Genomic DNA, 72,089 nt, shown 5'->3' with positions numbered 1-72,089 from the left:
GGAATTATGCCCACCAGGTTTCCGGGTGCATCACCAGCCGCGGGCCCAGGGCAGGGGCGGTGTGTGTGTGTGTGGCGGTTATTATTAGGGAGAGTCTTTGTCCGCGAGCGGTCACTGTCCCTCAGATAGGCAGGTGTGAATCTATCCTTTTGAAGTGGGGTCCTGGAGTTCAGTTGGGCCTATTGATTACGTACCTGTGTCCCAGCTGCGTGTCATCGGTCCTGCCCAAGCTTCTCGACGTCTTGTCCGGGTTGGCGATTGAGTTCCCCAGTCTTATAGTTCTGGGGGATTTCAATCTGCCTTCCATGGGTGAGGCGTCTGAGTTGGCCCAGGAGTTCATGGCTTCCATGATGGCCATGGACCTGACTCAAATAATTCAGGACCCAACCCATAATGGAGGGCACACTCTCGACCTGGTTTTTATCTCTGGGCAGTGGATTAATGATCTGGGTAGGGGGGATTTAATCATCCAACCCGTCATGGTCTGATCATTTTCTTCTCCGGCTAGACTTTTAGTACACCACCCCCCACCGCTGGGAGGCGGAACCGACAAGGTGGTTCCGCCCCAGGCACCCGATGGACCCTGAAAGGTTCCAGACGGAGCTTGGGACATTTCCTGCTTCCCTTGCCCATGACTCTGCCGAGGCCCTAGTAGAAGCCTGGGAGAGGGCAGCTGCTGGGGCCTTAGATCAAGTTGTGCCTTTGCGGCCTCTGACCCGGCGCAGATCCTGGGTGGCCCCCTGGTTTACCGAGGAGCTCCGGGAGATGAAGTGCCGGAAAAGACCTAGAGAGCTGTTGGAGGTCCAGCGGATCCGAATCTGATCGAACACAGCTAAGAACTTATCTTAAGTCTTACCTAGTGGCGATGGAAGCGGCAAAGCATGTCTACTTTTTTGCTCTCATTGCGTCCGCAGATAACCGCCCAGCCGCCCTGTTTAGAGTAACCCACTCCCTGTTTAATCAGGGACCGAGGGATGACCCCTTGCAGGGTAGGGCTGAGGAATTTGTACAATATCTGCAGGACAAAATCGCTCAGATCCGGACTGGCTTGGACTCCGACTGGGCAGAATCCGGCAGAGTGGAGAGGGCAGGTCTTGATCATACCATTTGGGGTGAGTTTGACCCTGTGACTGGATGATGTGGACAGGATCATGCATAGACTGAGCACTACAACTTGTTTACTGGACCCATGTCCCTCCTGGCTGGTTTCGGCTGCCTGGGAGGTGACAGGGGGCTGGCTCCAGGCAGTTGTCAATGCTTCTTTGATGGAGGGTGTCTTCCCCTCCGCCTTAAAAGAGGAGGTGGTGAGGCCCCTCCTCAAGAAGCCTGCCCTGGACCTGGCCTCGTTGAATAACTACCATCCTTTCTCCAACCTTCGCTTTGTAGCAAAGGTTGTTTGAGAGTGTTGTGGTGCGTCAGCTCCCGCAATTCCTGGATGAAGCAGACTATCTGGACCTGTACCAGTATGGTTTCAGACCTGGCTACAGCATGGAAACAGCATTGCTCGCACTGGTGGATGATCTCTGGCAGGCCCGGGACAGGGGCTGTTCCTCTGTCCTGGTCCTACTTGACCTCTCAGCGGCTTTTGATACCATTGACCATGGTATCCTGCTGCGACGGCTCAAGGGGAGTGGGAGGCACTATTTTACGGTGGTTTTCCTCCTACCTCTCGGGCCGCTCGCAGTTTGTATTGGCAGGGGGACAGAGATCTACCCCAAGGCCCCTCACTTGTGGGGTGCCTCAGGGATCGGTTCTCTCCCCCCTCCTGTTTAACATCTATATGAAGCCACTGGGTGAGATCATCCGTGGCTTTGGGGTGAGGTATCACCAATATGCGGATGATACTCAGTTGTTCATTTCCACCCCGAGCCAACCCAGTGATGCCCTTGACGTGATGTCCCGGTGCCTGGAGACGGTACGGATCTGGATGGGAAGGAACAGGCTCAGACTTAACCTCTCCAAGACCGAGTGGCTGTGGATACCGGCATCTCATATTGTCCAACAAGTTCCATCTCTTTTGATGGGGGGGAGGTATTGCCCCCCTCAGAAAGGGCTCGCAACCTGGGTGTCCTCCTGGATTCATGGCTTAATTTGGAAGATCATCTAATGGCCGTGACCAGGGGGGGCCTTCTCACAGGTTCGCCTAGTGCGCCAGTTGTGCCCCTTTTTGGACCGAGATGCCCTATGCACAATTACCCATGCCCTCGTCACTTCTCGCCTGGATTATTGCAATGCTCTTTACATGAGGCTGCCCTTGAAGAGCACCCGGAGGCTTCAACTGGTGCAAAATGCGGCCGCGCAGGTGCTTATGGGAGTATCTCGGTACTCCCATGTTACACCACTCCTGCGCGAGCTGCATTGGCTTCCGGTTACCCTCCGAGTGCGATTCAAGGTGCTTGTAATAACCTTTAAAGCCCTACATGGCTTAGGCCCAGGGTACTTGCGAGACCACCTGCTGCCATTGTCAACCTCCCATCGCCCAGTTCGCTCCCACAGAGTCGGCCTCCTCAGGGTGCCGTCGGCCAGGCAATGCTGGCTGGCAACCCCCAGGAGAGCCTTCTCTGTGGGCACGCCAACCCTCTGGAATGAACTGCCCCCGGAGCTGCGGATGGCCCCTGACCTTCGGTCCTTCCACCGTGACCTGAAGACCTGGTTGTTTCAACAAGCGGGCCTGGACTGACTACATTTTTTAATTAGGCTTTTTACTGGGTTAAATTGTCTCGTAATTTTGCATTTATTGTTTAATTCTCTTTTAAATTTTTTACTCTATGTTTTTAAAGCTTTATTGTTGTGAGCCACCCTGAGTCCTCAGGGAGAAGGGCAGCATATAAATTTAATAAAATCAATCAAATATTCTCCAAAGCACCTGAAGGCAGGACAAGAAGCAACAGATGGAAACTAACCAAAGAGAGAAGCAACCTAGAACTAAGGAGAAATTTCCTGACAGAACAATCAATCATTGGAACAACCTGCCTCCAGAAGTCATGAATGCTTAACACTGGAAGTTTTTAAGAAGTGACTGAACAACCATTTGTCTGAAATGATATAGGGTTTCCTGGGGTTGGACTAGTAGATCTCCAAGGTTACTTCCAACTTGATGAGGATGAGGATGACAATTGAAGTTTTGAAGCTCAAGGATCTATAAATATGTCAATTTGTCTCAATTTTACCCTTTAACAGTTTTGTTTCAGAGTACACTACCCGCAAAAACATCTTTGCAAATGTAACATGGTATTAGCAGTGCTTTTCAGTGTTACTAAATTATCTACTGAAAGCATGCATTCAAGCCCAGAAATGTGAATTATCTTTCCTGATGGCTATGCTGCTGCTGCATTTGTGTCGGAAGCAGCTACCAAGGCACTTCCAAGTTGAAAGGATTAGCTGGTGACATCACCATTGCCCAGGGGATGCCTGAGAAGACTCCTTTCATGTCCCTGTTACCTTCTCACCAAAGTGGAACTTATTTATCTACTTCCATTTGCATGCTTTCAAACTGCTAGATTAGCAGGAACTGGAACAAATTGATGGGAGCTCATTCTGTCATACAGCTTGTCCTCAGGGGTTTCAAACAGCTCACCCATCAACCTCTCCATGGTCTTCTCACTCAGCATCGTAACCACATGAGCTACCACAGCCCCTCCTGGTGGATATTAGCAACTGTTTTAGTAGTTTACAATGACCAGGGCTTTTTTTCTCATAGAATGCTCAGAATGGAGTTCCGGCACCTTTTTTGGATGGAACCTTGTAGGGTAGGCAAGGCGGGTTGTATGAAATGTGTGAGTTCCAGCACCTTTTTCTTTTAGAAAAAAAGCACTAACAATGACCCTTATGGGTCTGAAATTAATAAGAGTTATGTGCTGATGAAGCTCTCTTCTCGCTATCATAATTCAAACTTTCATAAAATAATGTACCTGGATTGCTATGATCAAAGCTAAATGAATTCAACTCTGGGCCAGCCAAGTGAGGCCGTCAAGGTTCTGTCCTCCAGTTTATTCCTACCAAGACTGAAATGACTGTGAATGTTTGAGCCATTTAAGTTTGAGGATATTCCATCTCTGACTTTGGATGTAGTGGCACTTCCCCATTCAAGAATGATATGCAATCCGCTAATGGAACTACTGGAGATGGTCAAATTAACTGCTTTAATCAAAGAGAAGTGTAACTTTGTTTCTATCTGGAAACTGCTTCTGGATTTTGTGCTTGGGATAGAAAAAAAATAAAACTTTGATTTTCGAGTTTACTGTTTAGACAAGTTGTTGTTAAAGAAATGACTAGAATATACTGAGTATGCAAAGTAAAAAATTGAGACTGTAACATGTTCATTCTACTTTGCTGAAAAGAGTCAGAAGTTTCCTTCACCCTATACTTCTCTCTTTCCCCTTTTCCTCTTTCCCCTTTTCTCACTATTTTCATTTTCATTTATATTTTATACTCTAATAAGTTTAATAAAATTATATTATTAAAAAGAGCAGTGTGCAATCTGGAGGTTTTCCTGAACTCACAGATCCTGCCAAAGGAACAGGAAGCGACTATGGCCAGGAAGGCCTTTGCACAGCTTTATTTGGTTCACCAGGCACACTCTTTCCTTCATTGGGAGGACCTTCCGACAGTCACTCACACCTGATAACCTCATAGCTTAACTCCTGCAACACACTGTACAAGAGGTTGCCCTTTAAGGCCACTTAGAAGCTTCAACTGTTCTAGAATGCAATGGCACAGGCAGAGATGAGCATACCACAGTATGCATGATCCAATCTGAGTGGTCACCAGCTTGGGCTGGAGCCCATTCTCAGGGAATCTTTCTCACTTGGTATCTCAATATGTCCGTGTAATACCTTGGCTTTGTGAGCTCCATGGGTTGCTCATTTGCTTTCAGGTGTGATTCAAGGTGCTGGTTGTTACCTATAAACCCCACATGGCACACTTGAGGGACCGCCTGTTTCCAATGGTATCTTTCTGACTGATTTGATCTTACAGGGGTGGCAGTTCAGGTTCCTTTGACTAAACAATGGAAACTCTCAAGGCTCTAAAAAGATGCCCCTTTTATGTCAGTGCCTCCCTTTTTGGAATGAAATTCCCCCTGAGATCCAGATGACCCCCCCCACTCTGCTGTTTAGAAGAGTTGTTAAGACTTGACTCTTCTTTTAGACCTTTAAACAGGGTGAATGAAACCCTCTTGGATTGTGTGGGTCTGTTGCTTTTTTTCTCTCTTGATCCAGTCTCGGTCATCTTTGCTATCCATTATTCTTTATTTTTGTTTCCTATTGCATTTTTAAAATGATTTACTTGTGAGCTGCCAGAATTATTCAGAGATAGGCAGCATACAAATAAATAAATGCAATTTGTTGTATTACTTGAATGGGAAATTCTCTAGGAACCTATTGTGGACAAGGTGGTGATGGAGGAGGAGGACAAGAAAAAAATGCTCAGTAAAGAAACAGAACTACTATCATATTTGGCAGGTCAGATTTGTTCTATAAATGGCTAAATCCTTGCCTTTGTTTCAAATTTTCCATTTTAGTTTTGTGTGTATTTTCATGTTTTATTGTAATTCATTGTTTATTTTTTAAAAAAACAGGTTCTATGGAACTGAATCAAAAAAGAAGAGGACATTGATTATACTTTGAGACAAGGCAGCAAACTCGTATTGGTCGAGCCTCTTAGAAGTATTCAAAACATCAATTTTGTATGATTTTGCTTCGTATTTTGAACACAGGGGAAGAAAGAAAAGGTACAGAGGCTAGCTTGGTGGTATTTTAATTTGATACAGAACCTGCTTTTCTGGAACAACAGGTCTGTTATGATGCACTCATGAAAGTTTGATGAAATGAGGAACAACACCTCAGGTCTTTGGCCTCCAGTCACTTGAAAGCTCAAAGGTGCGATGTAGTGTGATTGGAGATGATTCACTTGCGCAAGCCACTGGAGGCATAAACAAAAAGAATACTAAGTTCTTCTGTGTTGTATGATACCAGCTAATGGGTTTGCTTCTACACACCGCAGGGTCTTTCACATACAATTTAGAAAAGGGGATACTTGTGATTCTGAGCATCTGTTCTTTTTTAAACAAACAGGCTCTAGTTTTTCTGCATGCTGTTTTCTGCTCATTCACTTCTTTCACCCTGCCACAAAATCAACCACAATTAGACTTTTTAAAAATAACAGTATAATTATAATTACTATTATTATTGAAAGTTCTGCAAAACAAACCCTACCTGCCCCCACAAGAACTGGGCTGAGACCTTCAAGAAGCTATGACATTGTGCTAACTCACAACATTGTAAGTTTCATCATTTTGAGAGGATGAAAAACAGCTATTTTTGGTAACGGCTTTATGCTTGGCAAATACCTAACTTCCAACTGGATATGGTACCTCTCTGTTTCCAGGTGGATATTTAAACCTGGCTGCTTCAGGTCTTAAATAAAAAGATGCTCATTTTAAGTTTCCACTTTGTTTCATTCAGAAGGCTTGACGCTGTTGCCAAGTTTGTTATATTTCACCACATGAGAAATTTTTCGCCTCCAATAAAGAAACACAAAATCCTTACATGCAAATAAGCCAAAGCACCAAGACTGCCAGAAACCTAAGCATTAGTTTTAATTGTATATTGCAAATTGAAGTAGGCTCAGTATAGTCAGAGCAACATCTGAAATTGGAAGTTAATTTAGGAAGATGGAAGTCATGAAGATGGGAGATGCTTTGGAGTAGGGATGCAATTAATATTGAAATAAAAAGGCTTTAATCTGGCATTGTTTAGCCCTGTATTCGTGTTTGTGTGTTGTCAGAAGTAACATTCCCAACTGGGCTGCATGCTGCACGTATTACAGTGGTGACAGGCATGGGGAAATATGGCAGGAGACAAGGAGTAGAGTGCTCTCATGGACCATGGAACTGTTGTCTTGTAACAATTCCATGTTCCAGTTTCTTGACCTCAGCCCTCGTGCCCTGTCAATGGACTTTCAGTGACTACAGGTTCCAGTTGCTGCTACTAAATGCCAGATCAGCCTGTAATAAGGCTCCCCTTATCTGTGATCTGGCATTTATCATAGACACCTACCTGGGTCCTGCTCAGCTGGGTTTCAAGTGTGGCATCAACTAAAACTCCAGGACAGGGGTGGAGATATGAAGATTCTTACAAGGGAATCTCTTACAGCTTTCAGGGCCCATGCTCCACAGATCCCTGGTTGTGAGACCTATTTCTTAAGCTGGGCTCTATGGATCAGTTGGAATTGTTGCTGTTGTACCAACCTCCCCAATGCATAGCAACTTCCCTTTCTGAGCTCCTTGACAAGATTTCCAGACTGGCAGTGGAGCTGCCCAGATTTTGGGAGTTTAATCTGCTTTTCCTGGGAATGCGGTCTGAGGTGGTTTAGGAGTCCATGGCTTCCATGTTAGGATGCTTGAGTTACATGTTCTCTCCTCTCCTTTTTTAACATCTACATGAGGCCACTGGGTGAGCTCAACTGTCACCATAGGATGAGGTATCATTAGTATGCTGATGATACCCAATTGTACTTCTCTACCCTTGGCAAATTAAAAGATGTCATGGCCATCTTATCCCAGTACCTGGAGGCTGTGAGGACCTGGATGGGGAACAACAGGTTTCAGCTGAATCCTGGCAAGACTGAATGGCTTTGATTTATAGGCAAGGAGGGATTCCATTCCATTCCTGAGTGGTATCCTAGCAGATATTTACATTTAATTGCTCTGGATTGTTGCAATTGTCAGGCATAACTGTAATAGCACTGTCCCACTTGTCATGGCAGTGAAAAAAATAGGCCATGCCATACTTTAAATTCAACCAAAAGCACAAAATAAGAATTTCAATAGCAGGATGGGTGGATCAAAAATGTCAAAAGGATGCCATCAGTAGGGGCATGTTTTACATGCCCATAAAAAGGAAGGCTTTGATTACATGGGTGTAGATGTCATTCTGGACTAATTAACAGGCAGGCCAAGGATGTGCAAAGTTGATGCTGCCAATTCTGAACTAAAATATTTGCCCCAGACATTGTCATCTAGCAACAAAAGAAAATGGAGATGAAAGAGTTCATCTGTTTACATTTTTCCTGAATTTCTTCCTATGCACAGTAGGCTCTTGGGCATGTTGTCAAAAAGATCCTGGCTGTACACCACATTAAACGTATCATGTATTATAGAATTGTAATCATCTGTTCAGAATTTACTTGCAAAGCTTCTGTGCTCTTACAGAATTAACCCTGTCTTCTAATAGCTAAATCAGGGTGGAATGGCTTCTCCAAATCCCACGAGATTGCTGGCTGCTAGCCATTTCTTTTCCACTAGCAATCAACACTCACACATAATCACAAATTATGATAGAAGCTTTTCAAACTGCAGAAATGGCTTGCTTTACAAGGAAGCCTTGACCACAGATGCCAAGGGAAATGAGAACTATCCACTATGGTGGAACAGGTTTCCAATTGTAATGGGAATGTTTACCAACACAGACGTTTTTAGGAAATGGGGTAGCCTGCATTATGGAAGCAGTTCTCCCTAAACATCTACAGATTCTCCATTTGCAACACAATTTAGTAATTTGCAGTACTGTGATTAATTCAACTGCTTCCCACAGACCAATTTAACAGTAGGCAAGGAAAAGAGGAAGGAGAGTCTGATCCTGAATTTCTCCTGCATGGTTGGATCCCCTTCTCCATACATGGAAGGGAAAATGCAAGCAAGGAAGCCAGATTCATATCCTTACCAATGAAGCCTTATTTTTAATAGTAGTTCTTAGCTAGATATTTTTGAAAATACTTAATTCAAGTTCTTAGTAGAGGTTCGTATTTTGTTTTTGTTTGAAACTCATATTTAGGAAATTGTACAGATGGAGATCCCCAGTATATATCAGAGAATAAATGAAATACACTAGTATAGTCCAGTTATAGAAATCACGGGGACAGTAATTATAAAAGATAAGTGAAATGTCATCTGAATCGCTTCCTAGGCAGCACCACAAACCTTTCTTTCAAAGTAACAGAGGCACCCTTCTACCCAGCTTGAAGAATGTTTGCTGCATCTTGTAAGTTGTCTACAAGACTGCTAGCACAAATTCAGCAGAGAAGAGATCACTTCTGTTTCCCTTTCACTGTCTCACTAGGAAAGAAATCCTCTATATCAGAGGTCCCCAACCTTTTGGGCACCAGGGACCGGTTCCATGGAAAGAGGTTTTTCCATGGACTGGAGGGAGCGTGGTTTTGTGTGCTGCCTGCATCCCACAGATGGACCTTTGCTTGTTTGTGCGGACCGGTTGCTGGCATGCTGGTGGGGATGAGACAGCATACAGGGCGGAGGTACAAAAACTATCCATATGGTGTTGTAACAACAACTTGCACCTGAACATCGGCAAGACGAAAAAGATGGTGCTAGACTTCCGGATGAAAAAGGAGGAACCTGCCCCACTTTACATTGGGGAGGACTGTGTGGAGAGTTTCCTCCTTTAAATTTCTGGGAGTCTGCCTCTGCAAAGATCTGACCTGGAAAGTTAATACAACCCAGGTGGCCAGAAAGGCCCAACAGAGACTTCACTTTCTCAGGGTCTTGCGGAAGAAAAGGGTAGAACAATGGCTTATGACCCTCTTTTACCGGTCTACTATAGACAGCGTCCTCTCGTATGGTATTGTGGTTTGGTATGCTGGTCTGACAGCGGCGGATAGGAAAGCATTACAGAGGGTGGTGAGCACAGCACAAGACATTGTGGGCTGTCCCCTGACACCACTGGATGACATCGCCAGGGCTCGCTGCCTTGGAAGAGTGAGGAAAATTCTCAGGGATGACTCACACCCTGGACGGTATCTCTTTACTCTCCTACCATCGGGTAGGAGATATAGGAGTATAGCCAGCCGTACCAACAGGCTGAAAAATAGCTTTTATCCATGGGCTGATAGGCTTTTGAACGGGAAATAATTTTATAAACTTTATGTATGATTGACTTGCGAGGCCGGTGCACTGTGCAATTAGCTCACATGGTGTAATAAGATGGAGGGTTTGTGTCACTGTATGTTGGGAGTGGGGGCATGAAGGGAGGCTCAGCCAATCTCAATGTATACATGGTTGTACTTTGACAATAAAGGTTCATTCATTCACCTGATACTGGTCCATGCACCAAGGGTTGGGGACCCCTGCTCTACATCACTTCAAGAACTGGCATATATTTCTTCCCAGCGGGTCCTTGGTTGTAGCTTTAACCGATGAAGGTAGAAAAATTGTTTTCTCCCCAGTGCCAATTGGTTTTGCAGTCTGCCCTACTTCCTCTGCCACAATACTTTTAATCATTTTGCCTAGAATTAGCCTGTGCAGCTCTGTAACCCTTTCAGATGTTATGTAAAATTAAAGCATAAATCTTTATCTTGAAATATAATGTAGAAAGTACAATGAGAAAAGTTGTGAGATACAATCCAGGCCTGATTGAGAGCACTCAGAATCATAGGGATGCTCACTACTTGTTCAATTGTACCCAGAAAAAGGATAAATACAAATGCATTTACTGTAGCAGCAGCATTATAATTATTTTTTTCAAGGCAGCAGGAAGTCATCTCTTTAGAGAAAGACAGCACTCAACTCTAGGACACAACCAATTTCCTTTGGTTACCTTGTATGAGCCATGAAGGACAAGGATCTAATAAAAAGTGATCAGGCTCATTGCTCTACTGAAATGGATCCTGCAAAATAAAGCATATAGTGCTTTCTGATAGGCTAGAACAGGGGTCCTCAACCCCTGGTCCGTGGACCAGTACTGGGCTGCGACATGCTAGCAACCGGTCCACACAAACAAGCAAAGCCCCAACCGTGGGATGCAGGCAGCACACAAAACCACACCCCCTCCAGTCCACGGAAAAACCTCTCTCCACAGAACCGGTCCATAGTGCCCAAAAGGTTGGAGACCTTACACAATTAAATCATTGTGTAAAGTATTTTTTAAAAAAGGGAAGGCTTCATGTTGCACTGTTTTAAGTATCTACACGTTTATTTTACAAGCCTAGGCATATTGATCCAAAAATTAAATAATTTTTCATGCTTTCTTAAGCAAAAAAGTTCAGGATTATTAGATGAATGCAAAGCTTCTGAATATCTTTTTAAAATCCTTGATATATATGAATTTTGGTGAAGGTATATAATGTTTTATTATAATTTATAATGAACTCCTAAAATAATTTTCTCCATTGCTGCATATATTTGTAAAGAAATTGGATTAATGGGCAAAATTTATAAAGTCTCATGCAGTTTCTAGGGCTTAAAGTTCTCAGAGGCAGAGTTGTAAGACAAGCAGTTTTAATTGTCAAAGTTAATAAAAGTTTAAAAGGAATCTTTAATGTGTTTATTTACCTTTTGCTTAAGGAACTTAAGCAAATCAGAAAATGTCAAGGTCACCTAATTGTAGTAATCTGTGCCAATGTAATATTCTTTGGGACATGTTGTTTCAACTTATTAAAATAGTACAACTGTTGTATATATATAGTGAACACATGTCATTTTTATCATCAATTATATGAAACACATCTTAGAATTCTAGTCTTGGAAGTGAATTACTAATATGTCAGCAAATGCATCTTTCCATTTTTTTAAAAAATGTTTAAAAAAAGATCAACTAATTTTTAATCTTCAAAACATTTGCCTTCTCCCTCAGATTTTCTGGGTATTTAGTATTTACCACATGTATGCACGTACTTACATATTTATACAGTATATAGCATTGCTTATCCTTTTTCTCAGAATTTCAGAGAATTCCACAATAATTTTCTTTCTTTTTTTTTATTTAAAAAGTTTTACAATACATTTTGACTTTAATCCCCCCCTCCCCCTCCCCCATCCAACCCTCCCTATCCCTTCCCCCCATTCCCTCCTCCCCCCCCCGACTTCCCAGAGCTAAATACAGGGTATAAAATCAAAAAACAAACATAAGCACCCCTATGTTATCAGCAATAAACTATTAGTTCTATCTCCCTCTAGCTCATGTAAAATGAATACAAACAATATTAATATTACAAATAAAGTAAAAAGGAAAAAGAGAAAAACAAAAAAGAGCTTTACTCAGAATAGATTTTCTTAATCCCAGTCCTTATTCATATTAATTTCAAAGAAAAAAAAATAAACAAATTCTCAGTTACGCGCCAAAAGCGCCTATCTATTAACCTTAATAATCTCCAACCAAACTAAACCATAATCAAAAATAATTCTTGCATGTATCACACCAAATGTCTCGCAGTTCCAAGTCATCCTTGAGTTCAAATAAAAAGAGTAAAAAAAAAAGGGTTAAGCAGTCTGTAAGACAACTTGTTGTTAATTAGGAGCTTGCATACCCATTCTTAGTTCAACACACACTTTTAGTCCATAACCCTAATATACTTTTCTAACAAGCAAATAACATCCATCTTAAATTGTGTTAAATATTAAAAAAAAACTTTCTTTCTCCTCTATGATAAATTTAATCCATTAAGATACTAATTTAAAATTTAATCAGCAATCTTAACGCCCCAAAACTTTTGGAGCACGTCTGTCATGACCCCCAAAACTTCTTTGGACCGCGCCCCTCCCACATCTTCACTGTAAATACACTTTGGAGATTCAATAACTATCTGCTGGTCTTGCTCTTGCTCTCGTCTCGCTCTTCTTAGGGCGGCACGCGTCTTCCTCTGGCCTCCTGCAACATCCAATGAAACTGTATCTTGATCCCCTCCAACACCATTGTCCTCTATCTGTCTGTCTGCAACATCTTGAAGCTTTCCCTCGCCGTATCCCTTAACAGCTTCCAAAAATGATAGGGGGGTTGCTTTTAACACATTGCTATAAAAATCATGTGCCTGGGCCACAGTAACCAGACGATGTCTTTTACCTTCATGCGTCACCACCAGTCCAACTGGAATCTCCCATCTAAACTTAATATCACATTTCTTAAGTTCCTGTACTAAAAATGCAAAATCTTTCCTTCTCCTTAAAATCTTCGGAGGAATCTCTTTTAAAACCAAGACTTCTTGCTCAGCCACTACCAGTTTAGTATCATAGGCAGCTTGAATAACTTCATCTCTAATTACTCTCTTTGTAAAATAGACCACCACATCTCTGGGTAACTTCCTTTGTCTTGCAATCCATGAATTAACACGAAAAATTTTGTCCATATTTCCCTCAATTTCAGATGCTGGCTGGCCCAATACCCCTTCCAGAGCCTCAGAAATCAGCTGCTTTAAATCTTCTTTACAGTTCTCCTTTAAACCCCTGATTCTAATAGCATACTGCATCTGATGATACTGAGCAAGGCTCAATTCTCCGTCCATTTTATCCCTTATATTTTCATTTTCTGATACCTTTGCTTCTAATATAGAGTACTTTTGACTGAGATCCTTCACTTTTTCATCCAGCTGTTGCACACATTCAGCTACAGATTCAATCATAGACAACATGTCCACCCTCATTGCTCTAAACTTCTCTTCCATCTTCTTCTCCAGTTTCTCCTCCAACTTTTTCAGCTTTTCATCCATCATGTCAGACATCAATTGTGAATGCTTTCCAAGAGCATCTTGTAAATCCTTAAGCGTCAATGCCGGAGGAGGTGCAGGAGGAAGCAAAGCTTGCAATGAGGTCTGTTGCACCAGGGAAGACCCCGCACTCCGAAGAGCTTTAGAAGTTTTAGCCGCCATCTTCCCCCACTTTCACTTATTGCGCACTTTCACTTTAAAGCTATAAAATCCATTGAGCTAGAGAGTAAAGATAAGAGTCCACATCACCTTGACCTCCTGTACCGCTCTGCCTGCATCTTGACAATCAAAAGTATTTCCTTTTGGCAGGGGTGGTTGCTAACGCCTGGCTCTGCTCCATAAATCCCGGAGCAGGGGCGCTGCGCAGCTCGGAGCAACCCAGGCTTCGGGGGGGCTCAATCCTTCAGCCGCCCAAACTCTCAGCTCAGGCAGCCCCGGAGAGCTCAACCCCTACCTGGGGCCTCACCCCCTCCTCTTCTCCCGAGGAGGGGGCTTCAAATCCATCTAAACAGCTGATCGGCGCTGTTTACGATGGAAAAACACAGCTGCGGAGCGGGCAGCCCGAAAACGGCTGTCTTCGGCGTCACGTCGCCACCGGAAGCCCACAATAATTTTCTAACTGGTACATATGCATGACATAATTACATAATTAGGTAAAAGGTAAAGGTTCCCCCGCACATGCGTGCTAGTCGTTTCCGACTCTAGGGGCCGGTGCTCATCTCCGTTTCAAAGCTGAAGAGCCAGCGCTTGTCCGAGGACGTCTCCGTGGTCATGTGGCCGGCATGACTAGACGCCAAAGGCGCACGGAATGCTGTTACCTTCCCACCGTAGTGGTCCCTATTTTTCTACTTGCATTTTTACGTGCTTTCGAACTGCTAGGTTGGCAGAAGCTGGGACAAGTAACAGGCGCTCACTCTGTTATGCGGCACTCGGGATTCGACCCGCCAAACTGCCGACCTTCTGATCGACAAGCTCAGCGTCCTAACCCACTGAGCCACCGCGTCCCTAAATTACATAATTACATTTTCATAATTAACACCAGCCTTTGTAATAATTACATCTCAATATCTAAATCCACCTGACCTAAAATTATGCTGACTCTTGTAGCCAGTTTTGCCTCGCTTTATCAGTGCTGATTAGCATAACAAATGATTGATCTAATTGACTTTTAAGCCTGCTACTAGTTAATGTTTCTCTCTGAAAGCAGATTGAATTTTGCTCAGTGCAAATTGTTCTGTCTGCACCTGCTTTTCTCTTCCTGCCTAAGAAGCTACATTTCTATCAGGGTTAATGAGATGATTTCCCTTAGCAAGCCTCCCAGCACACAACTGTTACAATATTGTGCTCTAGCTTTTTTCCCCCCTCTCAGTAAAGTGCAGGCAATGGCATGAACGGCTTAATATTGTGTCATTGGTTACTTTGCACAACCATGAGCTGGTATATGGTAAGGACTCCCTGGAAGTACTAAGTAGGGATTACCTTCTTGTTGAAAAAAGCACATCCTATGCAAAAAAAGCTAAACTGAAATGTTGGCTTACAAGAAGGCATTGGAAAGATCACAGTGGGCAGTATACTCAGAACAAGCATATAATAATAGCCTTTGGTGGTGTTGGCATGGAGGGAGCCTTAGCCGATGTCCACGCAACAGATGTTGCTATTTGCCTTGGCAAGCAGTGGGCCACTTATTTTCAGCAATCATGCTGACAGTTCTTGGCTATAGCAATTCTATTACTTGCTACATATACGTGAGGAGGCATCTATCCTTTCCAGAAAAAATCCATGATCACATAACCTCCTTTCAGAACATGTTCTAGATAGAATCAATTTCATTCAGACATTCTCAAGCCCTCAGTCATTCTACTTGGCCTAGATCCTCTAGGGCAGGGGTAGGCAACCTCGGCTCTTTTATGACTCATGGACTTCAACTCCCAGAATTCCTGAGCCAGCCATGCTGGCTCAGGAATTGTGGGAGTTGAAGTCCATGAGTCATAAAAGAGCCGAGGTTGCCTACCCCTGCTCTAGGGGTTTCAGGGAGAAAATGGCTGTCATCAGTCACGATTGGCTTTGGAAACAAAGTGTCTCTTCTGCTGTAGTAAGTTGGACATTTAGTTTTTTCCAAAAAAGAAAGATGCCTAAGATGTGCTTCCAAACTGAGGTGGCATCTCCTATTTCCAATCATTGCTCAAAGCCCCCAAAATTACTGGAAACGATTTGCTAAGTTGGTATGTATATTTGGCATTGTTACGGCATGATCCTGGTAGTTTCACAGAGTGGCTTTAATAGTAGGCACAGTCATTCACAAACCATCCATTTACTAAAAGGAAACTTTCTTCGTGTCCCTTGCCTAGCCTTTTCCCCTAACTTACTATTGTTTTTTTCTCTAGTCAAGTGAAATTGTTGATGCTAGAAGCTGGTACTTTTCTTTGTGGCATGCCCATTTATTCATTAAATCAAGGCATCTAAGATTCCGAATTATATGGGATAGGGAGAAAATGAATGTCAAGAGATTATCTGCCGGCAAATCGTGTTTACAAGCAACCTGGGTAGGAAGATTCATTTGTGGAATGTAATATAATGAATATGCAAATTATATTCAACTATATATTTCTACTTCAGACTGAATAGAAGATTCAGTGAAGTCTTGATGTGATGCCTGGAGGTTGTGAAGGTCTGAATGGGGAGAAACAAGCTGAGACTCTACTCAAGCAGCATGGTGTGCCTGTCAAATACTAACCATTTTGGGGACATTACCTTTAGCTCTCACTGGCGTACCGTTCCCTCCAAATCTGGGATTGTGAATTTGAGGGTCCTTGTCCAGCTTCAACATTTGCAGCTGTTCCTGTAGAGCAGGGGTGTCAAACTCAATTTCATTGAGGGCCGCATCAGCATTGCGGTTGCCCTCAAGGGGCCGGGTGGGTATGGCCAGGGTGGGCGGAGCCTACTGAGTGGGCGTGGCTAGAGAGTGCGTATGGCCTACTGGGTGGGCATGGCCAGCTCTACCACGTTCGCATGAAGGATGCCTGTGGGGGCCTGGGCAGGAGTGGGACAGATCTGAGGGTCTCTGGCAGAAGGAGGGTCTCTGGGACAGGGCCAAGGCAGTGGGGGCCGTTCCCTCACTGTTTCCAGGATGGCTTCGCGGGCCACATGAAACCACTTTGCGGGCCGGATCCGGCCCCCGGGCCTTGTGTTTGACATGTCTGCTGTAGAGGAAACCCTGCCAATACTGATTCATGCCCTCCTTGCTCACATCAACTTCTATAAAATCCTCTACATGGGACTGCATTTGAAGACCATTTGGCATTTGCAGTGAGTGCACAATGCTTTGACTTGAAGGCTAATTGGGGCAACATGATATTCCCATGTAATAATGACTGTGGGGGAGGAAGGAGGCTACACTGATTGTCAGCTTACTTGGGGCCCCAATTTAAGGTGCTGGTTGTCCCTTTATAGTTCCAAATATCTTGGGGCCTAAATATCTTGGAGTCTGCTTAGTCCATATCGAATCTGCCTATCTAAGGCATGTTTGGAGAGAGCACAGTTTAACAAAGGAAAAGACTCACGAGGCACACATTTTCTGCAGGACCTCTTATCCTATGAAATATCTTTTTATCAGAAATAAGAGGCATGCCCTTGATATTTAGAAACGCTGTAAAAACCTGGATCATGTATGTAGGATGAGTAGTTTAGGGCACTTGGATTAAGACTGGCCATTCTGTAATTATTGGATCTAGCATATGACGACTGTGTTTTAAAACATCATTATCAGAAGCATCATATTTGTTAATCAGTATCTGTTTATATTTACAATGCACTATCTTTGCTGTGAACCATTTTTGACCTTGGATGATTAAAGCAGCACAAAAGCATCAGAAATAAATAAACAAATCTGTCTAGCTGATTTATCTCTGTCTAGCATTGGGCATTACAAGTTATAAACAATTTTGACTCCTGATGACAGCAATGCTAAACTGGAAAAGAGATTGAGAAATTTATCTGGAGCACTTAACAACAGAGAAGATTCTTTCCAAGGTCATTGTTTGGTCCCTCATGTATATCTTACAGTCATGAGTTGGCATTTACTAGCAATATCTCTAACCAAACTTTCTCACATTGCAAGCCCTGAGATTCTAAAAATCAGGGTTCTTTGCTAAAAGCTTAGAAGAATCTTATACACGCAATCCTGCTTTGTAAATAGCATCTTAGGGAATCGTTTTTAAAAGGCCCTGTGTTCTAAAGCAGCTGCAGAAAAAGGGATGGAAGAAAAGGGAGGTGAGGATCATTTGAAGATATGAAATATGCTGGCTGCAAGAGCAACTTCATTTCCTATCTAATTTGGCCTCAGGATTCTGGATATTAATGAAACCACAACACTTCTAATTTCTAAGGCATCAAGAAAATGTGACTTCAGAGTGGGAAGTATTGCTAAATTTTAAATCTGATTTTAAATAATAACATATGGGCAAAGATGGACTGGTACAAACCACAAATGCCTTAATGATTTGGGCAAACCTGGATAAATGCCTCCATGTGTTTTGGGGCTTTTTTTTCCATTGAGAATATTTCCTTCTAGATTTGCTTATGCCTGCCCACCTCACAATGCAATTAGAACAGTTTATATATTTTATCTGTAGACCCTGCACATAGGTAAAGGTAAAGGTTCCCCCACACATGAGTGCTAGTCGTTTCCGACTCTAGGGGCCGGTGCTCATCTCCGTTTTAAAGCCGAAGAGCCAGTGCTTGTCCGAGGATGTCTCCGTGGTCATGTGGCTGGCATGACTAGACGCCAAAGGCGCACAGAACACTGTTACCTTCCCACCGCAGTGGTCCCTATTTTTCTACTTGCATTTTTACGTGCTTTCGAACTGCTAGGTTGGCAGAAGCTGGGATGAGTAACAGGTGCTCACTCTGTTATGCGGCACTCGGGATTCGACCCACCAAACTGCCGACCTCCTGATCGACAAGCTCAGCATCCTAACCCACTGAGCCACCGCGTCCCTGCACATATGTTGGTACAATATTGTGAATGCTCAGAAGTCCTAGATCATCACAAGTCCCAGGCATTCATTGAAAGATGGGCCAATGAACAAAATGAGACACTCCCACTATTGAAATAACACCAAACCTGATTATTTTCACCAAGTGATGTGAGTTGGTTGTTATGATTCTCCAAATGGGAGATGAAATTGAAATGAAATTTTTCTGTACTGAGTCTGGTTTCGATTTGTGTACGTGCAATTGCATTGTGTGGTTTGTTTTTGCATTTGGTTATTTGCTTGTTTGCTTTTCATACCTAACAACATATTTGAGGATTTACTCTCAGTAAGTGTCTGAAGTAGGTTATAAGCCCTGTATAAATAAATAATCAGCTTAGTGATATATCTACCCCACACCAGTAGTATGTTTGGCTTCATCAAATGTGCTGATTTTAAAGCAAATAGCAGAATTTAAGCATTTTAATAATATGAAGGTCTTAATGTGCCCTCATTACCATTGGAGAAAAGGTGGGGTGTGAATATGATTAATAATAAATCAAATATCATGAATATTCCCTAATGCTTTAAGTAGGAGGAATGTAATTGTGCCCTTGAGAATGATGTATGGAGGGGGATGTAAGGGGGAAGCAAAATGGTTGTCCATTCACAACCCCATCTTGAGTTTATCCTTAAAAGAGGGGCAGTGAAGATTTTGGATTTTGAACACTAAAGCTGTTAAGTTTTAACAGGGTTGTTAAATGAATCTGGCTTTCCCATTGACTTTGCTAGTCAAAAGTTCGCAAAAGGGAATCACATGACCCTGGGAACACTCAGTAAACTAATTGTTATAAATTGAGGACTACCTGTAATAGCATTGCTTGTTTCTAGATGTTCGCATATTGATATCAGGCTGATTGGTCTGTAGTCAAAGACACTACAGACTCATCAGCCCGATATCAATATCACAATATCATAATCAAGCAATAGATCTGCGAACATCAATGATAAAGATGTCTTACCCTAATTTATAGCACCTATAAATTGCTCTCAACAACAAAAAATGGTACAGATGATAGGTATAACCAGATTGCTGAAGGCTTTTCTCACATCTCTTTAATCCTTTTGATCTCTCACTTCAGAATTTACACACCAGATTGCATTTTGTGGCTGCCACTGTTTTTAATGCCATGTAAACACTTTGAGTATTGGGAAATAGGCCACATTTAGGCAAATCCCACTGCATCAGTGCTAAAACATATTTAGTGTTAAACTCAACTGGCCCAAGGGAGAAAAATAATTCTTAGAGAAGGGTAAGTACGCTGCAACAAGCTACATTTGGCAGCTTTCTTGGAAAAAAAATAGCAACAAAACAACAAAGCCTGTTGTTTTGTAGGTCTTTTCACTCAGTTAGCATACGTTATCCCATTAGAGACTCTTGGCCCAGCTCAGTCCTGTCAAAATATTTCATTTCTTGGTATAGGATATGTCAATGAGTATAACAAACCCCAATCAACCTGCTAGAGAAATCCTATGAGCTCTATTGGAAGAAAATCAGATATAGAAGGGATGATTGATTTGACAAGATGTGAATTATATTCAGAAGGGGCCCTTTTCCTCCAGGATCTACAGCACTAGGAATGCATTAAAAAGCAAATACAAACTGCTACTATGAATTGTGATTAGCTCAACGGCTAGAAACTATACTAAGGGACCCACTCTCATTTGGCTCAACCCTAATCTCCCATAGCTAGTAAAACTCTGTATTGTTAAGTCTAATGCCCTAACACATATTATAGTAATGATGAAGCTTCAAAGACTGTACCTGCGCACCCTATGCATGTAATTTTTAATTGTGCTTTTAACAGAACAAAGTGGTCTAGTTTATTAGTAAATCATAATGACTAGGTTCACACATGCTAAGTTAAACACAAACAAATTCTATTATATTCTACAAGAACTCAGTTACTGAATGGTTAAGTATCCTTATCTAGGGGTGAAAGAAAATCCTTGGAATTTGATTGGAGTGAAATGCCTGGAGAGTCACACAAATTCCTTATCAACAAAGAAAACAGATACATAAGATCCACTAGTGTTTGTCATGCTTCAACCAAAATTTACATAAAAGAAATGGCTATCTATAAAAGATGTAAATCAAAGAGCTATGACTTTGGAAAAGTTATGTACTTAAAAATAGCATTTAGTGAGGATGTTGCATTTTAAAAGTCTTCAGCAAGTGCAGCTGAAAACAAAACCAAATTGTCAGGAAAAATTGCATAGGAGAGCAAATGCTGATTTTTTTTCCTTAAAAAAAATTGCTTACAACAAATTTCTTAGAGTAGTAAGTAAATACAGACTACGCTAATGCAGACAAGATGCTGATCACCTTATTGCATAAAGGCAGGACAGGTAGATAGATGCAGAAACAAAATGTATGGAAAATGTTACTCCATGGTTAGCTTGCCTGCACAAATACCTCACCGGTTCCTATCTATATTCTCAGTTAAAAAAAACTAGCCAAAGCATTTTCATTATGTACAATTGCTACTTTCAAAATACCTGATTACCATTTTTAAATTTATTTGCAGACTATATATTTTATAAACATGATATATTATTGTTTTCATCCCATGTTAAAAACATTCCAATTTATTAATTTATAAAATGAATACCCTGATCCCATCTATTTTTGGGAGGTAATTACAGATAGAGTTATGACCAGAATATCTGCCATAAATCACTGTGGTTGTAAGTCGAGTAAAACCCAATTTTAAAATTTTTATGGCAGTTATTAAGTGAATTACATGATCATTAAGTAAATCCAGTTCTCAGCTGGTGGTTTGTTTTTTTGCTGATATTGTAAACCACTCAGAGAATGCTGTAAAGCACTATGGGGCAATATGTAAGTCTAGGTGCTATCATGTGACCACAAGACATTGCAACCATTCATTAATATGCGCTGGTTGCCAAGTGCCTGCATTGCGATCACATGACTACATGAAGGACAGTTGCAAGTGCAAGTGCAGTTTGTAAGTCACTTTTTCCAATGCTGTCATAACTTTGGACCATCGTTAAACAAATGGTGGTAAATCAAGGACTACCTGTATGAAAACAACGTTGCCTTATACTTGAACAAAGTAATATGAATAAATAAACTTAACAAAGGATCTGCAATCTTTTATTTACAAAACTAACCACTACCCTCCAGTATTTCTCTTCCTATACTTCTATTATGTGGAGAAATATTTTTATTCTACACAGTCAAATCTTTTCTATCACATCATCTATTATGATTCCAGACCAATAAAGGCCTACATATGACAGCTTCAGACATATGTGAGTGAAAATATTCAGCTTTGTCAAGTATTTCACTTTAGACATCTCTATACCATTTTTAACAATATGTTGCTTTCTTTTATTTTACTGAATCATATTCCATAAACTGCTGAAAACGTATTTTGTTAAATCTTCGAGTTATAATTCAAACATTCTGTCTGCCTTTAAATCACATAATATGCATTACATAAATATTATTATAAAGTTCTCATGTTGTTTTACATGAACGTCAGATTATGTATGGTTTTACTGAAGTAACTTTTTCAAGCAATAGATAACTCTATTTTCCTTAGAAAACGCAACATTGATTTTAATTTGTTTTCCTTCCAGTCTACATGAAATCACAGAGGATTTCAATTCTGTGGGGAAAGAATCCTTAAAGCATTAATTTGGAAAAATAACACACTATCTACTAGGGCCTAACTATGATGAACTATCTGTTCAGTAGCATTAATTGTTCAGTTCTTGGGCATGCATGTACTTTCCAAGAAAAATGGCTATCAGCTGAGGCATCGGATTCTTTATTCCTTATGAGTAATTATAATTAAAACATTATCTGGTATTTAAAGTTTGCCTGAAAGCACATTTTCTGTTCTCTGCTCGGAAGGAAAATAACCTGTCTGGTTAAGTATCTGCAACCTTGCCATCTATTATCCATCATGTTTTCTATATGAAGAAAAGTGAGTTGATATTACAACTTCAGATCAGAGAAAACTTAGAGCCTCCACAAGGCATAATTTATAGCCAACTATCCCAGGTCATGTTCTTTGAGACACAAAATGAAAGGAGCAAAGTCCTGGACCTCTGTTAGATAAAACATGAAACAAAGGTAGCATAAATTTTAAATCATCTGTCAAATACTTTAATGGAAATGCAACAGTAACTACCTGGTAGATAATCTGAAGAGCTTTATATACCACCAGCTTTAGCGTATGAGCTTTTATCTCATCTATACTGTAATTAGTTTAGAAGAGGATGGACTTCATCTGGCCGATGTAATAGAAGTCAACTATTTACTGATTTTACTTTTATTAAATGTTTTCAGGTATACCTTTTATCTCTGCCCTTTGACTGTAGTAAAGATTAATGCATTTGTTCATTATGTCAAAGTATTACAGAGTATCATAATCTGACAATTCCCTTTCAAGCACTTAGATCAAATCAGCCTTTTCCAAACTAAGTCCATCAAACACACTGAAAGAGAAAATAAATATGCAGCTTTTACCTACCATGCCATCAGGGCAGCCCCAAATTCACCATTAAATAAAATAACCATCTGGTTATAGCATCAAAGGAAATGGAGGGGGACCAGAGGTTTCCTCCCTATTCATCATGATCTTAATTTTTTCATTGCCACACTTTAGTCAGTCTTTTTGTACTTGTCTTTATATGCTACATTCAAATTTAATCTGCATTATTTAAAAGATTTTCTTGGCACGGTGAGTGACTATAAAGTTTAAAACTTTGAGTCTTAAGGTCTTGTCAGTTAAGCAACAGAAGGGCCAAGGGACACCATTGTTGGGTATGCTTAGAACAGACATGTCAAACACAAGGCCCGGGGGCCGGATCCGGCCCGCGAAGTGGTTTCATGTGGCCCGCGAAGCCATCCTGGAAACAGTGAGGGAACGGCTCCCACTGCCTTGGCCCTGGCCCAGAGACCTTCCTTCTGCCAGAGACCCTCAGATCTGTCCCACTCCTGCCCAGGCCCCCATAGGCACCCTTGATGCGAATGATGTAGAGCTGGCCATGTCCACCCAGTAGGCCATACACACTCTAGCCACGCCCACCCAGTAGGCCACGCCCACCCAGGCCATACTCATCCGGCCCCTTGAGGGCAACCACAATGCTGATGCGGCCCTCAATGAAATTGAGTTTGACACCCCTGGCTTAGAACATCAGTTAACTCTGGCAATGCTTCATAAAATTTTCAACTTGGATTTTATTTACAAAAATGAGTGGCCAAAGGTGGCAGGGATATCTTACTGTACTTTCATAAAACTCAGGGAATACACTTAGTCATACGGAAGAGATAAAAGATCATCCAGCATCTAATATTACCAAGCTGAATTCACTGCCTTACCAAATTCTCCTTAGGCCGTACATAAAGGCAAAAATAGATTTGGGATAACATTGTGTAACTATGATACAACAGGGTATCACCAAGAAGCAGTAACTCTCTGAAAACTCCTCTAACAGAAAAAAATACAATTCACTACTAAGCCTTCACCTGTAGACTGAGTTAAATATAAGAGTTTAAAATGTTTCCAGTGCAAAACCAGTTTTAAATCTCAAAATGGTTAGTCCCAAGCATTTCAAAAATGCCCCATGTCTAAATAGTTGTCCTTATTTCAAACTCAAAACAGCTGTTTCAAACCTGAAACACTGAGAATGATCAAAACAATCTATTTCAGACTCAAAATGTTGTACCCACTTAGCCATTCTTATTTCACTGTACAAAATAACTTTTACTGTTTAAACTATATATCAGGGGTCTTCAAACTTGGCCCTTTTATTACTTGTGGACTTCAACTCCTCATAAAAGGGCCAAGTTTGAAGACCCCTGCTATATATCATTCAGGTTTATTGTCTTTATAAATCTACAAAGAAAATGTATTTGATAATTTGTAGACCACATATCTTCCAGAAGCTCAAGATGGCAATAACCCTCCTTTGATCAGTGAAAAAGGGTAGACTGATTGTTCCAAAGTGTCAGAGATCTTTCACTGTTGAATGTGTAACATGAACCTGGTCTTAATCCCACCCAGCCATGACACTATGCTGCCTTCAAGATATTTAAGGCTTCTTAACCTCAAATCCCTATTTTAGAAATGTTTTTTGCTTGTTTTTAAGCACATTTGAAATCTTTGAGGTTTTAACAGAATATTTGTTAACAACTATCATTGCTTGTATGTTTAAATATTTTCAAATCCTCTAAAAATCATTTTTGTTAAGGGTGCTAAATCAAAAAGATTCAAGGCAGTATACAGAATTAAAAATATTAATAAAAAGACCAAATATAGAATTGCTAGCACACTGGAGAAACCAAAAAAATTCCACTTCCATAATCATTAACCAGGTGAATCAACCCTATCCTCTTTCATCTGATGATGCTTTCTCCTTTCATCTATTCTTGCATTCTGCAAACTAAGATCTTGGAAGGTAACTTCTATACTTTATTGTATAGCAGCATAGTATCTGTCCAAAAAGATTAATCTCTTTTAAGATTTTTCTGGATTTCTGATTAACTTTGCTACTGAATCTTATCTGTGAGACATGGAATAAACATTTAAGACCCAAATTAGGTGCTAGTTTCATTTTATAAACAAAGATGTATCACACAAATATGAAAAATTACTCCTAGTCAACAACGTAGTATCATCATTAGCTGCAGTAACTATCACTAAATGCTTCTGTAGTTTATTATCAGATTTTTATATCACTATATAGGAATTTCAGCTTATTTCTTTGTGGCAAATTGCTTTTGTTTCAGGTCCTGCCACAATATTTTGATGGCGTTTAGGTCTAGATTTTGACTTGGCCATTTTAAAATGTTTACAACAGGCATGTCCAACCCACGTGCCACAGGCTGTGTGCAGCCATGGACAGCTAGTAATGTGGCCCCACAAGATCATAATAAAAATATTTTAAAAGGTTGGTTATTTATATATATTAACAATATTATATATTTTATATGCAGCCTAAGACAACTCTTCACTCAGTGAGGCCTAGGCAAGCCAAAAGTTTGGAAATCCATGCTTTACAGCTTTACATATCCTTTTCTAAACTTGCTAACATGTCTGCAATCCTTATGTTGTTGCATTATCCACTCATGCTTCAGCTGATTGATAAATGGCCTATTATTCTCTTCAGAATACTTTTATATAAAGCACAATTCATATACAGAAATTCAGAAAATCCCAAAGGGTGGTATACGTTGTCACAGAATTGTATAGCATCATGGCATATCATATCTGATTTAGAAATGTAAAGAGGACAATTTCAGTGTAAAAGTGTTGCACAACTACCGATAATATTGAAGTTCAGGTTACTGTGACATCTTGGCTTTATTTTTTTTTTGCCCAATACAGTTTTGTAGCTCCTATCATATTAGCAGTTTAAGATGCAATAGTAGGTTAAACAGTTACCAATTACACTGCCTTCTACAGTAATTATTTACAGACTACAAACAAGCAAAAACCAGCAAATCGTTCCCTCCAACCCCAATCTTTTATTTCATTTTTTATTTTAAAGAATTTATATGCCAGTCCATCTTAACCAAAAAAACTGGGTGGCTAGTAAAACTATAAGTATGGGGCTTTATCGTTCACTTTTGTCACATTTAACAAAGCGGTTTTATTATCAAAATGGTAAATATAGGTAGTCCTCAACATATGACAATTGAGCCCAAAATTTATGTTGCTAAGTGAGACATTTTTAACTGAGTTTTTGTCCCATTTGATGACCTTTCTTGCCAAAGTTAGCAACATGGTTAAGTGAAGCTGGCTTTCCTACGGTTTGTCAGAAGGTGGCAAAAGCTGACACTGCAACTATCATAAATATCAACCAGTTCCCAAGCAGCTGAATTTTGATCATGTGGCCATGGGCATGGGCCACCGTCATAAGTGTGAAAAACGGTCATAAGTCACTTTTTCAGTGCCACTGTAACTTTGGTCACTAAATGAACTTTTGTAAGTCGAGGATTACCTGTACTTTCAAAGCAAGGTGCAGGAACTCTTAACACAATCTAAACGTCACAAGGCTCTTCAGAACTGAAGGTGCTTTCCAAGAAGTCGTTGAACAACCTATGTTGGAAAGTTATTTTTTACCTTTTAGAGGTAGGAAGTGCATTAAATACAAAGAAAAGCTCCCTTAAAGAAATAGCCTCTTCAGTCCACTTTTCTATTCCGGAAAACGCGTCAGGAAAGGGGACAGTACTGGGATATTTTTTAATTTATTTTTTTAATTCCATTAAATATAATATAATATAAACTCAGCAGCCTTCTTTCTTCTCACCATGAGATATATACTGCTCAAAAAAAATAAAGGGAACACAAGATAAGACATCCTACTATTAAATACAGTACATTGTGTTGTTTAAGTGTTCCCTTTATTTTTTTGAGCAGTATATTTTCGTCGAACTGGGAAGCTCTTACATATCATATGTAAGCCTACTGCTAACAGCTGTTGATTATTTTAATTGCCCGAGATTCCCTACTCCTATTTTTCTTTCACAATTCAGCCAGTTTAGTAAAAGACGGGCAATTTCCCAAGCCTCCTATGTATTTGCAGTTGCCGGTGGTGGGTTGTTGTTGTTGTTTTTTAAAAAAAACAATTGGGTTTTGGGGGTTCCCGCCTGGTTTCTAGTTTTGAATTTTAAAATCCAACGAAATCTAAAGTTTTTGATGCACTATATTAAAGCATATGTATTCCATGGGTAAAATGATTTAGCTTAAAACTTTTTTGGGGGGGGTAAGCTGTGGGTTTTGTGAAGAATGTTTATTTGAGAGCGAAATCTTGCTAGGAAATCCACTGGGCAACTCGTGACACTAGGTGAAAAATAATTTAGCTTAAAACTGACATTGTGCTTTTTGTGATCGGGGATTTTGTGTAGAATCTTGAGTTTATTTGAACGCGATGTTTTGTTTTTGTCTTTAAAGGAAACTCCTCACACATTGGCTGCGAAAAGCGCAGGAAGAGGAAGGAGTAAGGTTCCTCCTCCTCCTCTTGCTTTACCCCAAGCTCTGACGACAGAGCCGTGCGCAGCGCAGCGACGGGGAGTAGCCACGTTGACAAGTGAAGCTACACGGAGGAGGAGGAGGAGTGTCTTGCCTTGGAGTCAGCAAACCTACCAGTCTGTCTTCCGTGCTGGACTCGCGATTGCCCTGTTGGCGGCGGCGGCGGCGACGACGGCGACGGCTCCAGAGCAAACAATGTCTTCGCCGCCCAAAGTCAAAGCAGAAACCCGCGCTGGACATCCTCCCGCCGGTATAGCTGCTACTCCCCGCTGTCCTTTCACTCCGCTCTCCTTCCGCCGCTTCGGCTTATGCTGTCTCCTTGAGGGAAGTTTATGGCGGGAGGGCGCGCTGGGGAAGAAGGGCAGCTGATGTGGGGAAAGAGAGCCCACCTCCATGCCTCTGCGGGCGCTTTCAAACTGAGCTTGGGTCTCGGGGAGCTTTACAGTCTGGATACAACTTCCCGCGTTAGTTGTTTCAAGAGGAAGGCGGCGGTTGTTTTTTTTTGCGGGGGGGTGGTGGTTTAAATCTTGTTCTTGGAACGGGAAGGTAGCTTAGTTTCGAGTAAACAGGGCTGCGCGATCCTCTACATCAGCGCTTATTCCTAAGGACGGGGGGGTTCACACGACGTGCCGCAGAAAAGTATCAACGGCTCAGTTTTTAAACGTTCGCTGGCAACTGCCAGCCGCCTTCGTTCGAAATATTGGAAGCCCGGAAAGGTGTGTGTGGGGGGGGAATGTTTCTGTTAGACGCGTGGATGTGTTGTTGCAAGTCTCCTAAGAATCGGGCTGCCCATCCCCCTTCAGGTTGACGTGTTAACATAGGGCACGTGTTGCGAGTCGAGGCAGACCGTGTCTGTCGGAGCCACGAGACCGATCCTGAATTGGGGCTCTTTTATGGAAGGTCAATAGCTCAACCCGTTATTTCCTCTATTATACAGAGAACTGTTTCCTGGTGCAGAAACTTAATGATAACTGGGGCCACATAATTGAGAATTCTTGAAATGAATACTGATTGTGTGTGTGTGGGTGGGTGGGTAAATGAGTGTGTATACTGGGATATTCTTCCTGTGTTTTTTTTCTTGCAAATTAATCGCTTTGATTTAACGGAGCAATGCATAATATTGGGAATTGTGCGAAGAGGTAGTTGCTTGCTTCAAACAGCCAGAAACAAAAGTGCAAACTTAAATCATTTTTAAAATAAAACATCGGGGAGAAAAATCATTTTAAAAACAACACAGCAAATGGAATGAAGTGATTATTCCTTCTTAGTTCTTTTTAAAGATGGTTTTAATGTCAGTAATGAAATAAAATCAGAACAAAAAGATGGGACTCAAATCACAACTAAAGGTGAGGGTGCTGAAACCTGTCATTTGTCAACATATGGAGAGTATAGGTGGCCCAACTTTGTTGAGAGTGAATAATTAGAAACCCCTCCAGTTGGAGAAGGGAAAGAAAACTTTACAAACGGCTGCCTTTCCAGAAAAAGTCTGCAATAGGTTTAAGTCATTTGCGATAGGTTTAAGAAGACTTGATGCTTCTTAGGTCTGAGAAACCATAAAGCAGTGTAATGTTTCACTTCATAAGTTCAATTACAAGATAATTAGTTTGGATCACATCTTCAAATTGAGTTTTAGAATAATATCAGGTGTCTTTCTGTCAGTTTGAAGATCTGATAAGACTTTTCAGCATGTACACACACATGCATCAGATTGAATCTCTTAATTGATTCTGTTAGTTCAAATCCAAATCACATTAATGCATTCAATAATGAATTCAGATGGAATCTTAGCTCTGTTACATGTGTAGCATAACTCCCTCAGGGGCCACCTAAGCCCAGACCCTCCTAGCCCTCCCCACTTCCTTTCTAGTTTCGCTCAGCAGCCGCACTCTCAGGGTGTTGGTAGAATGTCCTTTTTAGCAGGAATGAAGAGGTGGTAGGCTCTCCTCGTCAAAGGGTTTTACAGGAACAGAGACGACCAACCCCTAGCCATGGCAGTTAGTGTGTGACAATGTTCATCAACCCCCTGGCAATCATAGCTTGTGGTAGCCGCTTGAGGAAAATGGGGAAGGAGGCCCTCTGGCTCCAGGCAGCAATGGAAAGCACAAGTGAGGATAGTCAGCTTCTCACATGCCTACAGCTTGCACAGGTGATGATGATCAAAATTCGGACAGCCGCTGGTCTCCGAAGCAGCAGCGACCAGCTCCCCTTCTCTTCTGTTGGTACTCATAGTCTCAGGTCTCTCTATGCCAAATCCCCCCTCCTTTTCCTTTCTAGTTAAAACCTGGATTTAAAACCCCAGCAAAGTTTCCGTCTTCTCACTCTCCCCTTCGCTCGGGATATCCTCCTGTGAAAGAAAGCAATAAAACTCAGCTTTCTTACTCTCTCCCTCCCTCTCCTTGGCTTCACCTGGTCTCTCCCAGGTGACAACAACAAGCATCCACCCCCCTTTCTCCTTCCCCTTCTGCCAGATTCACAACTGCCATGCCCAAAACCAGCAGCAGCTGTCCGAGCTTTCCATTTTTCAACCATTGAGGTGCCAAAGACTATGTCTACAGGCAGGCAGGCTTCCCTGCCAAACATCAACTGATACGGGGAATACCCAGTTGCATCATTCCTTGTGCTATTATACTCATGCATGATGGTAGAAATATTTATTTTATTTATTTATTTTATTTTATTACATTTATATACCGCCCTTTCCCGAAGGACTCAGGGCGGTTTACAGGGTGATTAAAAGCAAAAATACAAAAGTTAAAAACAAATTTAAAAAAATTATATTCGTCCCTGAATAAGTAAAACCCCAGTTAAAATTAAAATTAAAATTCTCAGCCTGGGCCAGAGAGCTCGAAGAGCCAGGTCTTCATGTCCCGGCGGAATGAACCGAGGTCGGGGGCAGTCCTAAGCTCCACTGGCAGCTGGTTCCAAAGGGCAGGTGCACCCACTGAGAAGGCCCTATCCCTGGGTGTTGTCTGCTGGCAATCTCTTACCGGTGGCACCCTGAGAAGACCCTCCCTGTGGGATCGCACTGGACGAAGGGAGCTTGATGCCGGCAGCAGGTGTTCCCTCAGATATCCCGGACCCAAGCCATTTAGGGCTTTATAGGTCATCACCAGCACCTTGAATCTCACTCGGAGGGCAACCGGGAGCCAATGCAGCTCGTGGAGTAGAGGTGTTACATGGGAGTATCGGGAGACCCCCATCACAACTCGCGCGGCCGCATTCTGCACCAGCTGAAGCCTCCGAGTGGTCCTCAAGGGCAGCCCCATGTAGGGAGCGTTGCAGTAGTCTAAACGGGAGGTCACGAGCGCATGAGTGACTGTGCGTAGGGCATCTTGGTCCAGATAGGGTCGCAACTGGTGCACCAGGCGAACCTGGGCAAAAGCCCCCCTGGTCACGGCTCCTATATGGTCTTCAAAATTGAGTCGTGAATCCAGGAGGACGCCCAAGTTGCAAGCCCTATCAACGGGGGGTAACACCTTACCCCCCATCGTTAGAGATGGAATAGTCTGGTTAGCCCGAGATGCCGATATGCACAGCCACTCAGTCTTGGCGGGATTGAGACGAAGCCTGTTTCTCCCCATCCAGACCCGGACCACCTCCAGGCAACGGGACATCACGGCGAGGGCATCGCTGGGTTGGTTCGGGGTGGAAAGAAAAAGTTGGGTATCATCAGCGTACTGATGATACCCCACCCCGGAACCACGAATGATCTCACCCAACGGCTTCATATAGATGTTGAACAGGAGGGGCGAGAGAACTGACCCCTGAGGAACTCCACAAATGAGAGACCTCGGGGCGGATCTCTGTCCTCCCGTCAACACCGACTGCGAACGGCCCAGGAGATAGGAGGAGAATCACCGTAAAACGGTGCCTCCCACTCCCAACCCCCTGAGACGCCGCAGTAGGATACCATGGTCGATGATATCAAAAGCCGCTGAGAGATCTAATAGGACCAGGACAGAGGAACAACCCCTGTCCCGAGCCCGCCAGAGATCATTCACCAGCGCGACCAATGCCGTTTCCGTGCTGTATCTGGGCCTGAAACCCGATTGGTACGGGTCCAGATAATCAGTTTCCTCCAGGAACAGAGGAAGCTGTTGTGCCACCACACTCTCAACAGAAGAGCGGTATAAAAATTCAATAAACTTAAACTTAAACCTTCGCCAAAAAGCGAAGGTTGGAGACTGGACGATAGTTATTTAAAACAGCCGGGTCCAGGGCAGGCTTTTTGAGGAGGGGTCTCACCACCGCCTCCTTCAAGGCGGCAGGGAAGACACCCTCTTTCAAAGAAGCAGTTATTACTGCCTGGAACCAGCCTTGTGTCTCCTCCCGGGCCGCATAAACTAGCTAGGGGCATGGATCCAACAAACAGGTGGTGGTGCTCAGCCTCCCCATGATCCTCTCCACATCATTAGGGGAAACAGGATCGAACTCAGTCCAGATAACATGCTCAAGACCGTCCGATTCCTCCACGTCAGACTCTGCCCAGTCAGAGTCCAGACCGGTCCGGATCTGAGCGATTTTGTCCGCCAGATGATGACTAAACTCCTCAGCTCGTCCCCGTAAGGGATCCTCCCTCACCTCCTGATTAAGGAGGGAGCGAGTTACCCTAAACAGGGCGGCCGGGCGATTATCTGCGGAAGTGATGAGGGCAGCGAAGTAGTTAGACTTCGCCATCCTTATCGCCGCAAGATAAGACCTTATAAAGGTTCTTAACTGCAATCGGTCAGATTCGGATCGGCTGGACCTCCAACCGCTCTCTAGACCCCGTCTCCGACGCTTCATCTCCCGGAGCTCCGCAGAGAACCACGGAGCCCAACGGGATCTGCGTCGGGTCAGAGGTCGCAAGGGTACAACACAGTCAAGTGCCCTGGCGGCCGCCCTTTCCCAGGCATCCACCAGGGCATCGACTGGGCTGTGGGTGAGGGCGATGGGTATAGACCCAAGCGCCATCTGGAACCGTTCCGGGTCCATTAGGCGCCTGGGGCGGAACCACCTGGTCGGTTCCGCAGCCCAGCGGCGGCGGGGGGTGGCATAACGGAAGACCAGCCACAGGAGATAATGATCTGACCATGACAGGGGAACAATAGTTGATGAACCCCCTCCTAGATCATCCAACCACTGTCCAGACAGGAACACCAGGTCGAGAATATGATCCCCCACATGAGTCGGGCCCTCAATTACTTGGGTCAGGCCCATGGCCGTCATGGAGGCCATGAACTCCCGAGCTAACTCAGATGACCCTCCCAGTGAAGGCAGGTTGAAGTCACCCAGAACTATAAGCCTGGGGAACTCCACCTCCAATGTTTTTGTTCTTCAGTGAGTGTCCCCAACATATCCAAAAGAGTACGATTAAACCTCTCAGGCTGTGGCTCTTCTTGTGGATGATAAGGGGTGGTATGTGACTTCTGAATGCCCAGTAAACCCAATAGTTGCTTAACAAGCCTACTTTCAAAGTCTCTCCCTTGATCGGACTGTATGTGCTGAGGTAGCCCATAATGTACAAAGAACTTCTCTACCAGTAAATAGCTACCGTAACAGCGTGCTGATCTTTTGTAGGGAAAGCCTGGGCATAACAGGTAAAATGATCAGTCACAACCAATACATTTCCTCGCCCACTTACATCCGGTTCTAGGCAAAGAAAATCAATGCAAACCAAAGCCAAGGGCCCATAACTTTGCATATGGCCCATCAGTGCAATCCTTGAAGGTAGGGGTTTCCTCTGAACGCAACGCAGGCAGGATCTACAATAATTCCCGACTTCTTTCATACAGGGTCAATAGAATTGATCCATTACTAACTTAAAAGTCTTTTCCGGCCCCAGATGCCCATGCTTATTGTGTAGCGTAGTCAACACCGCTTCTCTGTGTTTCTCCGGAAGCATAATTGCCACCTTTCTTCAGACCCATCCAAAGGGCCCCTCCGGTAAACCACTCCATCGTGAAGCTGTAAGCAATCCCACTCCTTGTACAACACTCTGGCTCCCCTCGATGAATTGGCAAGTAAAACTTCCCACTGGCCACCTCTCAGAGCTCTCTCAACCAGGCCACAGAGGGGATCTTCTTCCTGGTCCCTCCTCAGATCTTTCTTAGTTAGAACAAACCTACCCTCCCCTCTGACCAGAACAGGATTACAATATAATTTGGAGACACCTGCAATTGTAACCACCACCGATTCAGCCCCAGTTGCCCCCCTAGCTCAGTGCTCAAACACTCGGTACAGCACTTGGATGTCATCAGGGGTCAATTGTATCCACTCCCCGACATATGCCCCTGAATCATGATGCTTGACAAAGCATCTGCATCCATGTTCCTCAGACCCGGGCGGTATTTCAGACCGAACCTAAATCCAGAAAGGATGGCCAACCATCGATGCCCCATAGCATCAAGTTTAGCGGTTGTGAGCAAATACGTGAGTGAATTAACCTTAACCTTAACCTCTGCCCCATACAGATAATCCTTCAACTTATCCACAACCGCCCACTTGAGTGCCAAAAATTCCAACTTACAAGTGGGATAGTTCTTTTCCACTTGAGTTAAGCCCCTGCTGATATATGCGATGGACTTCAGCTGTTGATCATGTTCCTGATATAACACCCCCCAAGGCCATCCCGACTAGCATCCACATGTAACTCATACGGTTAATTAGGATCTGCATAAACCAGCACTGGGGTGTTCGTAAACCTCCACTTCAACTGGTCAAAAGCTTGCTCACACCATTCAGTGCATCCTGCCTGAATAGACTCCCAAGACTTCCTGGGTCCCTTAGTTTGATGGACTGGATTCAAACAACCCACCACTCCTCTACTTCTTCATTCTTTAACAACTCATTGAGCAGGTGAGCTATCTTTGCAAATCCTTCCATAAACCTCCGATAACATGAACAAAATCCCCAAAACAATCTCAGTTCTGCTACATTCTGGGGCCTGGGCCAAGAAACAGTTGCCTGAAGCTTGACAGGGTCCGTTGCCGAGACAACATGACCTAAATAAGTGACAGATGGTTGGTAAAATTGGCATTTCTCCAATGACAGTTTCAGCCCTTCCTCATGGAGCTTTGTCAATAACTTCTCCAAATGCTCCTCATGCTGCTCAAGGGTCTCACCAAAGACAATATCATCTTAGTAGACCAACATCTCTATCAGGTTCATATCCCCCACTGTCCGTTCCATGAGCCTTTGAAAAGTCGCTGGAACCCCTGACAGCCCTTGCATTCAATTAAACTCTTAAAACCCCACTGGGCAGATGAAAGCAGTTTTCTCCCTATCCTCTGGGTGCATGGGGATTTGGTGATAGCCAATCCTTAAATCCACTACACTAAACCACTTCGCCCCCCAACAAACACTGCAGAGCATCCTCTATCCAAGGAGTTGTTATACTGATCAGGGATAGTCCTCCAGTTTAAGAGTGCGGTAGTCTATACACATTCTCAGGGACCTGTATTTCTTCCTGTCGATCACTATAGGGGAAGCATAAGGACTTCAGGATTCCCTAATGACCCGTCTTTTTCAGCTCTGCTAGATGCTCTCTAAGATCATCCAGATCGCTTAAGGGAATCCGCTGAGATCTCTCCCTGAAGGGCTTATTCTCCTTCAGTCAGATTACATGCTGGGCACTCCTAGCACAGCCCACATCAAACTCATCTCTCAAAAATAGACATTTCCACTTCCAAAGCTGATCTCTCACCTTCTCCCGCCACTCAGGAGAAAGCTGTGTATTCTTGGGATAGAACTGATCCATTGAAAACTATCATCCAGAGACCCAATTGGGGTAGCTGGGCTCAATTGCCCCAACAACATCTGATCCCTCAGCCGTACAGGGAGGCTTGTGATATTCCAGACCCCAACCGAGATCCGCCCTTTTGCCTGCCATAAAACCCGCGTGGAGACTACCTCTGGAATTAGTTCCACCTCACCACTCCGCCCCTTGGGGCCATGTTCAAGAATAAGATACAGGCCAGGCTGTTCCCAATCTAACGGAAGCCCTCAAACATACCACTTCCCCTGGTTGTATTATCCTCTTCTCTCTGTCCAACTTCCATAATTGCCCCCACCCCCTCTGCCAGGGCTTGATGCTCCCGCGCCAGATGCCAACATACTGTCTGCAGTGCAGGGTGAACATCCCTTGTCATCAGGTCATCCCCCAAGGGGACAACTGGGGTGAGCAGACGCGTAACCAAGCTTGTGTTCATCCCCACAATCAACAAACCCTGACTAACTCCTGAGGGGTGGGCACACACAATAGCCTGAGTATCAAAAGTCTCTGTATACCCAGCAATAGAAGGCCCAAATGTCAACTGTATAAACAAATATCCATCATATGGGAATTTTTCAGTCTCGATACCACAGATCTTCAGGTCACCTAATTCCTGTATAGGCATATACATCAGATATCTATCATTAAAAACCCTATATAGTAATGTAACTTGTGCACATGAATCCAAAAGGACCTTAGTGTAAATACCTTCCACTTGCACTGACACTATTGCAGAAGGGCCCACCAACTGTTGGGGAACCTTAATAGTGGGAAACCCAGTGTCTGGTTTAACGACCTGCACTTGATTCCCCAAAGGCTGTTGCTGGAGCCCTGTTGCTCTAGTTTCTGGCAGTTCAAAGGGATGGGGATTTCTCACTAAAGGGAGTAACTTCCGTCACTCCCATCTTCGCCGAGGATTTCCAAGGGAATCCCCTCTTGTCGGGGCTGACTGATATCACTGGGCACCCAGCTAGCTCCCTCACTGGGTCCCTTGACAGTTTCCTGACTGAACTGGGTTCCCTGAGCTTCTGCATAGATTCGTACACGCATGCCTATAATGCCCCACACCACCACAATTGTAAGAAACCACTGGTCTCATTGAATTATTAGAGCGAACGGGCCCATCCCCCCATCAGTCTGCCCAACCCGACCTCCATTCAGGGGCGGGTCACCCATTACTGTCCAGGAAGCCATTATCTTAGTTAAGTCCAGTATCTGAGCTTGCATCATTGTTAACTGATCGTGATCCTAACCTTTCCCACTCCTGGGCCTAAGAGCCATCCCACTGGCAACTTGACTGTCACCTCCTTAGCCTCCTCTACTACCTCGGTCTCCTGAACTCCTTATAAGCTCGTAATACTCCCAAACACTCCCTCTAGCTTTGACCTTTATTTGGTTCCAAACAGGGTCCGAAACCAAAGCACCCTGGGAGAGTTGCTCTATCCTGGCTTGTTGTACCTCAGTTGGGTCTAATCCCTCCCTTTCCACAACTTGATATAATAATTATTCAGGCGCCTTATATATTCAGACAGCTTCTCGCACCTCTTCTGATACATATGTTCCAAGCAAAACTAAACCAGAGACCATGTCAGCAAATCCAAATTCATCATGCAATAAAGAGAGATAGTCGCGAACAGTAAAATGTCCCCAACTCAATGTTAGACTTCTAATGGCTTCTGCAGCTGGGTCCTTTAAACTTTCTCTAACTCATTGCCTTTTTTGGGTGTCCGGTATATCCCCTTCCTCAACTGCTTGTATTGCCTGTTCCATCCAGGCTTCATACTCTTCCCCTTCTGACACCGGTTGCATCCCCGAGAAAGCATGTAATTTCCTATATCCAGCCCCTATGCAATAGCCCCCCATCAGGTTTTGGAGGGAAGTCAATCTTTCCTCAGCCTGTGTGAACCCTACTTCTGTTGTCCCCGTGGGTAAGGAAGTGCATTTTTCTTGTGGGCAAAAGGTTCGGTCGAGGATGTACCTCATACAGTCGGAAAATCACCCCTACTCTAATGCCTTCTGTCAGTTGCAGATTTTCAATGTGAAAGCACTCCAGAACTCTTCTTCCATTTCAGCAGTACATAAAAATGGGGGGAATCCCGATCCACCCTCATGTTTATCATATACGCCCCCTGATCTGGGACCAGGACCCTCAATATCTGTAAAATTCACTCTTCTGACCAAACATCGCCAAGAACATTGATTACTATGCTTATCCTTACTTCACTATTCTACTCTTCGCACCACCTAATAACTGCGTTAGAGTCCATTTTGTTCCCTTGGCTCATGTCTCTATGTGAGACCAACTCTCTTTTGCTAAAGGGAGGGGCAGGCAGGGTACCCCAGACGAGTCTCCATGTGTAGCGTAACCCCCTCAGGGGCCGCCTAAGCCCAGACCAGGGGTCGGCAACCTAAAAAAGAAAAAGAGCCACTGGGAACCGGTTCCATCACAAATTAAAAAAAGAGGGAGCCGCGTGCGTGTGTCCATGCACGCGCATGCGCAAAAAGGTTTTTTGCGCATGCGCGGACGCACGCGGCTGCCATTTTTTAAAAAATGAGATGGAACCGGTTCCCGGTTGCCCGACGGCGACGGCCCGTCTGCAAAGCTGCCGCTTTCGGCAGCTTTGCAGATGGGCCGTGGCAGCTTCCTCAAAGAGCGGCACCGCTGCCCGTTCGCGCGGAGGTACGCGCGCACCTCCCCAAAGGTTTGGGGAGGTGCGCGCGCAACTCCGGTCGTTCGGAGAGGTGCGCGCGCACCTCTCGGAATGGGCAGGGGCGCCGCTCTTTGAGGAAGCTGCCGCGGCCCGTCTGCTAAGCTGCAGCTTCCTCAAAGAGCGGCACCGCTGCCCGTTCGCGCGGAGGTACGCGCGCACCTCCCCAAAGGTTTGGGGAGGTGCGCGCGCAACTCCGGTCGTTCGGAGAGGTGCGCGCGCACCTCTCGGAATGGGCAGGGGCGCCGCTCTTTGAGGAAGCTGCCGCGGCCCGTCTGCTAAGCTGCAGCTTCCTCAAAGAGCGGCACCGCTGCCCGTTCGCGCGGAGGTACGCGCGCACCTCCCCAAAGGTTTGGGGAGGTGCGCGCGCAACTCCGGTCGTTCGGAGAGGTGCGCGCGCACCTCTCGGAATGGGCAGGGGCGCCGCTCTTTGAGGAAGCTGCCGCGGCCCGTCTGCTAAGCTGCCGCTTTCGGCAGCTTCACAGACGGGCCGCGGCAGCTTCCTCAAAGAGCGGCACCGCTGCCCATTCGCGCGGAGGTACGCGCGCACCTCCGGTCGTTCGGAGAGGTGCGCGCGCACCTCTCGGAATGGGCAGGGGCGCCGCTCTTTGAGGAAGCTGCCGCGGCCCGTCTGCTAAGCTGCCGCTTTCGGCAGCTTCACAGACGGGCCGCGGCAGCTTCCTCAAAGAGCGGCACCGCTGCCCATTCGCGCGGAGGTACGCGCGCACCTCCGGTCGTTCGGAGAGGTGCGCGCGCACCTCTCGGAATGGGCAGGGGCGCCGCTCTTTGAGGAAGCTGCCGCGGCCCGTCTGCTAAGCTGCCGCTTTCGGCAGCTTCACAGACGGGCCGCGGCAGCTTCCTCAAAGAGCGGCACCGCTGCCCATTCGCGCGGAGGTACGCGCACACCTCTCCAAAGGTTTGGGGAGGTGCGCGCGCACCTCCGCCCATTCGGGGAGGTGCGCATGCACCTCTCCAAACGGGCGGTGCTACTCTCCATTTGGAGAGGTGCGCGCGCACCACTGCCCGTTGGAAGAGGTGCGCGCGCACCGGGCGGCTGGGAGCCGCAAGAGACGGCTCAAAGAGCCGCATGCGGCTCCGGAGCCGCAGGTTGCCGACCTGTGGCCCAGACCCTCCTAGCCCTCCCCCCTTCCTTTGTAGTTAAGCTCAGCAGCCAAACTCCCAGGGCATTGATAGTATGTCCTTTTAGAGGGAGTGAAGAGGTGGCAGGCTCTCGTCATCAAAGGGGTTTACAGGAACAGAGACGACCAACCCCTAGACATAGCAGTATGTGACAGTGTTCATCAACCCCCTGGCAATTATGGTAATGGTAGTCAATAGCTTGTGGAAGCCGCTTGAGAAAAACGGGGGAGGAGGCCCTTCGGTTCCAAGCAGCAATGGAAAGCACAAACAAAGATAGTGGGTGCTCCGCAGCAACAGCTCATTCCACAAGGGCAGCTCCCCACAATGTCTGCAGCTTGCACAGGTGATAATGATGTAAGTTTGGAGGCCCTCTGGCTCCAGGCAGCAACGGAAAGCATGAGCGAGGATAGTCAACGCTCCGCAGCAACAGCTCACCCTCGGGGGTAGCTCCCCACAATGCCTACAGCTGTTGTGATTCAGGGTCAGCCTGTGGGTTTGGCAGTTGGGTCGGACGACTCAGAGGAGGAGGAGGAGTGGGGTGTTGAGCTTGCTGAGGGGATTGGACAGCTTGATGAGAGCCCTCAGACAGGCCCCTCTCATCTGGTCACGACGCAGACCCAGCTGTGTGAGCCTGACAGCGTGGATGAAGATGACCCACAGCTGGCCCTGTTCAAGGACGCCCGACGCAGGAGGCAATCAGTCAGGAGTAAACAGGAAGGCAATGGGGCTCCTCGGAAGGAGGCAGAGAGAAGCCACGCCCTGAACTGTATTTAAGGGGGAATGCGTGGGAGGGCTGGTTGGCTGAAGGCAACCGCTTGAAAAGCTGCTGTTTCTTGGTTTGTGTCTTGTTCTATTTGTTTTTGTAGCAATAAATTTGGCAGGCGTAATTCCAGCCTCTTGCCTTCTCGTAAAAGGGGTTGTCCCTGCCTTTTCTGCAGGGCCGGTAGCAGGCTGGTACAGAACAACAGCTTACACAGGTGATGATGATCAAAATTCGGACGGCCGCTGGTCTCCGAAGCAGCAGCGACCAGTCTCCCCTTCTCTTCTGTCAGCACTCGTAATCCCAGGCCTCTCTATGCCCAATCCCACCCTTTTTTTTTCTTTTCTAGTTAAAACCTGGATTTAAAACCCCAGCAAGGTTTCCCTCTTCTCACTCTCATTCTTCCCTTCGCTCGGGATATCCTCCTGCAAAAGAAAGCAATAAAACTCAGCTTTCTCACTCTCTCCTTCCCTCTCCTTCAGAGGAAAGGAATCACCTAAAACCCCAAACTCCTCTTCAGCTTCACCTGGTCTCTCCCTGACAACAACAACCACCCCACCCCCCTTTCTCCTTCCCTTTTTCTTTCCTTCCGCCAGATCCGTGCCCGCCGCACCCAAAACCAGCAGCAGCTGTCCAAGCTTTCCATTTCCTCCTCCAGCCAGGCTCCCACAAAGCCTTTCAGCCAACCCCGCTACACTTGCAAGATCTTAAGTACAAACAAGTGGTTTGCAAAAGTATATTACTCCTTCTGGCACAAATCCTTTACTAGAAGCTTAACTGAATACTTCACTTTACAGCTTTTGTGCATTTTTACACACAGAAATGGAGAATGTTTTATTATTATTACCAATTAATAAATGGACAATTGAAAGTTGAATGATCTGTCAAAATCTTTCCCTTTTTTAACTCTCTACAGTTCTCAGTCCTGTTATACATATTGAGGCAGGATGTGCATTTTTCTGAATTTATCAGCAAAATAATCTTCCTATCTTTTTGGCCAGGAGTTTCTCAGAAGATAGTGATTGTGCTATTCAGAACTATAAAGGCTTTATTGCTGAATTCAGGAATCAGTACTGAAGTATATTTCCAATGCCTTCTGACAAAAAAAATATATTGGGCAATTTTATTTCAGGATGTGTGGATGGAGCCAATGTCAATTTCCATTTCATACTATTCTGGTCATTCACTAAGAGTTAATTTCTGGAATTAAAATGTTACATGTTTTTCATCTTAAATCCAGGCAAAGTCACAGCCAGTAAAATACAATTGATGCTTTTGGGGGGGGCTGGGGGAGTTCCAGCATAGATTTTAAAGTATCACAACTTGTTTTAGGAGAAAGCATTTCTTTGTAAATAGCTTTAAGAATCTTATTTTCCCTAATTGGCTTGCCAGGACACTTATTTGTTAAACTCAGTTTAGCAATTTGACTCAGTAGGAGTGAGGTTGAAAATAGCTGAAAGGCTATAAATTCAGGGTTTGGAACCAAGAAGAAATATAGTGAAATAATACTGTAGTGGTACAAAGAAATCTTTTGTGCAGAAGGCATGATATTAGCCTCTGCATGGTGTGAAGTTAAGTAGGTACATCCTGATAGAGGTACACTAAATTCCTGTGCTATTGTAATGTAATTTTTAAAGTGAAAAGTACCTATAAAGTGAAGCTTTTATTGATTTATGGTTTTGTTTCATTTCCAAAGACCCCATCAACCACAATTCCTTGGATAGAAGATTTCTAACATATGTTCTCCTAAGAAAGTATTATGAAAATAATTTAGCATAATTTGTTATACCATTTTTACATAGTTCTACAACAATAAACACTTTTGTCATTGCCATACCAGATGCATTTGAACCCAACGAAATATATATATAAATTCACTTTAAAGTAATCATCCACAGTGGTAACTTTCCCATATAATGTGAAATTTAAAACATAAATGCATTTCTTTTTGGTATAAATTGACCAGAAGTTTAAATGGGAATATAAATTCATATATCAACATATATGATATTTTTATCAATTGAATAATGCAATGGTTATGAAAGTTCTGAGGCAGGATTCTTTTCTTGACCCTATCCCTAGCTATCATTTTAATAGAGATGCTGTAATTGAATTAAAGGCTTTCCACAAAGATGTCTGTTAAAAATTTGTAAAGATCTAGGCATACAGTAAACGTTGAACCAATAAGTGCTGAATGAATTTTATCACAATAGAATGAAGGCTACTGCTAAGCTTGTAAGCCGCCCTGAGTCTTCGGAGAAGGGCGGGATATAAATGGAATTAAAAAAAAATAGTAATGGTTGTTTTCTGTATGTCTTCTTGGATTCAGTTATCAAATGATGTAATAATTCTAATTTATAAAATTGTTAACTTTAATATGTTCATTAGATCTTTACTTAGCTTATCTGGTAGATTCTTTACCTCAACTTATTTTTTTTGTAGTCAAAGCTGGTGGAATGAGAATTGTGCAAAAGCATCCACATGTTCCAGAAACCAAAGAAGATAAAGAGGAAACGGAATGGGAAAGTGGCACCAGGTGAAGTATTGTAAATAAGACACATGAATTTATAATTATAATTATAATCTGTGAAACCAGAAAATTGTAGAGAATAGGAATTATTACACTTTTTTTGAAAAAAAAATACGTTTTCTTTCTTTTAGTCCAAGACTTTTCTGTGATTGTATTAAAACAAACATAGTTGTTAGTAAAATGTGCTGAACTGGAAGTAAGAATAGTTAATTGGACATAGTCTGGGATAAAAGACATAAGATATCTAAAAATGTTGCTGTGGCAATATCAGTGATTTTCTCTGTTTCTTTAATGTGATGGCACAGTGATTAGAATGCAATATTGCAGGCTAATTCAGTTCACTGCCAAGAATTTGATCCTCACCAGCTCAAGCCTTCCATCCTTCCAAGGTCAATAAAATGAGGACCCAGATTGTTGGGGGCAGTATGCTGACTCTGTAAACTGCTTAGAGAGTGCTGTAAAGCACTATGAAGTGGTATATAAGTCTAAGTGCTATTGCTATTTAAAGTATTTTGGCCTCATAATTTACCTGTCCACAGTAAACTGAGATAATGGAAGAATTACGATGTGGGCAGTGAAAGCATGATCAAAATCTTTCCCTTGCATAGCTGCAATCAAATCAGATAGCTCCCCAAATTTGAGTTGAGTTTGAAATGGTACAACCCTCTGAAAGATTTACTAATGGGAGACATTGTATCCATCATTGGGGGGGGAAGCATGAATAGAGGTAAAGCATCAGGAGATTCAATGTAAATAGTCACTATACTCAATGCACTTACTCTGGTAAAGCACAGAGATAGTGAAAGGCTTTACAAATTAGGCTATAAAGTATGGCTGGAGAACTTGCAGCTTTCTAGAAGTTATGAATCTGTACTCCTCAACAACCACACCCAGGAAGGCCAAGAGTGAAAGATGCTGGGGTTGTACTTCTTCAACTTTTGGAAAGCCATAGATTTCCCCAAACTTGCTTTGTCAGAAACTACATATAAAGTGAAGAAATAAGATTTGGAATAGTGTATTATCTTCTAATTATTTTATCTAAGAGATTGAATATGAATATTTGCCTAAAGAACCCCACTGCAAATTGTTTGGTAGGAAATTTGACTAGATTCACTTGTTTTATTATGTTTCAGTGTCCTGCAGCCATATTAATCAAATGCTGTAATAAAGTAGGAAAAATATGTACAAATTGGAAATATGACTTCCAACGTGCCTTCATTCTTGTCAGTAAATGTTTAGTTGCTAAAAGTTTTACAGAATAAAACTCTGGGGCAACCTAGAAGCTGATACAAAAAAAAGGAGAAAATCGTTTAGGAGGAAAATGGCAGTTCATTAAGGAGGCAGAAGCTTTTATAGTAAGTTATTTTCCTGATAGTGGTTAAATTATCCTTATCAAAAACCTGTCAAAACAGGTTTTTTCTTGAAACCACCTTGGGTGAGGCAAAGTTCAACCAATTGCAGTTCTTCAATGAGATTTCTAACATTCTGCACAGTTCATACATGAGCATGTCTGATAAGCATTGGATTGGATACAGACCAGCCAAGCTGTAACTTACAGGATTTATATTATATTGCAGCTGTGTTACTTTTCTTGAAGTCTTAGTCATTTAATAATATACCAAAAATAATTTAGTGTGATTATTTTCTTCTGTTCTTAAGTCTTTTCTGAGGAAAGTCAAAGATCGTAATCTGCTGGGTTACCTGCAGTGACCAACCAGATGCTGCTATAAAGTACTCCGATACTGGCTTAAGGCTGTTTCTCCTTACTATATACAATTCCAGTTTCTGCTGCTAGCCATGTCTTTTATGATGCAACCTTCATATTTCTCGCATTTAGTCATATTGGCAAATAGGCTCAGGTTTATCAGTTGACATTTACTAGTAGATTACAAGGGGAAAAATCAATATAAAAAATGCTCATTTAATTTTGTACTGAAAATATGAAGTATATATTTTCCTTTGTAATTCTGAGAAAGTTAAAAGTGTTGTGCTACATTAAGCCAAACATCATTTTGATCCAGTGCTGTATCTCTGACAATGGTCAGTTGAAGTATTGTGAGGAAACTCATAAACAGTAAAAAAAAAATGCCTACAGATGTTCCTTGACTGTTTGTTTTACAACCGTTTGAAATTATAGCAGAGCTGAAAAAATGGATTTATCCATGCCTGAAATTAACAGCTACTGCAAATGCCCCATGTCACATGAGCAAAATGTGGCTGCTTGGTCGCCTGCCCATACTTAGGACCACAGGAACTGCAACTCCCATTATTCTCCTGTTCCTCTCCCCCCCCCAAAAATGTCTGTTTGAGTGATAATTTTTGCAATTGATCACACTCAGAAACCATGTCAGTTTGGACATATAGTAATGAAAAATTTGATGTTACCTGTGTATGAAATGACACAATTTGGCTTTCTTGCCTGCTTGCCTTCCCTCAAAAGTTGATCTCTCTCTCTCAGAATTTTTGCTAAAACCAGAATGGTTCCAATTAACATTTTTCCCATGTATCAATATTAGCATTAAGTTCAGGAGACCTGGCAATTTTATAGTGAAAATCTGAAATTGAACTATTCTTCAATCTATTCAGAGTAGCCACAACTGAATTTATAAAGCCCAAAGTATATTTAAATTTTCTTCTGACTTGTTTTACACTCATTTTTCATGATTAGTTCTAATAATTATGGGGCAATTTCTCTGTAAGTGCTATTGAAATGAATCAGAGCTACATGACAGCCCAGGAGATCACATGCACAGATTCCATTTATTTTAGGTGGCATTTGTGCTATGGATTATGACCATTGTGCTTAATCATATTTTCATGGATATGAGGCTCAGCCTGGTATTATAGCAGTGGCTTTATTAAATACAGTAAAAAGGTAGATGTCAGCAATGTTCCACCAGTGATTACCATTCCCTCAGCTCTTAGCAGACATGTCAAACTCGCGACATCAGAGCTTTTTCCCCATTGCCAGCAATGGGATGGCCCTAGGAAGCTACAGCCACCCCAGGTCAATCCCAGCCTGTAGTTATCCGCACCACTCGGCACTCTGAGACTTTTATCATCCTGCTTTCTACTGCCCCAGCTGTCCTTCAGCATCTTCTTTCTTCTCCTGTTGACAAGGAGTATAGCCTGGGTACTGGACTGGACTTTAGCTGCAAAAAAAAAAAAAAGCCCAAAGCAGCAACAGTGTACCGAATGACCCTTTGCAAAAACATTCCTGGAGTGTGGTGCACCAAAACATCCCCTTGTAAAAACCTCTAGAGTGCAGTGCACCAAAAAGCCCAGTTCTGCCCAATGGGTAATGGGTGTTTTTGTTTTGTGAGAAGCAAAGTCCCACTTTGCCCGAGAGCACTTTGTAAAGAGACTGTTTCAACACTTCCAGTGAATGCCATATCATGCTGACAGCCTGCCAATGTGTAGGATCACATTTATGAGGAAATCATGCTTAGTTCCAGACCAACAAATCTCTTCCAAGGAAGGAGGGATTGTTGACAGATTATCCACATGATTTCAGATAGCCGTTCCCCGTGAGTTCCCCGTCATTCTCAGGTCGCTTATAAATTGAGTGGCTGGGAGTCAGGATTCCACCAAACAATCCCATAACAATTTTTTAATTGTTGCGTTAGAGAGATTATGACCTTGCATATCAACAAGGTTTTCTTGTTTTCATCGGGCAAGTCCCTTCCCTCTTAAAGGAGGGTGATGAGAATGTGATTTTTAAAAACTTTCAAATATATGAGTTTTTGGATTATATTTTCAACCATTCGATTAGTGACTGTGCAAACTTACAACAGCACTGAAGAAAGTGTCTTTTAATGAGTCCTTGCAGCTTTGACCATTGAAGTTTCCCACAGACACATGATCAAAAATCAGGTGTTTGGTTTCAGAGTCCCGGGGTCATATGATTACCTTTGTGACTTTCCCAGCTGGCTTCCAACAAGAAAAGTCAATGGAAGAAACCAGAGTTGTTTAATGAATGCAATGATTCGCTTAACTACCAGGGCAAAAAGTTCATAAAATTTGTCACAACTCACTTAACAACTGCTTTGCTTAGCGATGGAAATTCTTGTCACAATTTTGGCTGTAAATCGAGAAATAGCTGTATAGCAAAAAGATGCTTAGAATATGGATTTCATAAATTTAACAATGGTTTAAGGATCCAGTTTGATTTGGGATTATAGCTTTGATTTAATTAGAAGTAATTTACTCAAAAGAAAATGGTGTCTGTTTTGGGTATTTTATGATTAGGGGACCTTGAAGGCTGTACACCAGAGAGAGCTACAGATTAAAAAAGAGAATGGATTTGATTTCTATAATAAAAGCTATTGTATGTTTTCTGCCAATCTCAATTCCATTTGTATGTCCATATCTTTATATCAATGCTTTTCACAGTTAAATCCCTTCAAAGTAATTTCAAAATTACATTGCAGTTTATTCTTGATCTGTTACTCTGCTACAACATGTTCTGTCCATTTTATTGAGATTATTTAATTTTTTTTCCAAAAAGAAGTCCATCATAATTTGAAACTAAATGATCAGTTACTAAGTGATTGATTGTAAGTCGAAGACTACCGGTATAAAAGCAGTTATTGTGAACAACAGAACGAAATGGTTATTGTACTATAATTATTTTGTCTAATGCTTTTGTAAAGATTCAGAAAAAGTTAAGTAGATTATATTGATGTTAGTATCAAAAATAATTGCAATATTTCAAGTAGCTAGAAGAAATAAAATTCTGTTGTTGCTTCACCAAAATGCTATGCATCCTTTCTGCTTATTTTAACTGAAAACAAGGCAGTCCGTTGTTCGATCCCAGGACTCTGAAGTAGACAATCCCAGGCTTTTTGTATTACTTAATTTTTTAATAATTTTAATAATAAATTTTAAAGTTTTAAAACATAAAGATGTAAAACTAATATAAACTTAAGAAAAATATAAAAAAGAAAAAAAACTGTAAAAGAAATTGGAAATTTTATATATATAAAAGGAAACAAGGTATACTGTATAAAGACATGACTTCTCCCTTCAAGACAAGTACAGACTATTTCAGTAATTTTATCACCACCTCGTAACATTTCAACAAAATATCTCCTTTCCATATCTTATTCTTATCTATAAACACATTTTAAAGTCTTGACATTGTCCTAATCAGTAAAAGTCCATTAAGAGGGACCACAAAGAACATAAATTTTAACCTTAAATCATTTTCAGACTCTTCCTTTCCTTTTAACACAATAATTTATCATAGCCACTTCCCCCCTTTTTTAATTCAGAATTTTTATTTTATTATTTTAATTGTTTTATTAATATATATATAGCCTTTATGTATAACACCCAAATTCATTTTATGAGGCAGATGGGTGGTCTGTTAATATTATATATTAATACAGACATACATATATTTTTTTTGTGTGTATAATCTCTTCCCATATCTTATTTCTTATCTATGTCTTCCCATATCAATTTTAAAGAAATCTTTAAAATGTCATCATTCAAACCTAGTTAAGAAAATTCCATTAAGAACTATCAAAAACATGTTAAGAATCGTAATCTTGAATTCCTTCAAATAATGTCCCACAAGTTGATTTCTTAACATTTCCTTTTTGTCTCCTTCCAGAAACATTCACAAATTTAACATTTATATTTTAACCCCAAATAAACCAACCTAGTAATCTTTTACTTTTAATACTATAGCTCAGGGCTTTTCAACCTTTTCACCCATTGTCCCACTTTTAGGATATGGCAACATCCGAGTACCACCAGTCGCCTAGCAAGGTGTCAAAAACTTGATGACCCCCCCCAAAAGAAAAAAGTAATGAAATACAGGTAGTCCTCGACTTACAACAGTTCGCTTAGTGACTGTTCAAAGTTACAATGGCACTGGAAAAAGTGCCCCCCAAGCCACAGCCAAGCAAGACACTTGCCTGCCCACTCGGAAGCGCTCTTCCTCCTGTCCAAGGTTTTCATTGTTGTGAGCATTTCTGTTGATGATTGGCAGTGGGGGTGGGGTGGGGGTGTTTGGTTTTTATTTCCCCCCCCCTCTGCTGGGTGGTTGCAGCAGGTTGTGCGGTGCTGCCACCAGTTCAGCTCATTCCCCTCCCCCGCTACCGCTTTTCTAGGATAGTCGTGTACCACCTGCTAGGTGCCAATGTACCACAGGTGGTACCCATACCACGGGTTGAAAAGCCCTGCTATAGCTTACCACTTTCTCTTTAAAAAAGTAGTATTTTTACTAGTATTTCTCTAAAACAATACTACCAAAAATCCTCTTTTCCCCTCTTATTATAAACAAATATTTAAAGCTTTTTCATTCAGTCTTGGTCAATAAAAAAAATATTAAGAGCTAATAGGAAAAAACCCCATATATTTTTACCTTGATCAAAAAAACCAACTTCATATTCCTTCTTTTGGCTTTTAAAAATATTGATATTTTCTCTCTTTATATAGTGTCTCAAAAGCTGATTTCTTTACATCTTCTCTTTGACTTTTCTCAGGAATTCCATTATAAATGTAACATCACTTTTGTAAGAAAGAGATAGATAGATAGATAGATAGATAGATAGATAGATAGATAGATAGATAGATAGATAGATAGATAGATAACCTTGTCAGTTTTTTTACATTGGGCACCATTAAAAATGAAATTCTGTTGCCTGCTCTCAAAAGTTCTCCAAGTCATTCTTCTGATTTATTATTGGTGTGTCCCTTTTAATTATTAATATATCAGTCAGTTTCATGTGTAAATCCAGTGTAACATATTTTTTCATACCATTCTTGTAACTTTCCATTTTTAAATCCAAATCCAAAATGGCCAGATTCTTAGTTGTTTCTCTACTACCTTTTCTTTTAAATCAATTTTTATAACAGTCAGTCTTAATAGAAATGTCTGTTTTTCTCAAATACCCTTGAATTTTTCAAAAGTTAAAATACTTCTATCCATTCTGTATTAGTGGGTCTGTTCTCTTTTAATTATAATCTTAAATTCTTTGTGGTCGCCTCTAGTGTCCAGCTTTCAAAATCTATTATCATGGTTTTCTGTAATTGCATCATTTCCCTAGCAGAACATTTCTTAGATTCAAGATTTGCATACATTTTAACAGGATTTTAAACAATCCACTGGAAAGATTATTGTAATTAATTTCAAAGGGTTGTTTTCAATCCATCTGGCCCCTTCGTTCATTTGTAATATCAATGTTCTAATCACCCTTTTGCTGTTTTATTTCAGAATAAAAAAATATTTTTAAGTACTGAAACTTACTTCTTTCACTGAGGATTGAAGTAAAAAAATCATCCACTGTGATGAAACTTGTCATGCTGAAGGTTCTTAATAGCCAAAGAAAAATTAACAAGCAATTTCCTGAAGTGATTAAAATGGGAAGTGTCCATTTGAAGACCCTGAACTGTGGCTTGGGAAAAGCTGACTTTCTATCAGCTGCAGGGTTCTAAAACCCACCAGAGAGTATTGTTTTACAGTCTTCTCGCAAAGGAGTCTTTGTATGGAGCACAAGCAGGCAATCCCAGGTCCTCCCATTTGCCCAAATAGAGATTTTGAGGTGTCAGTATGTTCACCAGTTTGAAGATTTTGCAGCACGCAGAGGCTACAAGAAGATAAATGAATTGTATTACTTTCCACTTTTGGTGTTTTCCAAATTATCTGTTGAAAAGTCTTTCTACAGGAAAATCCAGGGTTATTTTTATTCCATTCTAGAAACTTCTGATTCAGCACAATAGTTGATGCCATTAAGCAGTCATTTTTATCTAAACATTTTAATAACCCTGTTATTTTTTTTACTAAATGTCCAGTATTTCAAAAATGTTTTTGCAAATGCAAGAAAACTGCTTTCGGTGCCTCTGCATGCCTGAAATTCTGTCTTTTCCAAAATTTCAACTTTCAATTGTTTTTGAGAATTCTTTGCAGTAGTAATATACACAAACAGCACAATAAGCCATTAGATGGCTTCTTACCAAATATGCGTATTGGCCCTGCCCTGGGTAGCACTAGTGGAAAACAGCTTGTTTGGAAATGACTGAAAATCTGCCTGCAGGGTAGTTTGGAGAGCAACTAACAAGAGATTATGTACCCACATCAAATCCAAAACAAATCACCTAATTATGTTCTGTTTCTGTACTATCAAATCTGCCAACAACTCATGGTGTCTTACAACTGACCACAAAAACATATGTACTACAATAAATAATTAAAACATCAACAGAAGTTAATATTTATTTGCGTCAGAAGCATCACAATTAAAATAAGGCATACTATAGGGCATAAAATAAGGCATAAAATTTAAAATATAAAATACAGGATTAAAATATGTATAAATTAAACAGATCTTGCCCAGAAACTAGCAACATTAATTTGTGTTCTGTCACGCTGCCACAAAGTCCTCAAAATGTACACTGATCAGGGCACAAAGGGCAGGTATACATATGTAATCACAATCACAAAGAATAGAAGCAACCCGATAGCCCCATTTGTTCAGAGTGTCTCTGGATCTTGTTGTACCTATATGCAGTTGATACAATGATTTCCAGGATTTCCAGCTTTCATCAGACCCAGCTGCCAGCTCCTCCGTTGGTTCCATCCTGTGTTGGTGCTTTGTAGCTTGCCATAGATCCACTCTGCTTTAAAATTCTCCAAAGTCTTTGGTCAACCTAAGGAAGCTTTTCCTGGATTTTAGTCTCCGCTGAGCTGGTTATAGAGAGGGTGTTGTCCAGGTACTGATGATTTGGGTCTCTGTATGCTGCTGCTTCTCGGCGAACAGCAGGCAGGGCAATGCCTGCTAGGTGGTACATCTTAGCTAGAGGGGTAGGTTTAAGCATCCAGTAATAATTCTGCTAGCTTCATTCAGAGCAACATCTACTTTCCCAGCATGTGCTGATTTATGCCAGAATGGGCAGGCATATTTGCTGAATAGCAAAGAGCTGTTGTCTTAAAGGACCCTTGGTTTGTCATCCCAGGTAGAGCTCATTAATTTCCTGAGGAAGTTATTTTGCATACTGACCTTCAACTTAGTGTTGGTACAGAGCTGCTTATATGTTAGGGCCCTATCTAGAGTGACCTCTAAATATTTAGGGCTGTGGCAATGCTCCCATAGCGTCCCTTTCCGTATAATGTGCAGCTAGCAGCCAGCTTATTGCAAAGATGGAAGGCACATACCTGAGCTTTGTTGGATTTGGTCTTAACTGGTTATCACAATAGCATTGATCGTTCAACTTCCTCAAATGTTTTCCCCTGTACCGCCACTGCTCGATCATCAGCATACATATGGTACCTTCAGGGAACAGCTGATCACTGATGTAAATGTTAAAAAGAGTTGAGGTCAATATACAACCTTGTGGTAAGCCATTTCTTTGGTTCTTCCATCTACTTCGTCTTCCCTGGAACTCCACAAAAACATGGTTCTGACGCAGATTCCTGATGATATTTGTAAGTTTAAAATCTTTAGTCATATCGTAAACTTTCTGCTTCAGTCTTCTAAGATTAATGGTATCATATGTGTGAGATCTATGAAGAGTTCCTGTTACATTGCTCTTTTGGAGTCCATTTTCATCGTACTGGATTAAACTCAGGAGGTGTGCAGTGCAACTTGGGGTGGGGGTGGGCAAAATCCAGCCTGCTGTGGTATGAAAAGGGGTTCTACAGCTACAGTGAGGAAATTTTGTATAATTCTATCAAAGATTTTTTTAAGTATGGCACAAGAATTTGGCCAACCCAGAAGCATCCAAAATAGAAATTTATTAAAACAATAAAATATAAATATAAATACACTGAGAAAAAATAACAAATCACCTGTAACAATAATAACATGACAAAAGTTCTTGCATAAATATCTGATTAGGTGTGTCTTTGAACAGCCAAAAAATGGATTTGCTTCTTATTTTCTTCTTTGTAAAATGCAGTGATAAATTCATGTGTGATACTACCCTGGCTTTGTGGGCTTAGAAAGTTATTTTAAAGAAGACCAATAATGCATATTCAAAATAATGTATGATGAAATTACCACACAATCCATTTTACTGAAATGCCTAGCACTTATCTGAATATTTTAGATATGCTTCCTAAATATATCCAATTACATTTGAAATAGTATATATCTAATATATCCAATGGTATTTGAATTAGGGGGAAAAACCTTCAGATACAACTAAACATCTGAAGCTGTTCTGATCTTAATTTATAGCAGAAATACCTTGTTGCCAACACTATTTCTTAGCTCTCTGCTTTGGGCTTAAGGTAGGGGCATGGAGCGTAGCAAGAAAAGGGCTCTGTTTATATTTAATATAATATCCAATGTGATCTGTTTGCTGTTATTCAGCTGACAGTACAGATGTTGAAAATATTTCATTATGTGCCTACTCTGTAGATTTTAATTTGTAATCTGTTTCTTTTCATGGTTAAAAGTGATTCAATATTTTCAAATTATTTTTTTTTACATTTTAAGTCTTACGTTATAAAAGGTGAACTATCAGTGCTCTTGAAATATTGGAACATTTTTCAGCTGTCTCTCCAAGAAAACTACTGCTTTAATTTCTTTTTAAAAACATAGAGCTGTAAAACTATCTGCTTAATTACTGTTGAATTTTTAGGATGTGCTTCTGAATAAAGATGCATAGAATGTGTTTAGTACATATGCAGTTATTTTATAGAGAATATATATTTAAAATCAGCTTACATGTTTAGGATGGATAAATTAAAGCAGGGGTCTTCAAACTTGGCCCTTTTATGACTTGTGGACTTCAACTCCCAGAATTCCTCAGCCAGGCATGCTGGCTGAGCAATTCTGGGAGTTGAAGTCCACAAGTCATAAAAGGGCCAAGTTTGAAAACCCCTGAATTAAAGGATAGAAAGACAATTCAGACTAACTGAGATTCTTCTTTGTGGTACCCGTAGCAGAACATCCAGATTCAGCCATACTTTCATTCCATACAGCATTAACCTTGTGAACTCTCAAGCTCCCTCTTTCAGTTATGTATTCAAGATGGACAGTATTTAATATTTATTTGTTATGTAATGTAGGGGTGTGGGTCTATACATATGTTGTATATAGTATGGTTAGGTGTGTGTCATGTATGTGTTTCACTTTGAGAGTGGGCAATTAAATTTCATTTTTGATGTGTGCTGTTGTGCCCACAGTAAAAAAAATGACAATAAAAGGTTATCTAAATGTAATGTTTTTTGCTTCCTTGATCCACTCATTTTACTTAGTTTGCACTCTGGAAACAAATGTTGCCAAATCAAATTCCTCCATTTGGAAACTCCATTTTTGATTAAGAATAGAGAATTCAAACGTTTTCATTGTTTTCCATTCCACCAAAAGTTTTTCAGCATATTTGTGTTTTATCTATTTTACTAATATTTTGTTTTGGAACAAAACAGATAGGTCTAGACCTTTACCAACATGAGAGAAATTAGACAGAAGAATTAGGCAGGGTGCATTCTTTGTTATATAATTTATATATTAATTGTGTACTGATTAAGTTAAACAGTATTGCATACAAAATTAGCTAATAAATACATAGTGATACTTTGTATGTGGATGATGCTACCTTATAAACCAATTGTTTTAAAATGAGCTTTTTAAACTTTAGCTGAATATATACTATAAAGATGAAGCATTGGAGATCAATTATTCTAAAAGTAAGTTCTTCGCTTTTGCTAAATACCCCTAACCAACGTGCTGGCAGCTGAATGGACATCTAATTAAATAGGTTAAACTCTTCAGTTGTCCCACCAACAGTGACAGGGCAAACCATTAGTACATAAAATGAGAGCAAACCCCACTTCCTACAAGGATGGATGATGTTACCTAATTTGGTAATGAAACGTCTGCAAGAAAACAACCAAGCTGAGTGAGCACAGCATTCTAAATATCTAAATATATATATTTATTTTTTTCCAGAACAGGAACTTGGGTCAAAGAAGCAGACATTCTGCCTGATGGCCCTATTGATGATGTTTTCCTAAATTAAAGAGGTGCGAAGAAGCTTTCAGTAGGATTCATTTGAAAATTGATCTCCTTTGCTTCAGCAGCATGTTCACATCACAGAAAATATTTCTCCAAAATTATATCTAGATAATTATTCTTAAAGTCACAACTTGTATTATGCCCAAATTATATTGTTAGATTCACATTATAGCCACATTTATATGCATTCCACTTTGCAGGATTAATTTATAATTAATGCAGTAGCTGAGCTTGCCTCTGGTTTCAAAAAGGAGCATCCCTCATTTTCCATATTTCCTCCTCCCAATATAAAATGTTTGGGTAGAAGGTTCATGTGGGATAAGTAGAATATACTCTGGAATTTCAGGTAAACGCAGTTTAGTGTGTTATGCTTTAAGCCTACACGTGCCTTACCTGAACAGATTAAGTATGATTTACATTAACTCTGAGATGAAATGAAAAAAATTGATACAGCATATCAATTTTTCCAGATTTGCTATACAGGTTTATAAGTGAGATACCATTACATACTACTAAAAACATAGAATTAGTAATCAGCACAAATCTCTCTTATTTGATAATTTCGGTTCTCTTCAATTAGGCTAAACCTTTTTTCAATCAAGGGACTGAACTTTATCTTTTGAAATCCTGAAAAGGTCAATATGATTTTATTTCATAATTTTTAATTTCTTTCTGAAAGTAACAAAGATTATTGGATGATGTGTATTATAATTATAAAAAATACTGAACTAAAATAGCCAATAGGTCCACTTGCCCCCAGTGAGTGGATTTCAACTCCCAGAATTCTCCAGCTAGAATTCTGGAGATTGAAGTCCATATTTCCAGAGAATGTCCTGGTATGCAAGTTGAGGAAAACTACATTAGGTGCAGAAATCTAACATTACTGTATTGGTTGAGTTATGAAAAGAAAATAGGACTGTTTTATCCATATTTTAGAATACCATTGGTTGGCTATGTATAGAGGAAGCTATACAACAGTCTGTGTGCCACAGTTGGGGAATGCTTTGGTAAATACATAATGTTGAGTTAATACAGTATACAAAATATAAAATAACAGAGTTGGAAGGGATCTTGGAGGTCCTGCTCAAACAGATGATGTTAAACTATTTCAGACAAGTGGATGTCCAGTCTCTTCTTAAAAGCCTCTCCAGTATTGTCACACCCACTTAATATTTTCTGATGTGAAGTATTAGGGTCACTAGATGCTGGCTATAAAAAGAGGAGGAAATTGACTTTCCTTCCAAATACTTTTTTATATTTCAGTTTTCTTATTATGGGAAAATAGGGGAGGGGAAGGGAAAGAGATGTAGGGTAAACAGGAAAAGAAAGGAGAAAGCATTGACTTCTGACTCTTTTTGTGCAGTACAATAAGGTTATAACATACAACCTCAACTTTTTACTTTTACATAATAATACTTACTAGCAACAACAAACCTATCTAATTAGCAAAACCGAAAATGAAAGTTTCATTTTTTTTCCACCTCAAGCACTAAGTCCAAAAGCAATTTCCAAATAGAGATAAAGTTAATTGTATTCTTTTCTTTAATCAAAGCAGTCAATTTAGCTATTTCTGCTAATTCCATCAACTTTTACAACCATTCATTCATTTGTTGTTGGAATCAAAGTGTCCTTCCATTTTCTTCCAAATACTAATTCCAAAATAATCATTAGGATTATGTTGTCAAAGAAGGAAGAGGAAGATAATTTTTAATTCTGCAACCATCATGGTTCAGATGGAAAATGGATTATATTAAAGTTATTTGGACAAGTTTTGCTAAAGAATAAGCAGGTGAAATGCCCATGGTTAATTGGTATCAGCTGAATGTATTGGATTCAGAATTGTCTACTAATTTTAACTAAATTCTCTACTTAGTTTTCTTATTACCTATCATGCAAAATAATGTGACTTGGTGTTGCAGATAATGGATCATGAGTGAAAGAATGGTTGAAAAGAGAACCAGTACATGGTTTAAAAATGTAAACCACATCAAGTTTAATGTAGATAAGTCATTTCTCTAGATGACATTTGTAACTAAGAAGAAGTTGTTGTTGTTGTTGGGAGGGACCTTGGAGGTCATCTAATCCAACCCCCTGCTCAGGCAGGAAACCCTATACCATTTCAGACAAATGGCTGTCCAGTCTCTTCTTTAAAACTTCTAGTGTTGGAGCATTCACAGCTTCTGGAGGCAGGTTGTTCCACTGATTAACTGTTCTAAGTGTCAGGAAATTTCTCCTTAGTTCTAGATTGCTTCTTTCTTTGGTTAGTTTCCATCCATTGCTTCTTGTCCTGCCTTCAGGTGCTTTGGAGAATAGATTGACTCCCTCTTCTTTGTGGCAACCCCTGAGATATTGGAACACTGCTATCATGTCACCCCTCATCCTTCTCTTCATAAAACTAGACATACCCAATTCCAGCAACCGTTCCTTATATGTTTCAGCCTCCAGTCCCCTGATCATCTTTGTTGTTCTTCCCTGTACTCTTTCTAGAGTCTCAACATCTTTTTTACTTCATGGTGATGGATGCAGTATTCCAAGTGTGGCCTTACCAAGGCATTGTAAAGTGGTATTAACACTTCACGTGATCTTGATTCTATCCCTCTGTTAATGCAGCCTAGCACTGTGTTGGCTTTTTTGGCAGCTGCAGCACACTGCTGGCTACATAGTATCGGCATGAACAAAGGTGAAACCAAGACTGAAAGTCCCCCCCCCCAGGTTACAAAGTAACAAGTTGAACTTCCCACCCCTGCAATATGTCATAAATCACAATCCCCAATTAACTACTTTGGTGGGCTTTCTAACAGAAGCCTCAGCCTGCCAAAACTTAGGTAGCTTGACCTTGGTTCCCACAGAACAGTTATTGTTATGTCTAAACTAAAAGAATACATCTCCCTCCTCCCATTACTGTGGCAACTGAAAACGAAGATGGCTGCGGCCAAGTTCGTTTGAAAGTTGACAATATGAGATAAAGCACCCACATTATATTTCTTCATTTATTACCGACTATGTATCTATTAATCTGAAGTCAAGCTAATGAAAAAAGTTCTGTCATATTGTACTAAAGCAACTAAAGGTAGTTTTTGACAAGGTGTCAATGAAGCTAAAACTTGGCAGAGTTTGGAATAAGGTTAAATGTTAGGATAGTATGTGAGAAAATTCAGAGCTGGCAATATAATGTTTCAGTTGCAGAAGGCTGAGTTCCCTTTCAGTGGCTCAGATGTTAGAGTGTTGGGACTCTGCAAGCCATGGACAGGCAACCCTTGCATTCTCTCTCCTTTTGGGGGGGGGAATTGGTACTTCAGTAGCCAACAGTATTTAATTTCTTTAATCCATTGTTCAAGAGAACCAGGAAAAAAAGCAAAAACTTACAACTCTATCCAGTTATGTGATGTAACCCTCCTCCTGAAAAGTAAGCTCCTGATCTGTAAAAGATGTCTAGCCCCTGAAGAAAGTAGAGTCTGGAAAGAGGCCAACCTGAAAAAAATAGTTTACTTCTATATATTTTATTATTTAGAAATGTCTAAAACAAAGAACTGGATTGCTTTCACTTACCTGTGAACTTCAAAGCATATTTTGTGTTGAAGCTATCTTAACCAATATTTGATGCCCTTAAATGCTTTGTACCATCCTTTTATTACAATAGCTATGATAGCTTTCTCTCCGTTTTTCAAGAAAATACTCTAGCTGAAATTCAGTTCTGAGTATATAGTAGTAACTAGGTAGAAAAAATATTATGCATTGAAATGATTTAGTCATAGACAACCTTTTGATGCCCTGGAGCAGCATAATCCTTTGGAATTGGTAATGATGATGCAAGATTGTGTCATAAATGAGAGAAGGCAAAGTTCTGGGGAACTAATGGCTTATACTGTACTTTCTGTGTTTCCCACTTCAAATTTATTTAAATGGTGCTCAGACAGGAATTCAAGGATAGCAAAAGAAATAGCTTTCCCACACTTGATTTATCATTTGTAGAATCTTTGTGGTAATAAGAGTGTTGTGCCATATGAGAAAAGTAACAAACAAAAGTAACACAATTGGATTTGTGATCCAGTATTACATTTCCACTCAAAATATTTAATATAAGTCATTTAGTGTGGAAAAAGTAATTCTCTCAAATCTGGGTTTTGAAGTATTTACATACTTTTTTTTAACCTAATCAGAACAACATAATGTTAATCCTACGGGATTATTAGAACCTTCCCCAAACTAGAAACTTCCAGTGGTTTTGGACTTTACCTCATGTAATTCACCAAACCAATCAATCTACTATATTTTGTAGGGATTTAACCAGCATCATGGAATGAATAAAACCAGTAGTATAACTTAAGATACATACATGCACAATTTTATGCCCTGTCTTTTCCTTTGAGATTTCAAAGCAATCTTCACTGTAGTCCTCTTTGTTTTGTCTCAAGAATAATCATCTTCTGAATGGATGTAATGAGAGAGTGATTGGTTCAAAGTCATGCAGTGAACTCTATGGTCCACTGGCAACCACAATAACATAACCTGTGTACCACTTTGGCTCTTTATTTTCATATAATAAATATGCCTATATTTACCTTATTACTCATTTTACCTCTAATATGCATTTGTACAAACTACCCAGCATACATTGTGTAAAATGCAAGTCTATTGGTCCTGCAAGTTTAAATTTAAAACATGGTCTGATTGAGAGAGCTACTGTGACCCTTGCCACTGGCAAATAACAAATCTTGCAAATGGTCTGCCTCTACTATAAGTATTAGGAGACCTTTCATTTGATTCACAGACTTCAAATCTTTCATCTGGAAGATACACTCAGCATATTTATATTTTGGATTCAGCAAACCACTGCCACAAAACTGTTTATTTGAACATCTAACTTATTCTAAGAATTATATTGCCCTTCTTTTTTTGCATAACTTCTCAATCCTGGAACACGTGAGTCCCTTGTCTCTCTCTCTTTTAGTGAGAAAACAAAGAGAAAACAAATATTTGTTTTAATAAATAATCTTGGGTGATGGAGATCAGAAGGACTACCCAGCAGTAAAACAATAATAATAATAATAATAATAATAATAATAATAATAATAATAATAATAATAATAATAATAATAAGAAGAAGAAGAAGAAGAAGAAGAAGAAGAAGAAGAAGAAGAAGAAGAAGAAGAAGAAGAAGAAGAAGAAGAAGAAGAAGAAGAAGAAGAAGAAGAAGAAGAAGAAGTTGAAGTTGAAGTTGGAAGGGACCTTGGAGGTCATCTAGTCCAACCCCCTGCTAAGGCAGGAAACCCTATACCATTTCAGACAATTGTTTATGTCATAATGCAATGAGTACAGCAGAGAGAGAGAGAGAAGAATCTAAGCATAACATTATATAAATAGAATTATTATCACAATAAATACTGTAGCTATGATAAAAAAAACTCAAGATGTTTGCAAATTTGAGATAATGTATGGCTCCTGCTAATGCCTTACAGGTGCCTTATATTGTAAATTCAAGTAGAGCTGAAATGAATTGTTACCTTTAAAAACTAGTGGTACTGTGCCAGCAATCTGATAACTAATATAGTTTAAAGCTAAGACATAGAATTGTCTTCTTATTTCTCACTCCCATGAATTCTTTCAGCACTATCTTTAGGATAGTTTTAATACAGTGACTTTAAATTGAAATCTAAGAAAACCTTCTGGGAGGCTTGTGTGTTATTTGTATGACATTTATATAGCGTATATATCACTAAAAGCTCGAAACAAGCCAAACCAATCTTCAGTTATCAGATGTCTGTGAAAATAGGTCAACTTTGTTGCTGCAGTGGAACACAGTACCCTTACCCTTTGAATGCAGAATACTTTACACAAATGGAAATATTTTGTTATCATTCTTGAACTCAAGCTTCTTCCATTTTTAAATCTCACAGAGGTCCTTTGTTCCAAAGACATTCCCACATTTCTTAAAGACCAAAGTGTACTTGCTAGTCACCTTTGTGTCTGAAAATACTACCTAAACCTAGTATCATGTAACTCATCAAGCTAAATCTTGATTTCTTAGGGATGATTTTTGCATGTATCGCTGTCACATGCTTGCATCATTATATCAGCAAATAATGACTATCCTACTTAGTCAGGTGACACAAGAATAACACTGCAGGCTGAACCTGAAGCACAATACTTTTTAACAGGATTAGTTACAAAAGCTATTAGAGAGTGGTGTGATGCCCCTAGTGGTGAAGACACACCTTCCACTTGGAAGGTTGAGAGTTCAATCCTAGGTAGTGGCAGATGTTTCTTTCCTAGAGCGCTAAGAAAAAAATACCTGCTGTAAACTCTGTGTGGGCATCCAGCCAATAAACACTCAGCTTCATCCAGTCGCCTAAAAAGGGAGTTACATAAAGCTATTTGAATTTGTCAGGAGTGATTAAATTGAATGAAATCAATACCTTATTAAACTTAACTTAAATTGATGCAATCTTGCATTTTAGATTTCTTAAGGAAAATTTAGGGCAAAACTATATTAAGCCTTTTATAGTAGAATAATCCACAGCAAGACATCAATTCTTGAAACTTACAGTCAACACTGAATCAAATGTTGATGTTTGATGTTGAGTTTTGCATAATAAAACATTTTATGATGCAAACTGGAATTTGAGATTTTTCATTTCCTAGAGATAAAGGGGATTTTATATTTTAATGGAGATTTTTTTATAAAAAGACACTTTGATATCCTTTTGTTTTAAAAATGAAATATATGGATTAAAATGAAATCTAAGTCATCCATTATTTATTCGTACTTTTAAAATCTATAGAACAAATACCTGCAAGCCAACATTTACACTTCTCCAAATGTGATGTGAAAATGCATGCACTTAAGATTTGGAAAACTATAAATAAGCAAAACTGAATTTAGTAGTTTTGCTCATTCATTTAATAAGATTATTTACGAGTGCTAGAACATCTTCCTAAATACAGGCTAACATACTAGGGACCTTAATTATATACCCTACTGAGAAGATTGATTATCCAGGAATGACAAATGGAGGCCTCCTCTCCCCCCAAAATGAAACTTTATTTGAAAACAGACATTATTGAAAGATGCTGCAAGTTTCCAACATTGCATGTAAATAAAGAGAAATTGGCTCAGTGGGGATTGCAAATAGTGCAGCATTTATCATATCCTCCACTGGGCTGAATAAAAGAAGATGCTTGGGGAATGTTTAGTATGTTATAGCTATACGAAACCTGCCATCAAACTGTTGGATTGCTTGCAACAGGGAATAAGGGAAAATTTCATTGCTATTAAACCTGGATCTTTGGACTACTTGCTCTCTGAGGTGATGAGAATTATAAATCAGTGTACATGAGTGCATGTTCAAGTCCCTTAAACCAATGACTGTGTTAAATCTTCCTCTTGTCTGTCCGCTTTTTGTTTTTTTACTTTAGAATGGTGCAAAAAATAATAATAGGCATAGTCTTTTTTTTAAGGGCCGCAGGGGTGTATCTATAAGTATACATTAATTCTTCAGAAGGCTTGGGGGCACATTATTTGCAACCGTGCAACTTTATTTAGGAAAAATAAACTGCTTACTTTTATTCAGTTTCAAAATCTTGGGAGGTTCACCAGTGCCATCCTGTGGAAAGCTTTGTAAATGTGCAGCTTAGCTTAAGCTGTTAGAAAAACAATATTGTGTGTTAATAAAATGTCTGACATTGTGTCAGTCTGCTAACAAAATCAGAGCATTGTGAGAAGCAAACAGTAATTAAATAATAGTCAGAAAACCAAACTGTTGTAATTTTAGGACAGCTGCCTGCCAGAAAAATTGTACTTCCCATATGAAATATCAAAATTTAAAGAGGAAAAGTAAGTAGAATTACCCTGTTCAGAACCCCCTATTGAGATTCTTCAGAGCTGCATCAAGACAAGATTGGGTATTTTTAAAATAATAATTTGCAATTCTTTTGTGGTCATGTAGCAGAAGATACCAGTGTTGATTACTTTACAAAATCATTTCTGCACACATATAAGATGGGGATTGCGGCTTGTCCTTACCCATCACCCACATTTTACTAGAGGGTAAGCGTAACAGAGTGAGCGCCTGTTACTCGTCCCAGCTTCTGCCAACCTAGCAGTTCGAAAGCACGTAAAAATGCAAGTGTCAAATCCTCGTCTACGCCGGGAAACGCAAGCAAGGAAAAATGACGACGTAGTACGGTTGACTGCGAGAGTACCTTTACTAGCAGGATATTCAAGCAATTACAAAGTCAGCGTTGGGAGTTACTCACCCCCAACGCGCCTTTTACACTTTGCCGATAATTGGGCAACAGCCCCACCCATTAACTCCACCCTCTCCCCGCGCAGACCAGCATCCGCCTGAGCTGCGTAAATACCCTGCCCCTACCCCGTCGCCCCACGCCCTGCCTCTTCCCCTGCTGTCGAGGACCATACAACCTGAAGGAAGGTATAAGCCCAGCACCCCCCTCCCCCATAACCCAAAGTCCCCGTTGTGCTCCCCTCCACCATCTCAGCGTCCCGTGCTATTCCCGCAGCCCCTCGGCAAGCCCCGTCGTCTGAGCGCAGCTGTAGAGCGCCCTGCGCTACCGCCGGTGGAGGCGGCTGAGGCTCCGTAAGCCCTGCGCGGTCGCCGACGATCAATCCCAGCCGCCGCACAGCTGATCGCTGTGAAGTCCTGTAAGGCCCGTACGCCCGCCGGCAGTTGTCCGTAGCCGCAGGTGTTCCTGGCCGCCCCCCAGCCGATCGAGCCGCGCGACCGCCAACAGTCATCTCCGGCTGCCTCCCAGCTGTTCGTGCCGGCGCGGGCTCCCTGCGGCTGCGCGTGGTTGCCTTTGGTCGCCTCTCAGCTGTTCGCGCCAGCACGGGCTCCCTGCGGCTGCTCGTATACGATTCCGGCCGCCTCTCAGCTGGTCGTGCCGGCGCGGGCTCCTTTCGGCTGCTCATAGTCGATTCCGGCCGCCTCTCAGCTGCTGGCGCGGCTACACGTTCGGCGTTCGCCCGCCGGACAGCTGGTGGGTGCGGGCGTGGCTGGGCCTCCTGTGCAGGGCGGGTACTGCCGTTTGTGCTCCCCTGGTCCCCTCTGTGATGTCGAGCCCAAAGGGCTTGACACAAGTAGAAAAATAGGGACCAATGCGGTGGGAAGGTAACAGCGTTCCGTGCGCCTTTGGCGTCTAGTCATGCCGGCCACATGACCACGGAGACGTCTTCGGACAAGCACTGGCTCTTCGGCTTTGAAACGGAGATGAGCACTGGCCCCTAGAGTCGGAAACGACTAGCACGCATGTGCGGGGGAACCTTTACCTTTACCTTTATCTTTTCTCTTCCATCAGGCTGACCTGGATTGATGATGGGTTTTTAAATATGTTTTAATTTTTAACTGTAGTTAATTTATTTTGGGGCTGTTATTTAATTCTTTTTTAATTTTTGTATTGTTGTTTTTTATTGTTGTAAGCCGCCCTGAGTCCTTCGGGAGATAGGGCGGCATATAAGTCCCAAAAATAAATAAATAAATAAATACCTTTAAGCGTAACAAGCATTCTCAGGTGGCTGCATTTCAGTTACTATCATTATATCTTTAGAATATCCAAAATCAGAAAGAGGCTTTCCTGTGACCAAGCAAGAGTAGTAGTCATGTCCCAGGTTCAATAGTTGTTGTGTCAGTATTTCCCTTGCAACAACAACACTGCAAAGTATTGCTGCAGATATAGAAAATTTAGGTCTTCTTTAGAGATTCACTGAGCACAGTGAAGCTAAGTGGTAATAGAGAGTGTTATATCAATGAGCCCAGTTTTTTGTCAAGACACACGTGGTACAAAGATCAGAAGCAGGCCAGCACATGCAGCCCTATCTGACTGAAAATCTTGCTAAAGCTGATAACACAGATCGTTGTTCCAGAGCTTTGGTTTTTATGAGGATTATTGCCCAAATACAAAGTACTTTAATGAGACTAAAGGGCTATATTAAATATTATAGACGTGATCTAACAATAATTAAGAGTGACTGCATAAAGAGCAAGTCTGTCAGATCTCTTCTTTAGTTTAAATGCATTTCTCAACTAGTTTTTGGGGGGATTTATTTGTAGCATCAGGAAATGGCATGTTTAATCCCTTGTGTTATAATATATTAGATTTCAGTTATATGGGATTAAAAATAAATGAAACCCTCAAAGCGATCAGTGTTCAACAGATTCTTTGTGTTATAACAGCGTATGAGTGACATCAGAGTTAGTACTTGAAAAAAGCAGTACTTGAAAATAGCAGGGCTATTTTCTCCTCCATATGTTAATTGCTAAAAAGAAATCTCTTTGCTTATCTTAGATAAAAATACTCTCTGAAATGTAACAAATTATTAGTGTTTTAAAAATGGAACCTGTTACAATTCCGTATGATGTTTCTAAAAGAACATGTTTTATTTTCTAAAGCCTCGACAACAAAAGCATCTTACATCTTCAAGCCAACATATGTCAAAGCAGCCATTATAGCTTACAAAATACTAGGAGTGTAAGTTACACTTTGGATGCAGCAAAAGCAGAGTATAAAAGGATTGAAAACCAAAACTTTATTTCCTCCTCCTCCTAATTATGTCCCTTAGCATTGGACAAGTGAGAGAGAAGATCACTGCCAGATTTTCTCTATCCTTTTTATTTTTAGCTGTTACTTGTGATAAATGTTGTGGATATAGGATTTTGGAGCCCCTCTTAAAAATGGAAGTAGAAAGAAAGAATGCAGGCTCTGTGATTAGCATTGAATTGGAGCAGTCTGGCATAAATACTTTTTGTTGCTGCTGTTAGTTGCGAAGTCGTGTCTGACCTATCGCGACCCCATGGACAACATTCCTCCAGGCCTTCCTGTGCTCTACCATCTTCTGGAGTCCATTTAAGCTCACACCTACTGCTTCAGTGACTCCATCCAGCCACCTCATTCTCTGTCATCCCCTTCTTCTCTTGCCCTCAATCTTTCCCAGCATTAGGCTCTTCTCCAGTGAGTCCTTCCTTCTCATTAGGTGGCCTAAGTATTTGAGTTTCAACTTCAGGATCTGGCCTTCTAAAGAGCAGTCAGGGTTGATCTCCTCTAGGACTGGGAATAAATACTAAGAGCCTGCTTTTAATAAGCTTTCAGTTTGCTGCCATTTCTAATAATGTATCTCGGGGAACTTTAGTCATCATAATTATTTAGGGACAAGCAGTCAGAGCTCCAGAGAAGCTTTGGCATTTGGGAAGAATGAGATGTCTTTTGAAAGTATGTTTTTCCTCTCAGCTGATCATTTGAATTTCTTCAAGGCTTGCAACTTGTTGGCATGATCTTTTGATTTACCTGCAGTCCCAAAACTTTTTTTAAAAAATGTTTATATTCTAGCTTTCTCTTTTTTTAAAAAAAAACCCTCTTAATGGGCTATGGGCCTCTTCATCCCACTGCTATTTTCAATCTTATAATGGCCTGTGAAGGAGTCTAGGCTCTGCCCAGTGGAGTTTATATCTGAGTCTGAATTGGAAACCATTTCCCTAGACCAGACATGTCAAACTCGCGACGTCACATGACGTCGCGCAACATATCGGGACAGTTTTGCCATTGCCAGCAATGGGGTGGGCGTGGCTTCTGGATGATGCATCCAGCCCACGGCCGGCAGTTTGACACCCCTGCCCTAGACCAATACCCTAAGTGTTCTCTGTAGCAGGCTGATGGGCTCAATGAACTTTAAAAAGAGCTAAAGAAAAAGAGATACCTATGAATCAAGTTTTATGGACATGTCCCTTTAGTTTTATTAGCAGCAGTATTGTCATCTTCCCATATGTTTTTGTTGTCATTCCCCAGATTAATTTACAGTCTGATATTTACAAGTAGTCTCCTGTCCAAGTACTAATCTAATTGTTGTTTGCTTACTCTTTTGATATTAGTACATAGCCTGGTTGCCTGGACAGAGTTGCGCATTTGTCTTTTTCAAGTCATATGTGACCAGGGAAGTATCAATATCCAAACCTGTTTTAGCTGAGTCTGGTACTCTTTAGTTGTATAAATTGATACCTGGCATACATTCCAATTAATAAAGTGTTGGCTATGCCTGCCAAGAACTATAGAAGTTATTGTCAACTTCTGTGAGGGCCAGTTTATAGAAGACTCTTACATGCTCTCAGTCATATGCTACAATTGCAAGCCCATAACTGCCTAGGCCTTAGCCTTCTGATTAAGCCAATTTATCCGTTTATTCCTCAGCCCAAATTATGAGCACTTTGCCATGTTGCTGCCTTCTGATTTTTGTGTAGCTTTTAGGTTGAAATTCTTGCAGAGTGAGAGAAAAAGAATATCCAGACTAGTGTCTTTCCTGCTATAGGTAACATTATAGCGATAATTATTCTTGGCAATATTGGTAGATAAATGTATTTGGGAGTTATTGTCAGAAAATGTACTCAACTTTCATGGTTCATTGGAAAACAATGAAAACTGAAAGGTCAGGGGGGAAATATGTACGAAAATCATTCAAATTCAGATTTGCCATTATAAAGCCTCTCAGAAAATGGCAGAGCAGACAAATCGTGTGTGAAAACTAAACTTCATGTTTTATTAATACACTGTCTACTACTTGTTATTCCTTATTTTCTTCATGTGCATTAAATGCTTAGTAGATATTCATTCAACAAGTTTGTAAAGCAAAAATGTGCTCCAGATATGTCATAATTCAGTTCCCTTAATTTTTGTATTGTAGCTGATTAGAATAAATCTACCTTTTGAGAAGATGCCACCCCTTCCCACCAAATATTTGAGAAGAGACTGGAAAAATGCAAATGCAGGTTATTTCGCTACTGGGGCTAACAAAGTCTTTGAAGTCTTTCTACATAATAGAAATGACTTACTACCCAGCCAAGCCGGAGTTTGTTCATTCATCTGCTTCTCTTTCCCCATGGTGCTTGAAGCATATTGTTTATCCTGCAGTTTGCTAGGTCTGGCAGTGTTTGGAAATGAAGATAAATAGAATTAGAAGAGCTTATTTACTACAAGTACATTGTAGCCTGGTGAAGAGGTCAGAGCAGCTCATACACAGTTCCCAGGTGTCCTTTCTAACAGGTGGATTTAAGGGCCTCATGTATTTGTGCAGTGGAAAAAATGGAATTAGCGGGGGTGAGTTAGCGAATCGCATGCCTAAACACAAATTAAACACATTATCTTGCTAATTATGTTACTTTTTTCTGTTCTTTGATTAGTCTAACGTGATTAGCACAAGGTGGGAAACAGGTGATGCATTGCTACATTTCCCTTTGATTTTCCATAAATGTCTGAAGCTACCAATATTAGCTACCAAACCTGCCATGAAGATTCTGTTTTTTATATTACTGGAGTGAAGCCCGCTGGACAACTTAAAAGGAAGGAGGGGTGGAGTGAAGAAAAAGGAGAGGGAGAGGGATGAATATTGTAGAAGGAGTGGAAAGAGAAAAAAGTCCCTGTCAACTACTTCAATTGCCTGTTAATCCTTCTCACTGATAATGTGAACTTTCTGTTTGACACTGAATTCATAAGAGTGATGGCTACTGCTCTTGTATTAGTGACTGGAACTAGCTTACATATTTATTTCAGTTAAGTTAGAAGCAAATAGTAAAAGGCCGTACTGTAAGTAATCCACACTTTCTCTATGCAAGAAACGTGGTTTAACCATCTTAATAGCTGTGGATAGACATGTCCTTCAGTAATATATATAATAGTGGGTTTGGGAGTAGAAAATGGTCATTTCCATTTCTTTAGAAACGGCAACAATAAAAACATAGTGTTGAACTCCTGAGAAAAATAGTGCATGGATATGTGACAAATATAAACCTAGCTCATTCTTAGTATTAGGGATTTATATTTTTTGAATTAGGCTCCAGTTACTAAATCTTGCAGTTCTTGTAAAACAAAAAAACAGTAGAAGGAGAATAACAAAATAAATGGATTGCTGCTGTAACTGCCAGCTGCAACTGTTATTGTTGTAACAGTCATGGTTCTTCAACATTTTAATTGCCACAGATGTTTTTATTCATATTTGTATAGTGATAAACTCTAATAGCTTCTATTTTAAACAAGAAAACCTCTGTGGTTTGCAATGGTACTTCCACTTTTATTCTTTCATTATTATTTTTTTAAATCAAAAATACCTTAGAATTAGTGGTGGGATTCAGCCAGTTCGCATCAGTTTGGCAGAACCGGTAGCTAATTTTTTGTTGTACAGGCCCAGAATGGACTTCCAGAAGCAGCATCCACACAGAGAACTGGTGGTTCACATATTTGAATCCCACCACTGCTTAGAATAAACCTGTTCAGCTCATCTCTCATGCATTAATTGATTAAGCGGGAATAAGGTTAAGTAGGTTACATATTATGGCACTTTTGAGCAAATTCTAAGAATGGCTATTTTGAAAGTTTGATTATACCTTTCAAATGTCTTAATTTTGCTTTATGACTTCTATCAAATCAATTTAAGTATGTTACTAAATATTCCCCTTTTATTTTCCAGTCCACCCAAACCAACGGTGTTTATTTCTGGTGTAATTGCAAGGGTAAGTCCTAGTTTTCAATAATTTTCAGTTTTTCACTATGAAAATATGAATTGCAAACATCTGCTACATTTTTCATCAATGATTTTCCTTACCAAGGAAATTCTTTTTGCTATACCAGATAACGTAATTCAGTTGTGTAATTCCCATTATCTTGGAAAAGAAAAATAGTTTTGTGGGTTTTTTAATAGGATGTGAATTATCCTCATGCGGTACATATTTGAAAATACTCAGGTGAATTGTAACTCACTTTTTTTTTTACAATTTCTATCTCCCCTGTCAGTTTTACATTTAAATGTGCAAAATGAAAAGTAAAAATACGTATATTGGAATATGAAGAAAAATAGTTTGTTTTCTTCAAAACTTAGCCTGATATCCTGGAGGGCTGGAAAATTTCTACCCTGGGTTGGGAAACTAATAGAAATAATGCCTAAAGGTATATTTTGGAAAATAGGGAGTTCTTTCCCAGGCACTGAAAATATAACCAAGTGAATAATAGGAGAACCTCTCTTTCAAAAGCAAGCGCAGTCTTGTAGCATCTTCTGGGCCCCTAAATCTATTACATCCTTACAGCATAAAGATGACTGAAAATGCTTTGGCTTGTGAAAAACACCCCAAACTTCTGAAACATACCAGGAGGAGACAGATTGCATTAGATTGTACAAATATAACTTATTCACATAACTACTCAGCAAATAAAAATTCTGAAAGAAAGATTTTTCTTGCTTACAATATACCTGGGCATGGCTACAAAATCATATATTAGCTTTTTAAGTTATGCTTCATTTACTTGAATATATTTATTTCGAATGCAGTCAGATGTGTAACTGCTATAAGAGCCGTAATTTCATTTTTTAAAAAAGTAAAACTTCAGTTTCAGATGCAAATATTAAGCACACTTCAATTTCTATTTGTGTTTCAAAAGCCCAGCACACTGGAAATTCAGTGCCCAATATCTGAAAAGACTTTGCTGAACATTATAGACTTTAATGGATTTAGAATTTGCAGTACTTAACTGATTCATACAGGCATAATGCCTATTCTAAACAGTTCCCACTACAGTGCTATTATGGAGGCTGAAATTGAGCAAGTCCAAAAGTCTATTCACAAATAAACACACCTCATGGATTTCTGATGGACGCATGCTGATATATACAAGCATAAGTGCTTGGGAGACAACATGGGACAAGAATTTGACACATGCTACTTAGTGAGCAAGAAAAATCAAACAGGTTTGCAAAGCTGACTAAAACTGACAAAAGTATTAAAATCTTCTTAGAAGGATTGATAAACGCCGCTTACATAATTAGAAAAGTCAAACTTGGCAGATTCCCCCCCCCCCCCCGAATTGTTAAACTGCCTAGAAACTAGAAGAATTAAGCTCAGGTTCACTACCGATGAGTGAAATGAGATGGCCTTCATCAGCACCACATCTTAAGTTTCTTGACATCATTACTGTTGAGGGGAACATGTAAAGCTAAGCTTTATTCTAAGCTCAACAGTGCTGTCTGAACAGCAGTGAGTGGATATGTGAGAGAGATTTTTATTAAAGTGCTTTCAGTAGTTAACAAAAATTTAAGTGACCTCAAATATAAATGTTCATTTCCCATTCCCAAATTCAGTCTTTAACAAGTATTCTGCTACCCAAATACTTTTTATGTTTAACGTAGAAGGGTGCCACTGTGGCCTTCTAAAAATAGGCCACAAGATGTGAAGGATGGTGTAGCCTGTTTGAAACTATATGTGCAGATTCAGAAGTTCTTAACTCCAGATTTCAAGAGTCTGAACTTCTGACAGAAAACCAGTTTTCCCCAACCTGAAATCAGCAGTCTAAAGGTCAATTTCGGCAATACTTTCCTATCCTTAAAACAGGGAGAGAGACTAATTGTTGATGTGTCTGTATGTTTTTTTTAATGCTGATGTGTTTGTTCTTTAATCAGGGTGATAAAGACTTCCCTCCAGCTGCAGCACAAGTGGCCCATCAGAAACCACATCCCTCTGTGGAAAAACTTCCTCCCCCACAGCATGTCAACCAACACATCCACCAGCCCCGTAAATGAGTTGGCTGTCCAGATCAGCCGTGGTGTTTTGCAAATGGAAAGATTAAGCAAGTCCTACTACCAGATCTTTTTTTAAAATGGGTATCTCTTGGTTTTGCCTTAATTCCTAAGGTTTAAAAGGTTTAATGAAGGGGAGGGGAGAGGGGGAGGGGGAGAAATCACTTCATTTGTCCCAGCTGAAAAGCAGAGTTTTGTGGAAAATGTTATGTTCACCGCAATGCAACATACTGCGGATAGTTTAGTAATTTCTTGGAATAATTATTTTAAGCTTTTTCTATTCTTGGATATTGGCATTCCAGGAACATGTTAAGCAAGTCGTAATGGCTTATAACTTTTTCTTGCTCTTTTCTAATGAATTTTTAAAAAAGTATGTATGACTCAGATTTCATTTGGATTGTTCTTGTTCTGTTCTTAAATGTGTTGCAGGAAAAACCAGCTACTTTTTTTTTAATGGATAATCTGAGATGATGAAATTTGTCTTGCAAATATGTGGCCTTTTAGGAGAATGATCTTGCAGCTCTGGCAACACAGCCAAACATTCTGATTGTAGCCTGGTTCTCTGCATTTCTTTCCTGATCTCTAGAAGAATGAGCAAAAAATTAAAAGATAGTATGGATCTGCTTGTTGCTTAATTTTTAAATAATTCCTGAGGTTTGGGCAATTTTCCATCTTTTCAAAATGGTTGTTACATATCCAGGAATCAGGTATGCAGTCTTTCCTACAAATAAAAACTGTAGATTATGGTACATGGAAAGTTGGCTGAAATGTTTGTTTCCTGGGAATCTGTATGCGCAAGTATTTCTTCAATGAACCATGAATAAATATTCAGGTTTGAAATGTATAACCTAAAATGCTATGGATCATATTTAATTATTGCAAGTTTGATATACACTGACAACTAAAGTTTTGTGCTAGGTGAATCTGGTGAAAGCTGAAGTAATGTCCATGAGCAAGCAGTGTACTTGCTTCTTTTTCATAGCAAGTAGAACCAAGGCCAGTTCTCATGTGATAAGCAATTTCAAATTGCTGCTGAAAAACCTGTGTCTCTTTGTTTGTCAGATGTATCTGTTGCGTTCAGTGGGAAGTAGGTGAACAGAGTAAGACACATGCAAACTTGCAGTAGCTATATC

At 40.9% G+C, this 72,089-nt stretch overlaps 1 protein-coding gene across 1 annotated transcript; it reads left to right on the top strand.

Annotated features, from left to right (window-relative positions):
- Positions 1-27,560: 27,560 nt before the first annotated feature.
- Positions 27,561-71,713, top strand: DAP (death associated protein). The gene is made up of 4 exons (XM_081326153.1): positions 27,561-27,782; positions 42,336-42,429; positions 68,860-68,902; positions 70,840-71,713. Exons 1-4 carry the CDS (start codon positions 27,728-27,730, stop codon positions 70,957-70,959), a joined length of 312 nt encoding a protein of 103 aa, XP_081182279.1. The 5' UTR covers positions 27,561-27,727; the 3' UTR covers positions 70,960-71,713.
- Positions 71,714-72,089: the final 376 nt, after the last annotated feature.

The sequence above is a fragment of the Vipera berus genome (genome assembly GCF_964194415.1).
Source record: "Vipera berus genome assembly, chromosome: 3".
Lineage (NCBI taxonomy): Eukaryota > Metazoa > Chordata > Lepidosauria > Squamata > Viperidae > Vipera > Vipera berus.
Note: the sequence above shows the minus strand (reverse complement) of the source record. Positions and strands in the feature narration are given on the sequence as shown.

Bases quoted from the DNA above. Each gene is read 5' to 3' on its own strand.
- DAP (XM_081326153.1), top strand. From the start codon at position 27,728: ATGTCTTCGCCGCCCAAAGTCAAAGCAGAAACCCGCGCTGGACATCCT. The intron at 42,430-68,859 runs GTGAAGTATTGT...TTTATTTTCCAG, and splicing joins GAATGGGAAAGTGGCACCAG to TCCACCCAAACCAACGGTGT. The intron at 68,903-70,839 runs GTAAGTCCTAGT...TTCTTTAATCAG, and splicing joins TTTCTGGTGTAATTGCAAGG to GGTGATAAAGACTTCCCTCC.